Below are 51,272 nucleotides of genomic sequence, written 5' to 3' on the forward strand. Positions count from 1 at the left end.
TTCCTTGACAAAAATGTAAGCGATGATACTGTTGATTTCACTTTTCAAAGAAATAAATAGCAGGCTTAATGTTTGTAACTCCTAACAAGGCTTCTCCATCATAAAAATATACCACGCCATATGAGCTTTAAAGTGCTGAGATGCATCATGGCACGTTTGTATGCCGGATTATTAAAAGCTTTAACTTAATAAAGAGAAACATACACTTGTTTCCCAAAGCTGTGAGCCTGAAGCCTTTCCTAATTGAAAAGGCTGTAAATGTATCTGCTGCCATCTTGTGGACAAATCCTGATAGCAAGCATCCATTTAACATTTCTCTGGACTGCCGCCACTCTGATTATTAAAATTCTAAATTATATATAATTCATTCATCTTAGAAGACGAGGCCTTTGCCTTATTTTACGTGGAGTCTGGTTGAAATGCCAGGTTGGAGAAGGTCATGCTGCTGCAACAAAGCCTGCATACACTTAAAGGGGGAAATCTGTGTCATCTTCATCCATCATTTTAATAAATTAAATTCACATCAGAGCCAATCCATAGAAACAAATTTGACCAAATTACTTTAAAAGGTTTCTGATTACTCAAATACAAATTAAATTCAACATTTTATATGATCTAACTTGTGTGACATGGCTGTAAAAAAAAACTTGACATCTTAAAAAAACCCTGCTACTTGAATTAAAAAGCTGTAGCTACAGTATGCCAATATGTCGACAGTCAGTCATCAGCGTTCCTTTTAGTGTGACTTCAGCATGATCAGAACTTTGGTTTGATAAACTTTATGACAGAAAGTCAAATTTTTCTTTCCTATAGTACAGAGTAAAACCAAAGTAATCCAACACCACTTTCATTACATTTTGGGGCCAATAGCATCAATTTAGGATAAACAACATTTGGAAACAAAAGACACCAGAGCTTGAGGGGGTCGGCAGGCTCTTCTCGCCCCTCAGAGGGCCTCTCATTAGTCGGCATATTTTGTTCTAACACGCTGATCAACAGCTGTGCAAAGTTTTAGGCCACTTGGGAATACAATGATTAAAGCTATTCGAGAAGTCTGGTGTTGTTTTTCAGCATTTGTTCTCAGATGTGTGGAAAAATGTTCTTTCACTCTGGAGTTTTCTGGAGAAATACCAACTGGAAAACCTTCAAGACAAATGCAGTCTCCTTCCATGTTTTTTCAGTCACTTTCTTTGCAACAAGGTTTGAAACACAGTTTGTTTCGAGGTTTATGGTACAGAAACAGAGAGGGGGCATACATTTTGAAGTCTTGGGATGGTAGGTGAATTGTTTTGTTATCTGAAGAACATTAACTTTATATCGATACTAAGAATACCCAGCTGTTATCGACAAGTTATTCACTCTTATTAATTAATTTGTTCCCATATCAGCATCTGTAGAAGAAGTCTAGATAACTGTAAACTGTGTTTGCATCTGTATTTGTCTAATTTCTGGACAAAATCTCTAATTATACTTAATTTAAGAAAAATCTTGTAAAAATATAGATACACATTAAATTTCAAGTTATAAAAACCAGAAGTGAAATCTTTAGAAAATGGGACAGCGAATAATTCCTTTTGAGTGTCTTTGATTTGTTTGTTCAATTTGACTTTAAAGAAGGGAACCTTTTTTTTCACTGGATATGCAACAAATTGCTTAGAATTTACTTTCTGCTGTGTGATAATTAAACTGTCATTTTAAGTAAAACACATTACTGATAACTAAAACAGGCAGAAACTGCACTATTATCTTTTTAATAAAAAAAAGAACCATGTGTGTCAATTAGAGAAACCTTTGGTTACCATTTTGCAATACTAAAAACAAGCTCTTTTTTACTGGAGATTACAAAATCTTATGATCTAAGGTTAATTGGATCTTAATCTTAGGTTGTTGGGCTTTTGGTTTATTTTGCAGCTAAAAACAGAGAGGAACTATGAGGAGAGAAAGAGGAGGAAGACATGCAGCAAGCAGTGCTGAGCTCAAGATCAAATCCTGTGAGCAGTGTGTAGTGGACTCTAGCGTCTGTATATGGACCCCTGCTTTGCCAACTAAGCCAGACCTTTGCCCAGGTTAATGGACACAGCTGTCCCTTCTTTTTCCTTAAAATCTTAAAATCAGCATTTTTTATTAAACATTTACTTTGTACTGTAAAAAGAAGCAGCTTCTTTCAGGTTGTCACACTTTAGAAATTTATTTATTAACTTAATTTAAATTCAACTTTGAACGCAAAGTAGTGACCATTTTATCTCCCATTTCTTGTGTCACAGCCAAGCCCCCCCATAAGAGAGGGTAAAGGAAAGAGCTTTCTGGGGCCCAGACAAATTGTTGGCCCTTGCTGGTCAGCAAAATCATGGTCCATTAGGGTTAAGCTGTTATGATTGTAATTTTTATTATTATTTTTACCTGAACAGTAACCACTCTTCTCAAAGCAAGAAATAGATTTTTTAAATTTAATTATACTGTTATATAAAGCCTTCTTAAAAATGTAAATCCCTTCTCTTAAAACAGATATAAAATGGGTTAAAGTTGGCAAAAATTGATTAACAGAGAAAAAAATAGTTGGAAATTGGAAACAGCAGAAAAATGTTGTGTAAAGGGGTTTCAAGAGGCAAAAATGGGTTCAAAGCAGCAAAAATAAGAGTATCATGTAGGGAAATGTGGTTAAAATTTGAAAAAGTGGGCATGAAAGTGGGGAAAAACATTTAACAGTGGCAAACATGGGTAAACAGAGGCAGCAATTGATGGAAGTTGGCAAATATGTGTTTTAAGTGGCAAAAATTGGCAGAAAAGGTGTTTAAAAAAGGGGTTAAAAGAGAAAAAAATGGGTTCAAAGTAGCAGAAACAGGAGTAACGTGCAGTGAAATGTCATTTAAATTGTCAAAAATGGGCAAAAAAGTGGCGAAAAGGGGTTAACAGACACATCAATTAGATGTGCTTAAAGTTGCAAAAAGGCAAAAAAAAGGTGGTGGAAAAGAGTGGCAAAAATGGGCAGAAAGGTGGTTAAATAGGATTGAGAGGTGGAAAACTTGAGTTTAAAGTGGCAAAAATAGGCAGAAATTGTGCAAAATGAATGAAAAGCAGCAAATAATAGTGGCAAAAATGGGCGGGAAAAACAGTTAAAAGGGGTTAAATAGTTACACAAATAAAAAGTTTCACTTCAGAACCTAATAATAGTTTGACACACGTTTCAATTTCAAAATAAAGTTACCATTAGCCAGTATGTGCACCAATGCTACTGATCCAACACACACTGATATTATCAATAATTAACATCCAGGTAGGGCCCATTCTCTGGCGTTGTCAGGGGCCCAGCCAAATCTGCGGGCAGGCCTGGTCACGTTTTAATTCAAGGTGCCTGTCAACAGCAACAACGAAAAGACTTACAATTCTTAAAGCTCAAGCTTACTTTTTTGTCAAGTGTAACACATTGGGAATCTTTGCTATGCAAATGTAAACAAAAATGTGTTTCTTCAGAATTCAGTAACTTTTTTGACACCCACCAACCACCATCACCACCAACAGCTTCAGGAATAGTATAGACAATGTCAATGTTTCTGCTGATGGTCAGTTTTATTCTCTTCCAGTCTCATAAGCAGCTAAAACTCACAGGAGCTTTAAAATGGGATCAAGAAAGTGACTGTTTTTGTGTGTACAGTCTTCTTTCTCTTGTCTTTAAAAACTGGCTTGGCCTTAGTAAACAAAGCTAACATAAATAACAGATGTCTCTGGTAGTTTTGGCAGGTAGAGGTCTGGGAATGGCAGCAGGCCATCATTGTTGATATGAGTCTGGACTGTGTAGGCTTTGATGGCTGCTCCCCACTCCAGCACGGAGCTGTGAATGACTCCCAGTCTGGCCTGTTCATGATATGCTGCTCCCAGCTCCCTGCCCAGGAAGAGGTCCTGAATCAGTGGTGAGTAGTTTCCCTTCAGATCCACAAGATCCATGTTTGTGTCTATGTCCTTGTTGTATCTGTTAGAGTCCAGATGAGCGCCGTTATCTCTCTCCGGGTCACTGTTTGAGTCTGTGCTTTTGGCATTGTTTTCATCTGGACTGTTCTGTACAGGCCTCTGCAGCATGTTCACCACTGTTAGCCTCTCCAGGTGCTGCACAGCAAAATGCCCCTCCAGGGAAGAAGAATGAGCCCCTTTGATTCCCCCAACCCCACAGTGGATCAGAGTAAGGTGCCTCACCTCTGAGTTGTTAAGCAGAAGTGCCGTATTCAAAGGTGACGTGAACCAAACTGTTAATCGTCTCATCCTGAAAACAGGGGGCGAGTGGGAGTGCGATCGGTGCTGGATGTCTTTACATCTGCAGTCTGCGAGGGATGGCTCGCTGCAGGGCTGGGGGTCTTGGCTGCATGCGTAGAAGAAGCTGTTGTGGGTCACATAGGCCACGCGCAGGTCAGAGCGCTGCAGAGCTACAGACAAACACAGAAGCACACAGAGGAGGGGAGCAGGAGAGCTGAAGGCAGGCATCACTGTTGGAGGAGAGGCTCAGGGAGCATAGTGAGGGTGTTCATGTGTGGATGTTGTTGAAGTACGCAGCTGAGCCTGCAGGGGTGACAAAGCAAAATAAATATCAGAAAAAAAGCATAAAAGGAACCTGAGGGTTGATGGATTAAAAGCCACTTAAATCAGATTTCTTGCATGTCCAAAGGTTAAAATGAAATGGCTTTAAGGATATATTGTATCCTGTTTAAAATGTCAGTTGCATAATAAGAAAACTCCTAGTGTATGCCTGACTTGAGGAACATTTAACAGGAAATAAAGCCAAATGAGAAAACAAGAGGTTGCTTCATGCAGGAGCCACACCCAAGCTGACTGTCCTAAAATGTTGTTCTCTGCGTCTGTCACATTGCTTTCTTTTAACTCTTCTGCCTCTTTTAATCTTTGCTTTCTGTGTGAGATAAAAAGGGAGTAAGGGCAAAATAAGTACACGGTAAATAGTAGAGAAGGATGTAATGAGAGAGCAAAAGAAGAAAAAGCTAGTTAAAAAAATCTTTTGTAAATCTTTATTTAGAAAGTACATTTTTTACATCTTGTAAAACAGTTTAAGTCTGATGTGAAAGATCCTGCTTACACCCCTTAAATATCAATATTGGTGGTTGAAGTGATAATATCCGGATCACAATTTGAATTGTCTAGCTCAGGCTTTTGGTTTGTTACAGGCCAACAGTAATGTTTTTCATAACCTCCAGCCTATTAAAAAGCATGGATCTTCCTGTGATTTATTTTCTGATAATAAGAAGAATTAAGTTTTCCCTCATAGATTTAGAAACCTCTGCTGCCTAAGTTTAATAAACATTTTGGCCCCTCTTCTTAAGATTGGCTGAGAAAGCAAAGTCACAAATCTGAAAGCAGATGTTTTTTACATACCTCATACTAAGATAATACTCTTTAGAAATATGTGAATGATAGGAGTGCTAGAAAAATAGGATAATATATATAGTATACAATGCAGTTCTGTAGAGAACTATACCATAAACAGCATAAAGAGTCTAATAAAGTAAATCTGTACCCTAGGATATGTCAGCTAATACAGCAGGATATCCATCCCTCCATCATCACAGGGCTTATTTACCCCCTTGGATGTTTTACCTTTTAATTGACATTTTAAATCAATCAATGGTCAATATAATTACTTTTTTTTTTTTTTTTTTTTTTTTTTTTACAAAAAATACCCCCAAAATCCTCTTTAATGTCAAAGTGAAAGATATTTCTACAAAGTAATGCCATGAAATAAAAAAAAGTCCACAGAGTTCCAGCCACATGGTTCAAGCAGTCTCACAAATAGTGAAATGGGGATCAGCTGAGTACAGTCTATGTGTCTCAAGTGATTGTAGTATAAAGACACCTGTGTCTGGAAGGTCCAGTCACTGGATAATCAGTTCCTGGCTACCATTACACAATGAAGACAAAAGAACACTCCAAGCAATTCTGAGAAAATGTTGATTAAAAAACTTAGGCTTAGGAGTGCTGCTTCACATGTTTGTAAGTATTTCACACAGGGGCTTTTAGGCCTCAAGGAGAAGTTCATGATATGAAACAAAGGAGTTCACAGATTTTCAAGGTTGTGGCAGCTGCTTTGCAATCAGGGCAATTACCCTCTAATCTGCAGTGACGAAAGAGTGTGTGTACTCCAAACTGGTGCACTCCAACAAAACAAGCACAGAGCAAAATACAACAATCAGCAATAACAAAGAAACTAAAACCATTATTATAAAGAAAAGGAAAAAAAAATACATACAAACAAAATTATTTTTCAGACAGTTCATACTGTTTCACTAAACTTCATCACCTCTAATGAGAACAAAGGTGACTTACAGATATGGGGTGCAGTCCAGCTCCTCATTTAGTCCTGGACTTGTTGTAGCCTTTAGCTTGAAGAGCCAAAAAGTCTCTATTTGTACTATGAACAGTCACTTGTTTTTAGATGCCCTGATGAAGACTATGTAAGTTAAAACATGTAGGTGCTTTATAGAAAAGCTTTTTAATGTTTGCAAAGCAATGTGCCTTCGTTTTTTCTGGTTATGACTTTTTTACCCTTGACAAAATACAAGCCTGACCTCTCCTTGTTTGATATGAGAGAAAAGGTTATTGAAAAGTGTAAGTCAGGGGATGGACACAAAACATTTTCCACTGAACAACCCCCAAAGTTCAGTTAAATCCATCATCATCATAGAAGGAATATGGCACATGTGAATATTTGCCCAGATCAGGCTGTCCTTCCTCACACACTGTGTGACTGTGCAAGAAAGAGACTAGTGAGAGAGGCTACAAAGACACCTATGACCTAGCAATTTTAATAGTAAAACACAAACCTAGACGTATAGAGGTAAATTACATTTTGCTTTTGGTTCTTCTTTAACCTATCCAAGCCACTAACTGTGTAGTTTTCAACACAGTCAAACATTTCTGCAGATCGGTACTGCTATTTCTGTCATGATTCAGGTTTTGATTTATTATGTTCCTAAGTTTTTCTAGTGTTTTCCTTTGTTGATTCTGGGATTTCAATGTTTCTAGTTTGACTTTGTATTAAGGTTTTCAGTTTATTAGGAGTTTTTCTGTAGCCCTTGTGTTTCTGTGTATTTTGTGCTTTAAGTTGTATGATGCTCTAATGTTTAGTTGACTACCTTTTGTGATTCTTCATTTTTTTTTGGTATGGTTCTAGTGTCTATATATCTTTGGGCTCCCCTGTATTTGAGTTTACTGTCATGATCTGGATTTTTGTTTAGTTATTAGGTGTTTTATGTGGCCTTTGTGTTTCTGTATAGTTCTAGTGGTTTTGTAATCCTTTTCCCTCCATGTCTGAGTTCCCTCCTTGTTTTGTGTTCTTTGAATTCCCTTTGGGTGTTAGTTAGCTGTCTTTGTATCCTCCTGTGTTTTCAGTGTTTCCTTATTTAAGCTTCTAGTGTACTGTTTAGTTGTCTTTGAGTCTGCTTCTTGTGTAGTGTTCCATGTTTCCTGTTTTATTTTGTAGTTGCTTTCCCTTATGTGTTATTCCAGTTTACCTCCTGCCTGAGTTTCCCTCTGCCTTGATTACACTCACCAGATTCACCTGTGTCTCATTGTCCTCACCTGTTTCCCTTTGTCTAATCACTCCTTGTGTATTTAGTTTCTCTCTCTGTGTCTGGGTCAGTTCATTGTTTGATGTTTTGCTGCATGTGAAGTCTCCCTCGTGTCTAGATTTTGTAAACTAGTTTGTTATTTTTGTAAAGTAAGTTTAGTTGGAGGTTTTCCCTTAGGATTTTTGTTTATTAAAAGTATTTTGTTTTATCTGCATTTTGGGTCCACCATTTTGAGTTTTTTAAACACAGCTATGACAATTTCTACTTAAAAAATAATCCAACACTTTGTCTACATAAAAAAAGATACACAGGTCATCTGTCATTCAGGACATTCTTGTTCATATGCCTTTTCTTATGAGAAGCAGAGAGGGGAGATGTGGATGTAATGACAGCTGGTTCAGATAACTATTATGTCACACATGTTAGCACACACTCATACCATCACACACAGCCTCTAAGCCTGTTATGGGTGGGTCCATCTTTTCTACATTTGGGGATAAAATGTTTGGCTTTGGGAGCCCACATTGAATTACACATACATCATCTCACACACAAGCAGACACATGCACATTTAGGAAATTATAACTATGGAGTGTGCTTTAAGATTCCAGGGAAAACATTGTTTTCAAGTGCTGACTTAAACAAATGTTGGGGTGAAAGTTCTGGTTTGGCATTGAAATAAGACAAGTAACACAACTTTGTGCTGTCTTCTGCAGCCAGGACTGAGCTGACCACTGCATTCTTTCTCTGGGCTGACATTAAACTGGAGAGGGCTACCATTTAAAATATATTTAACATCTTATTTTTTCCCCTTTTATTCTGCATGAAAGCTGAAAAACACAGTCTGATTCACATCTCTTTCAATTCTGCTGCTGCAGCAGTTTTGTTTCAGCTCCTACCGTATTGATGTTTCAGATGAGTTTATGATAGACACAGTGCTTCTAAAATTGGAATTTCCACATCAATCTAAAGACTGTATTTGGTCAAATGCAAAAGCATGCATACTGATAGACTGCTGGGATCTTAAATGTGTGTAATTAGCTTGTTGATAAAAACACTGTATGGTTTCTAAAGCATGTGCTGTGCACACACTCAAAGAAAACCGCACTCTAAGGCTGAACCGTTGAAGGTTGTTAAAATAATGTATTAACTTAAAAAAACAAAAAAAGCTTTTTAGGCTCTATTTTTTAAAGGTTGAAAGAACACATTTTTAGTTTCAAGTAAACAGTAGTCAGTCATTCAAAGTATTTTTTGGCATTGTACTCAAACTATTTGACAATTATCTTTTAATCTGCAGGGTTTTCCCAGAATGCCTTTGGGTATCAGACGCTTTTGCACTTGCGCAGTGAAGTTACTGACCCAGTTAGAGAAGTCCAACCTGTGAGGACTATCCTCAACATGACAAGGATAATGTACTGTACCCTGAGGAAGAGCACTTTCTGCATCAAAGAACACCTTTCAGTCAACGCCGCCATCTTGAATTTTTGCATTTTGCATGTTTCTATGGTGCCACAAAAGGGACCAGTGTGTCACATTCTAGAATTGACTGTTAGATGTTGAAATTCCCAATTTTACACACTGCATCTTTAACTTAAAAATCCAAATAGCTATTTCAGCTCCATCAAATGCATTTGTTAGTTTTAAGTGGGCAATACTCAATCATTTTGACATTCTCAATCTTTGCTGTCAATTTTGACAATACTCACATTAGTGATAATCATCCCTTAATCTGCAGAGTTTTCCCAGAATGCCCTTTGGCGTTCAGACACATTTGCACTTCACCATGAGTGAAGTTACTAACTCAGTTAGAGAAGTCCCATCTGTGGGGAGCAATCACAATTCATGATGTATGATATACTGAACATGATGGAACAGAACTTCTTGGTTCAGTGTGCACCTTTCAGTTATTGTCACTTAAATTGGCCTACCTGAGAAGCATAAATATTCAAGATTAAAGTATGTGAAAGAAAGAAACACTGGGAATAAACAAATGTTGTTTTTATCAGTGAGTCTTACTTAAATTGTTTAGGTAATCATTTGCGTCTGTTCATTTTAGTTATGTTTACTCATTGGAGATGGCGGTGTAAATTATATGTTTTGACTTAAGTCTACTAAGAAAAATGTAGTTTCACTAGTTGAAAACTTTTACATAATTAGTTTCAACAAATATTTGGAGTATTTTTAACTTGTTGTTTCACAGTGCAAGCTATCCTGGGGTAAAGCATATTGTATATCCAGGACTCAAACTAGCACACATTTTAAATTCATTTATACCTGTTGAGACTTTAAAGGCAAGTGTAGCATCTCTTAGATGAAACTAACTACTGTTCATCTCCAGTGAAAGCAGCAGTATAAATGATGATGTGTTGTTATGCAGACCGATAAAGCTGGTGATGAAGAGGATGTTGAGTGAAAGGTAAAATACAGTGCTCTTTGACTGATTGGCCTGTATGACCACCTGAAATAAAACACACTAACAAAGATGATGATGAGGGGGTAATTTAAGGATTCAGAGTACCGCTGTAGCTATTGCTTAAAGTATGGCAGTGGCATGAGACAGGGAAATTGTATCTATAGTCCTTTTTTGGGTCCGTGCTGAATACTTTTCTAATCACTGTGGTTCTGAGCTTAGACTTGGCCAAGCTATGAATCACCAACTTGGACCTAAGGTGACTCAAATCATAGATATTTGGCCATCAAATTCTATTATGTGTCAGAAGTGTTCTAAGTTCAAACTTAACGCATTCAACCTAAGTGCATTAAGTCTCATTATACATTTGAAGAAGGATAAAAGTGGCATTTTACAGTGAAATAAATAATTATTTAGTTATTAATGCAGCATCATAAACTGTTTGTTTGTCTGTGACCCATGTGATGGGTTTAATCAGAACAGTTTTGCAAGAAAGTTTCCATTACATAACAGACACAGGAATGCACAAGCGATGTAATGTAATATGAGAATATCCAACAGGCTTTGACTTTAACAAAAGTGGACTCACAAAGACATATAACAAGTACTGTTAAAGTTTATCAAATAGACAGTAATGCCAGAAAAATGTTCAAGTTTTCTTGTGTTGAACTCACCCAGTACTGCTGCTGAAGAGTCCATATGTGAATGCGTCAGTTTGGGGCTGGGATGGGGAGGAAAAGTCACACATCCAGCTGACGTCAGGATGGGGGAAGTATCCTAGAGAGGAAACTGTAACTTATATTAAAGGCAGAGCTCAGCTTTACGTTTTCAATAAAAACATACTGTTGCACACTTTGTCCTAATCTGAAGAGACCTGAACTGAAGGAGCATATTTGCTAACAGCATGTCAGACAGTAGCTTCAAACTAAATGTCTCTCCCAAAGCTTTTGTTTATATTTTGATGACTAATATTCCAATACACACGAATCCACCAAACTAGCTTGTGAGCTGTTTTAAATCACATTAGACCTTTGTTTTATATTGCGTTAGTCATGTTGACCATAATAACTGAAAAAAAATATTTTTTGTATTTATTTGTCTCAAATATCTGGTTTGTTAACTGAATAATTTATAGGCGTATTTACAACAGTTTTTGAAGAAAAAAGTGCTGGGAATTGCTGGTGATTTCCCGGTGTTGTTGGCCAAGTTATGCTGCATTTATGTACCGTCAGAGATTTGAACGCTTAGACTTGTACGACATAAAAAAATACCTTTAAAATAACTGGAAAAAGACCAACCTAGTAACTTTGAGTTTTTTAATGTCCTAGTGCTGACGGAAAATATCAAATTTAAGTTTGAGGGGATTTTTTAAAGGCGTTTGTGTGCAAAACTATTTAAGATCGTGTTTCAAGCAGTTTATTTCCTCTGTTCTCTAACATTTATTGTTTGAGTTATTTTATTTGCTGTAATATAAACAGAATTTAACGCTACTTAATGGTTTAAACATCAGAAAAAACCCATAAAATGTTCAGAAGGCATATTAACGATTATAAAATTTGCACCAGGAAGGAAAGCTCACATCCGTTTTTGTTGTCCAACGGCTCATTAGAGGAGACTTACCAGGCAGAGGGAGAGGCGGGGTTGTTGCTCGCCTGCTCCTGCGTGATGAAACGCTAGATTCGTTCGCGTAGGCTATATCTGACTATTAAAGTATACCGTATCGAGATAGTATATTGTTTTTGTCACCGAATAAGTATGGGTCGGAGTGTTCGGTTGTTTTATCCCTTTCTCGTCTCTTTCGTCTGCTTTCAGGCTCTCGCAGGCCCGGGTAAGAAGCTAACGTTTACTTCCAACAGGGACTAGCTAACTTCAATCTATGATAGAAGTGGTACTATTAGCATTGCTGTGCACTCCTGTGTAACACTTAAATATGTAGGATTTTTCACGTTACGCAAGTAAAATCAGGGTGAATGATAGCTTGTATGCGGCAGTTCTTAACTGGTTCTTTTGTTGGGGTAGGATGAGGTCGGGCTGGAAAACACGGTGAATCCCTGCTAACTTCACCTACGCGTGTTGCTGACAGGAAATGGGAGATTTTATCCTGAAACTTAGGAGCACAAATACCAATCTTCCATTTGATGATTGTGTTTTAATACCTGCTTTGGTTGGAAAGCAACTCTATCATTTTTTAGTTGAGCCATAATTTAACATGGTAACATTTACGCACTTCGGATGTGTCACATATTCATATTTTAACCGCCATCCACAAAACCATAAACAACACAGACTAATATAGTCTGACATCGTTTGCCTAGCTGTTGTCTTCTGCTTCAGGGTTGTTTCACAAGGCTGTTCTTTATTTCCTCTTTGTGCATTTCAGTATTACTCAATACACCCAGTTTGTGTGATGTATTTCTGCAATGTTATCGTGTTGTTATTGCAAGTAAGAGATTTAGGCTAATTCGTTATGTCGTGCTGCATTATTAAACCTGATAGAAGCCTTGAAAGATGCAATCAGATGTGGTGTACTATGGTAAACGTCATTTCGCAAAATGGACGTAACCTGTATCCAGACAGGGGATGTCATGACATCTTAATTTTTAGCTTCAAAACAATCAAAATCAAACAATACTGTCGCCTGTGTCAATACTGTGACAACAAAAGTAAACGTCCTAGGCACCCAATATTGGGTCATTTCTTGAACTATTTATCAAAAATACCAGGGAAGCTCTTCTTGCTTGTATTATACATATTTGTTGCCAGTGCTTCAGCTGAGATGGTACAGTAGAAATGCAATAATAAACAGATGATCAAATGTATCAGGGTCATGAGGGTTGGGGACAAGATTTACAACACAGCGATAAAGCCATTAAGATTTTGCAGCACCCAGAAGGATACACACTCAATACATTTTAATGCTCTGATCAAATTAGTGTTTAATACTAAAATCGGCTCCATCATGTCTGAGCATTCGCCTAGACCTCTGTAGTGATGCTCTTTATAGAGGGAAAATTTGATGACCATTTTGGAACATAAAAATGTACAGTTAAAGAGACATCAACTGAATAATCAATATTAGTCTGTGAGAATAGCTACTGCTATCTGAATACTTCAAGGCATCTTTACGTGATCAGAAGAGCTCAGCTCTAAATGCACAGGCTACTGCATTCCAGTCTTTGAATACATTAACATGCACAGAGTCACATCAGCATGTACACTAATCAGGCACAACATTATGACCACCTGCCTGATATTGTGGTGGTACCCCTTTTGCTGCCAGAACCGCCCTGACCTGTTGAGCCATGGACTCCACCAGACCCCTGAAGGTGGACTGTGGAATATGGCACCAAGATGTAAGCAACAGCTCCTTCAAGTCCTGTAAGATGCAAGGTAGGGCCTCGGTGGATCAGATTTATTTGTCAAGCACATTAATTTTAAGATCTGGGGAATCTGGAGGTTTTGTCAACACCTCAAACTCTTTATGCTCCTCAAGTGAATCCTGAACCATTTTGGCTTCACGGTAGGGCGCATTATCCCACTGAAACAGGCCACAGCCATCAGGGAATACCATTTCCATAAAAGGGGTGTACATGGTCTACCTAAGCAACAATGCTTAGGTAGGTGGTACATGTCAAAGTAACATCCACATGGACAGCAGGATTCAAGGTTTCCCAGCAGAACATTGCCCAAAGCATCACACTGCCTCTGCCGGCTTGCCTTCTTCCCATAGTGTACACTGGTGCCTTGTGTTCCCCCAGGTAAGCGGTGCACACCCATCCCGCCATCCATGTGATGTAAAAGAAATTTATCAGACCAGGCCACCTTCTTCCATTGCTCCGATCTTCAATTTGTTCTGATGCTCACATGCCCATTGTTGGCACTTTCAGCTGTGGACAGGTCAGCATGGGCACTCTGACTGCTCTGCAGCTATGCAGCTTTATATGCAACAAACTGCAATTCACTGTGTATCCTGACACCTTTGTATTAGAACCAGGATTAACTCCTTCAGCAGTTTGAGCTATAGTAGCTCGTCTGTTGGATCAGACCAAACAGGCCAGCCTCTGCTTCCCACATGCATCTATGAGCCTTGGCCGCCCATGACCATGTCGCTGGTTCACCACTGTTCCTTCCTTTGACCACTTTTGATACATACTGACTAGGGATGCACGTGGTTGTTAAATTCATTTATCAAATTAGCTGGCACAGGATTTACAAGCCATGATTTTAATAAATACAGGCTTGAAACCCCAGTCTATAATGCTCTTTTAAACTGTAATGAACCTCCTGCCACTAGAGGCCGCTGTAGCTTCAGTTAATGGCCGCTGCCTTCCTGTCTGGCGCTTCATGAATGTAAATATCAGAAGCTTAGAGGTGGCTTAGCAGTTAGGTTGTAGTAGGAACAGCATGGTATGACAGTTTTTTTTAAAGTAATGAATGAAAAGTAAAGTGGTATGTTGGCTGTCAAGGGTTGAACTCAGGTACAACTTCCACCCAAAGTGAAAAGAGGCCACATATCAAAGCTAGGCTTGTCCTGATCAGCACTTTTGGCCTCTGATCTGGATTCAGTTTTTTAATATTGAATATCTGCCAATACCAAGTCCCGATCTGATATTCATAATTACTTAGAGTAGAGTTTCAATTGTTTTTGTTTACAAAAGTAACTGAAGTAAACAGAATAACTACTAGATGTCTCAAACTTATTCCATTTAACTCAGCCAACATTTTTGTTAAAAACAAAATCACATTTCTACTCAAAATGGTGTATTAGCTCTGTGCCACTTTAATAATCTGTCAGTAAATAAAGTTGCATATTAACTTGACTGTATTAGTCACAACAAAAACTGAAGTCAAAACAGTTTAACTTGAATAGAATCAAAAACATATGAATCATACAGATTTAAAACAACAATCCCTATCAAAATGTAGCAGCTTTATCTGAGACATAAACAAAAATACTAGCATTTCAATAAAACCCAAGTATCAAATACAAGGCACTCTTGTTATTACAGTTAACCACTATTACTTTAAAATGAAGTGTAGCCTCTTGTTTGGGAACATTCTCGATGGCCTGCTTTACATGCTCTGCTGTGTGAGACCCGCTAGACTGGTGTGCATGTAATACTGCACGCTTTAATTCAAAGGTGGAGGACTGTGTAGTGAGACTCAGCAGTGACATGGGGTAAATCAGAGCACTACACGTCTGTAGTGAAGCTAACGGTGGCGTAGTTGCTTTTTAAATTCTCTAGTATGCTGTCAGGTACTTTGTTGTACAGCTCCAGTAAGGCAGTGTCAGTAATGTAATGTCTAGACGACAGGGCACAGTGTGGGTCTAAAAGCTCAAGAAGAAAAAACCCAAATTCTCCACCACAGAGATGGGATGGTTGTCCAAAGCAAAGAATTCAACCACTTTTTTTGTTACCTTTTTTTCCCATATCGCTCTCTTGAGGGTACTTGTCTGTTCTCTTAAAGTCCAGAAGTTGTTGCTTCGGTGAAGCTGCCTGTTGCTATAGTGACGTCAACATATTGTGCTGTATGTTTAGTTCGGAGATGACGGATCAAATTTGTAGTGTTAACTGCTGCTACCACCTCTTGAAACGGTCATATTACAGACGCTGCAAGTGGCCACTGGACTGTTTTCACTCTCATGTTTGAAGTTTTTCCACACAGCTGACATTTTAAACACAGGAATGCTAATGTTGCTACTGCTGCTTTGTTGTGTTACTGATGCGTTTATGGCCTGTCGTAAATTGTGCTCCGTACAACAGCTGACGTAAATGATTGGCTGGGTTGATCGGATCAAATTGCCAATCTCCGAACAATTAAAATCGGCTCTTATCTGATACATACGATTTGGATCGGGACATCCCTGATCAAAGCACGATATTAATCTGCAAAGAGGAACAAAGGATGGCAGCACTAGTTTGTAATGTTAGTCTTGCTGTAGAGGGTGTATCAGGCTATCGTCACACCCGCCGACACTGAGACCCTGTGAGGAATTTGTCTGTTTTTTAAAGAATTTGCTCCTCTTTAAACTAGTCAGTTAAACGAAATTTAAATGAGCATTTAGCAGAATACAGAAAAAGACACTTAGGAACATCCTGAATACTGACCACTGCAGACCGGGATCCCCCCACAAGAGCTGCAGTTTCGGAGATGCTTTGACCCAGTAATCTACCCATCACAATTTGGCCCTTGTCAGACTCAGTTAAATCCTTATGCTTGACCATTTTTCTTGCTTTCAACACATCAACTTTAAAAATGCCTAATATACCCCTAGCTTGACTTTTAGTGAGAGAGAAAGCACCGCATGGCATACTGGTCAGCTTGGCCCAACAAACAAGATGATTTAGAAAGGATCAGACCCTAGATTCAGGGTGGGGCAGGGGTGTGTCTTGGCCCTTAGGTTTTTTAGTACCTGTATGCACTGGATAATGGGGTCGGTAGTGAACCCTGGCGAGTTCCATTTGGCCATGTCCATGTCACTGATCTGGACGTTGCTGATGATGCTGTGATCCTTGCAGAGACTGTAGATGTCGTTGCTGAGGCTCTTGATCTGCCAAGTGAGGAGGCTAAAGTATTGGGAATGGACGTCCTTGTGCCAAAAGAAAATCCAGATGGGCGATGAGTTGGCTCAGCAAGACAGTGAGGCGTTCCTGGTTCTTGATCATGCAGACAAAAGTCAGAGTCTTTTGGTCCTTGGTCCTCCTGGTCTAACCATACTCTAGCAAAAAATTCCATTAAAACTGTTTCCACCAAAGGGTCAGTTATTTGTGTTTTCACTTCCAAAAGTTGGGAGAGGTACCAATCCATACTGTCCCACATTTTTTTTTAACCCTGTACTTTTGGGAAACTAATAGTTTTTTACTTAGAAGAGGAAGACACTTTCTACAGTTTTCATTTGAGAAAACCTGTTTTGTGTTAAGACCTCCTCATTGGTGCCTAAAATGCTCGATATTCCTGCATTGATGAGTTGACCCTCCAACACAGTTTGCAGGGTTGAGAACTGATCGGCATTCTACATTCACAGAAACCTTATTGTGTGTACTGTGGCATAGGTGCGAAAACTGTTTCCTGTGTTTGTGTATCTGCGGTCAGACAGGGGCCTTGTGGGCACAACTGCGGGCCTCAAGTGTTTTTGTTTTTTAACTGTATGGATGTGATCATGCAACTGTGGTTTTCACTTGTGTTTTCTGCGTGTTTGGTCTAAGATATAACTGGCATGGCCTGTGCTGAGATTTGAGTCATAAAGCCTATTGTGAGCTTGAAACCAGTATGGTGGTTTGAACTGTTAATGACAGTGAGCAGCCATTTACAATAGCAAAACTTGTTTATGATTTACTGGGGCTGAAGTGTCTCCATCAAGTCAAAACTGAAACTTTGAGGTAGAGCTTTAAATGAAACTGTCAGATGACTAATGATTAACGTCAGTAAGTGTATTTGACTACTTCTTCATCTGCAGCTACAGATATTACACCAGAGTTCACTAAATGTCTGTAGACACTCAAGAGACTGGCAGTCACCCATAACTACCAGCAGACCAATCAGAAGGCTTGTGTTCATCATTTCAGCACATACTGACTTTTTTGAGAAGGTGCAAGTCAGCTTATGTAAACTGGTTTCTGCATATATTTAGGGTTACCTACAGCTCATGTTTTAGTGTAGATTTGGGGCTTAACACAGATGTTGAATTAGGGGTTTAAAATCGAGATAGAATGATATGTATGCTCACATGTATGTAATCAAAGTAATAATTGTGAACAGATGAGGTATATAATGCTAACTTATTATACTCGAGTGCTAAATGTGGGGTATGTCCACAAACATTTGATAGAGCAAAAGTTTTACACTGCAGTGTTTTACTGTGCAATGTAAACCTTTGGTTGTGCAGCTCGATAGACTTGTTGATAAAGCTTTTTTGAACTGTTTTGAAGCAGCACACACAGGAAAGATTTCAGACATAATGTGAGAAATAATCCGCACCTCACCAGTGACCTCCTTTTCCACTGATAGCATCTGTTTTCTCTTCCTGCTTTTGAAAGAGTTTCTTGCTTTGTTTGCACAAATTCAGTCAGCCTTGTCTGTTACTGTTTCTGTTTTCTGCATCAAAGATGATACCGTAATCTGCTTTTTTTCAAAGTTGCAAAAATGCTGAGGGTTCAGAATGATTTTTTTCCAGTGATGGGGTCGACAGTTTGACCTTTATAAATCTATTTCAGGTAATGTTAAATTAAAACTTGAGTGGAGCTTAGGGAAATCTTAGCTGTATGTTTTTAACTGCAATGTACATAAAGTTGTTTATTACATCAACAAGTTTATTGCAACTTTTTTTAAAGATGAGATTTAAATAAGTGAATTTTCTTGCATAGTTTTTCTGGTATAGTTCAGAGTTATAGATGTTGTTGTCACTGTTGATAAGAGCTTTGATGCTGTATTAAATGTCAGTTAAACCACTAGAGGATAAAACAGAACTTTAATATGTAAATAACTGTGTGTTATTTACTCAGTACACATTTAAAACAACAGAATTGCTTTACATTAAAAATAGAAACCATGAAACACAATGATATGTAAGGCTCGTGTGAAAACATAAAATATTGTGTAAAGTTAAAATTTTAAGACCAATGGTGAAAGAAAGGAACAAAGCCGTCCCTCATGCCAAGCCAAAAGCCTGGGGATGAAAATAGGTGTTTTAAAGTTTGATTTAAAAACTGGCAGTGCAGCCACACAGAGGGTTTTAGGAATATGTTTTCTTAAGCTACTCTGAGGTGAAAGCTTACAGCAATCAGACTTAACTCTTGTGGTTATCACCTCTTCATATGGTTCCTTCTCTGATTTCTGTTTCACACTTCTCACGCCCTTGTTAGTTTTTTAACCTCCTTGGTTTTTTTTATGTGGGTGTGTGATATCACGTGAATGAATGTAAACGTGATTTCCCAGTTGAAATGAAACTAAAATGTTTTTTCTCCTGAGCTGTTTGATAAGAGACTCATAGATGAACTGAAGGGTTTTAAGTAGCCTTATCTGTATTCTTACCTTTTCTAGAGTTAAATACATTTGCTGGCCAAAGGCAACCTAAGCTTATTAAAATTCATATTTTTAAATTTCCATTTTTGTTCATGTTTTCCTTGTCTGTCTTTAGAATGTGCTGTCGGTGTGATGCTTTAAGCATGTGAGGTCATGAAACCCTGCTCTCTGCTGACACTGACAGTCACAAAGTGCTGACCTGCACTATGAGGGCATATGGTTATCTAAATCAATATATTTCTTTTACTGTTGCAACAGTTTTAAAACAAAGGGTTTTAGAAAGAGGAAACTTAATGTTGTTTCTGAATTGCAAACAAGTTGAACAATCACCAGTGTGTGTCATTCTGTGTCTGAGGTTTGTGGACTGTACATTTCAGTGCTCTAAAGCTAGTCCTTTTCGTAACGGGTTATTTGTTATATCTGTGTAAACATAACTGAATAAAGGCAGTGCTGATGAGCCATGCTGATGAATTCCCCCAGTCCTTTTATAGCACAAGCAGAAAGTCAGCACTGGAGGGAAGAGTTTCAAAGTAATAAAGCGTCAGTGATGAAGTGGTGCTTTGAGAAGTTTTTAAGTCAATTTCAGTGAATATTTCACATAAAATTGAGTTAGATTCCATTAGAAATATTTGTGTACCCAAGTAAGGCTGCATCTTTCCCTTTAGCTCCAGATAATCCAGTTTAAATGGAAAACTTAGGCATTTTCTCTATATGGAAATACAAAATGTTTGCATTTCAGTTTCACATTGACTTCTTTGTCTGATTAGACCTGTTGAAAAATGTTCAACCAAAGTGTCTATCTTTAACAAATTGTCATATAGTGCCCCCTTTTGTTTAGATAATGGTAATGCAAGCTCTTAGCCTTCCCAACTTGAGCTCATACTCATCACAAAACAAGCAGTGCAACAGCTGAGCTGAGATTATGTGAATGAACTTAATCATGATGGAAAGTATTTCTTTACAGATCAGGTATTTTTACCTCTAAAAAACCTCATCATTTTCATGCTTTTCTTTTGAAATCATTTTACAGCTAAAACAATTTAAAGGAAATTTCTCTGTAATTTGTATTTGGTTGTTTATTTTTGGCTGTTCAGAGTCATACTTCTGTGTAAGAGATTTTCTTCAGTCTCATCTGTGTTTCTCTTTCGACAGTGAATCCGCCAACAAACGTGACCCTGCAGTGTAGAAATCTGCAAAATGTTCTGAAGTGGAGTTTTGATCAACCACTGGCCCCAGGACTGAAATTCAACATATCAATAGGCTGTATCCAAAAATGGTTAGTTACCATTTTTTTATTTTCCAAAAACACAATCACATATTTATCTCTGAGTTTATCTTTCCAAAATTACTTTGGAGATTTTTTTGCATAGCTTAGTACATCTGTAAGGTCTTAAAAACTACTGCAAGTTGATAATCAATTTAGCCAAAATAAAGTCTTTTAAAGAATATGAAAGTCTTAAATGTGAGAAAATTAGGTCTTAATTTTGTGGTTTTTAATTTTCATGTTAAAGAGGTTACAGCCTGGCTATACTTATGAAAATAAAATGTTAAAATTAGTACAGCTCAATTAAACTGAGCTGGGGCTGATCAGCTGCAACAAAATGAGATCATTGACACATTATGGTTTTGAAAAAGAGTTTTGTAAGTATCCTAAAGGGAGCATTTATAGCTACTGTAATAGTTTTCTTTTCCTAAATTTTCTTTAGCTTTAACTGCTGTGCAAAACTTGTTATTAAGTACTTCTAGATTGCAGTATGACTATCTTAGACCAATTGAGTTAAAAAGTAGGACCTTACATTCAGATTCCTCATGTTATTAGTTTTTTTTTTTCAGAGACTAATATCAAACTGCTCCAAGAAAGGCAGATTAACAAACTACAGTAAGAGATACTTTATCACAGTTGTCTTACACAAGTAACAGTTACTCATTTGTAACTATATGTAACAAGTTAATGTTAACAAATGAAGATACAAGAAGCTTAAAATGTATGGATGTCGAACGAACCATATTAAGACACATTTTGTGATTATGACAATATTCAAAATACTGTTTAGGTTCAAAATTAAACTTGGCTCCTGACGATTCACAGTGTCTTGTTATTTATTGACCGCATACATGACAAGAGGCTTTTATTCTGTGCTTTCCATCAAATAAGTTGTTCTGAGACAGGATCACTTGCAACTTCATCAGAGGTATTAGCTTGTTTTTTCCTTTGACAAAACCTGATGAAGTTTATCCTTCCTTTCATTTCTTTAGTCCAACAAACCTTTTGGTGGACCCACCTGCTCTACAGGCTGACCTTTCATTTCTCTCTCACCCAAATGATGACTACTTAGTCAGCGTTTCTGCTCTGATTGGAGAAGATGAGTCTGAAAAAGCTCCTCCTGAAGGAATCGAGTTCAGCTATTTCATGGACTCTCCAGTCCCCCAGAAGTGTAAGTAGTTTTATCCATATTAGATGAGCTAACAAAAGTCCACATTATAGAACATTTAAACCTAAATAAATATCAAAACATCAAAGGTTAAAAGCATTTATTATTAAAGTTAAATGAACATTTGAATTGTAATAAAATATATGAGTATGGCATGTTATGGCAGCCTTGCAGTATGAGTTGTGTGGAGTCAGACTTATTTTGTAACTTGTCTTATAGTGCAGTATGTTTTATTAAAGCTGTGAATGAAATGCAACTTGTAAATATTAAAGGTTATAACCCCCAATCTTATTTTATACTCTGAAACTGCTGGTGGGCTACTGAGCAATACAAAAAAATCTGCACTGACCAATCTAAAAGAGAGACCAGCTTTTATCATAGAGAGATTAAAATATCCCTACTACTCTTAAAAAAAAAAAGAAAAAAAAAAACTATACATCTGGTTGTTGTTCATCATCTCCTCTGTCTTTTCATACAGTGCCTATGAAGAGTGCCTAGCCCCTAAAATGTTTGAACCTTTTATTTATTTAATAAATCACTCATGGTCAATATAATTTGGCTTTTTTTTGTCATTTTGTACAATGGCCAAAAGCATTTTGGTCTCATTAGACCAAAGAACTTTCTTCTTCTAATATTTTGTTCAAAAAAGCCCAATTATATTGGCCGTGAGTGATTTATAAACTCAATTAAAGGGCAGAACATCCAAGGAGGTGAATACTTCTTATAGGCACTGTGTTTCTCTTTACAACGTGCTGCCAAATAGGGCAGAAGGTCCAAAGCATTCCTAAAGCTGTGTCACTGGTTTAGTAATAAAAATGTTTTCTGAAGTTGCATTTTTTAAAATGTGTGTTGCACTTTTAATGGCAGGGTTTGTTCAGGATTATTTTGTATTCATTAGTCTTCAATGAACAGAGCAGTGAGTCAGTCACACACATGAACTACATGTTATAAAAAAAGAGAAGTGACCATTTTGGTAAGATGATATACATCCCTTCAGACAGTTAAAAAAAATTTGACTGATCAGCAGTGCTGGAAGCACAAAAAGACCGCTAGAAAAGCAGGTTACAAAACATTTAACAAGACTAGGTAAAAACCTAGTATGTGGCTGACCGCAACTATCTGGGATGCCTGTTGAAATGCCTGACTGGCAGAGTGATTTTGTCATTGTTGTTATTTTATGTGAGCCAGATTTATTGTGGCAACTTAAATGTATAGCTACAGAGCTGTTTTTTTAGTTTGTTTGTTTGTTTGTTTTTTTTTCAGATATAAATCTTTAATGGTATTAATGCTATACTAACAATAAAACACTGTTAATGAGGTGATTATTCTGAGATAAAATAAAAACTACAGCAGGTTTCATGAACATTTCTTATTCTCCTCAGACAGGTGTGTAAGGGTCTTTATATGTGTAAAATTAAGCTGAATTTCTACTTTAGTGTTCCTATTGTTTTTTTATATTTGTTAATTATCTATTAACAGCACATTTATCATGTTCCCTACAAACAAAGTCGCGCGAAACGTTTGAGTAGTGTTCTCTTAACAACACAAATGCAGAGATTTTGACATTTATTTGTTCGCCATAAACATATAGTATTAAGGGAATATTTATCAAATATTTTTTAACATAGCGCACACCCCTCGCTCACGCGGGTGACAAGACACACACAGCTGGAGCGCACACACACACAGCGCTGACGCGCTGGTCCTCCGTGGTCAGAGAGGAGCTTTAAGAGGAGAAAGTTCAGGTGTTTATCCTCCAGTATTCTGAAACTTTTGCCCTCAACAGATAGAAGCCTAAAGTTTACACTACCGACATCTTAGCATGCTTTTTAGTGTAGGTGAGTGCATGAGCGTTGCGTTTGTGTGTGTCAATGTTATGCAGCATGAAAGCAGACGAGGATGAGAGGAGAGCAGTCGGCACTGCTGCATAAAAGACGCACGAATGATCAAAGAGAAAGGGATGATAGGAGAAAGAATGACAGGGGGACAGGAGATCATGATGGAAAAATTAAAAACCGAAACTTGTGCAGGATACTGAAATCATGAGTCCGAATCAAGTACAAGAACAGTTGTCCACTTCGGAGTGAACAGCAGCCGTCCTACAGCGACATCCAAGCTAATGACAGCTAATGACAGGCCAGCTAATGGAATCATTTGCTGGGACACAACAACTTATTAGCTGTTTACAACAACTAACCCTTTCCCCATAACTATCACATAATCATGCCAAAGCCGGGCGACATCATTTTCTGTTGCAGAAAGCTTTCTGTGTTGCTCTCAGCGCTAACTGTAATGAAGAAATGTGTTGGTCTGGATAAGGCTGAACTAACTTTCGGCTAGCAGCCGTAAATACAAGCACAACGAGTAACCCTTTCCCCCTTTAACTATCACACACTCATGCTGAAGCCTGTTTGGCAGAAGAGCAAAAACACCCTTTCTGTTACAGAAAGTTTTTAGTGTTGCTGTCTTTGCTTGTTTTATTCACGAAATGTCCAGTTTTGGCTAAGTGCTGCTGTGGTTAATTCAGAGCTAATCGCTACAAGAGCAGCCAGCATACACAATAAATTGACACAGGAAGTTACCCTTTGCCCCTCAACTATCACATAGTCCTGCCAAAGCAGGTCAGCAGAGGAGTAAAAACAACTTTCCCAACATGAAATACCTATAGGGTTGTTTTTATTCTTTGTCATACAGAAATGTGGCCCAGTTCTGGTTAAACAGAGGCCATGCTAAAGCTATAGCTGAGTATTTAGAGCAGTGGAGGCAGCCATTAGAGGGCTTTCAGCACAAGTAAACCCCGCCCATAGCGCAACTTTGTATGTATGGCTTTAGTTAACACAGTGGAGGCAGCCATCACTGCCAGCATTCAGTACAAGCAAACGCAACTCTGTATTGTAAGGCTTATAAAGAAGCGTCACTCAATAAGTTACTTACTTACTCAGACTACAGACATTGTCATGTGTAGGGCTGACCTCAGCGGTCAGCCAAAAATCAGCTTTGTAAAAGCATTTGGAGGAAAAGGGTTGGCTGTGTAAGTAGCTCAAGCAATTTATTGCATTAACATATCAATTCTGCTTCATTACATTTGTTTGTGGTCTCTTTGTAGGTTACTTAGACTATCAGATGTCAGACTGCTTATGAGAAAAAATGAGGGGTCGGCTAACTGTGAAGACATATTCATGTTGGTTTCTAGGTGTTGTGGATCTTCCATCAGTGGACGTCACTGCCCAAAAGAATGACGTTGTCCTGCTTCGCTTCGTGCATCCCTGGGTGTTTCACAAACAAAACCACAAGACAGGAATCAGGAAGAAAAGAAGTCATGAAATTGAAGAGGACCTGCCTGAATTCAATTACGATGTTGTGATTGTGGACCAGGTCAGAATGCACTAGGTTACACAACTGTTTCCAAAGTTTTTAAAGCTTGTATAACCATGTAAACTTAGAAAAATAGCCAGTTTAAGTTTCCATATGTATTATTATTGTGTGAATTAATTCCCTTAAAGGCCATTGTTTGTATAAAGCATAGATGACCTTTCTAACTCTCTAGACTTCTGGAAGCAAACTCTTTCCATCTGTTTGTGTACAGAAAGAACAACCCCATGGTTTCAGCTGTGTGGACAGTGTCTGTGAGGAGACACTTCCAGTGGATGCTGCTCAGGAAAAACATTGTCTGAAGATTACAGGAGAGATGAAAGGAATGACTGTCAAATCCACAAAGGACTACTGCACCCTGCCGATACCAGCTGACAATACCTGTTGAGTGAAACATTTTTTATCAGATGTTTTTTAAATAATAAACTCTGGATAAACAAACTTTATAGAGAGGCAAGAAAATGTTTTATTTAACAGCTGATTTTGCGCATGTGCTGCACTCCAGTGTGCTGCACAACAGTGTTCAAGGAGGTAGTGAAAATAGAGAAGTTGAAAGTTAAAGTTAGAAGTTAAAAATTCTTGTGTTGGTACCTCTGGTTACCAAGGTTGAACTGTTTGTGTTTGTCTTTGTTGTTTTTATTCTGTTTTTAATTGTCTCTCTTTACTTCTGTTGTGTAGATTTGATCTACGTCTTTGTGGTTGGTGCGGTACTGCTGATGTCATTGATTCTTATCCTCATCATGGTTTTCATAAGAAAAACTAAACCCACATCTTTCTTTCCAGGCTCTATGGTATGTTTACCTAGTCTGCTCTGATGTTCTTAAACCATTTTTATTAAATGATAATTACCAACTTCAGATATGCTTAATATGTTCATCGATCCAGTCTCATTATTTGTGTCTTTACAGAACATCACAAATCGACCGAGGAATGTGACCATGGGTGTTGTTCAAGAGCAGTTCTCAGAAGTGGAGCCTTCTTCACCAACACCTCTGCTCCCAACTCCAGACATGACAGAGGTGACACCCATGGTAGTCTCTGAACCTGAATTCCGCCTACCCATCGGTGTGCTGAGTAAGGATAAAGTTGTGTGTAAAGATGCAGAGGTACCCAATGAGGAAGGATCTGAATACGCACAGGGCAGAAACTTGGAAGACGACGTGTTGGAGGACAACATGTTAGATTCCGAGGAGATCCACTCTGCTTACGAGAGACGTCCAGTTGTGGTTGATATAGCTCCAGGTGAACAGGCTGAGGGCTACCGAGCGTGAAGGTGGACCTGGTATCCTGTAGGGAATTGTTGACTGTAAGGTCAGCCAGGAATCCTCTTTTCAGTGTGTCTGACATAAGTTACCGTTTTCAAATATGTCAAAGCAGCAGGAAAAGCAGCCTTTGTACAATGAATCCCTGAAAAATGATTAATTACAGACTTTAATGGCCTGATAGTTTTAGATTAAGGGGATTAAGGTTATTGCCAAATCATAACACTTAAATACTGGCTTGTCCATAATTATCCCAGTGAAATTGCTTAGCTATAAACTATTTCTTTTACACGTGTGTCAAACCTTGCACCCGTGAGTTAATTCGCTGTGTATCTAAACAGTGCAGTGCCTGAAAGTGAGAAACTGCTTTGTCCAAAATAGGTTTAATTATGTATTAGTGACATTACAGTGGGAGTTCATGATTCATCCTTGTTTATTTGAATCTTCCTTACCTTGATCCTAATCTGAAGCTGTTCTTCCTCAGATGTGGGATTAAATTGTGACAGATACTATTTGCAGATAGACATTAATGCAAAGTCGCTGTACACAAACATAATAGAAACATCTACATTTATTCCAAACATAACATCAGACTCAAACTTAAAGAAAACAGACAAAATGGCTCTGAATTAATTTGATATATAAAGGATAAATAGCAGCACAGAAGTCCATGGAACCACAGCACCACCAAGAATAAGTATTAAAAACTTCAGTTTCTTTGTAGATAATACTCCTCAGGTGAGGAGACTGTTAGCATTAAATCCATTACCTCAGTCTTCTCTGGCATTGATTCAAACATATAATCAGCTTTTGCAGTATGTAATGTCTAGATTGTCACAGGTTCTTAGCATATCTTTACCTTCACCATGTACAGACTCACCTATTCAGTGTTCTTAGAGAAATACTTAACAGTCACATAATAAAGCTGCTTTGGTGCCTGTCATTTCTATAGCGAGATACAAAAATATGAATGATTACTACAGTAACATACTAGTTCTGCTTGTTTTGAAGGTCAAAATACTGTATACTGTATGGAATTAATGTCTTCTTGCTGATGTTCAGTCATTCAAATGCTTTAGTCTCAGAAGTCTTAGCTTCTTTAAATGTGATGTGACATTGTTCTGAGTTAATCTGTTAATTTGCGATGGTGGAATGACAGATGCAGAACTCTAGAGGACTTTAAGTACTTGTTAAAGGAGAACAAGGGACAAATGAAAAATATGTTTATTTATATTAAAGTAAACAAAAAATTTATGCAAAATAGTATTGATACCTTCTTAATAACAAGTATTCATTATTATTTTCAACAATTTGGCAAACGAATAAGATAAAGCAATTACCAGGGATGCTTGCTGGAAAATGTCTGTATCAGCCTTTAGTGCAGTTTAAACTGCTATTTTTATTTTCTCATGAAATGAGAATGCACTTAACATGACATGACCGATTGACTGTTTCAAATATCCATTGCATGGATAACGCTGATGACAAAGACGGAGTCTTGAAAATCCATCTGCTTTTTAAGGTTTTAATGCACTAGAAGATAAAGTGAAATAATGTTACATCTTTTAAAGACTTTGTAACGAGCTTATCTCTGCACTTTAAACCCATTTTTGTTGTTATTACAGAACATATATTGTTTTGTAATGAACATGTTTCTTGTTTTGAAATAGAATATAGACCTTGTTTATGTTCCCTATCCGGCTGATATGAGCTGGCAGCTTGTGTTATTACACTGACTGAAAAGGTGATCTGTTTCTGATTGTGCCACATTCTCATTTCACCAGTTATTAACGTGATGATCGTTGGTTGGAGTGAATGTTTGGGTTTGAACACAGACAGGCCTGTTGAACTAAAGCACCTAATTCTTTAACATGCTACCAAGCTATGCACCTTTCCCTATCTGTCTGTTTTTAGGATGCTTTCAACCACATGATGTATCCTACCTTTTCTGGTGCCATTCTTGTGTTGTCATGCTTTTACCACAACATCTTTCCAAATCTGTGTATTTCTCCTTTTTTGTGTCTGGTTATAATAAAATATTTGTTTTAAATGAAATGGGATGTCATTTGACCCAAATCTGTGACCCATATCTAATGCTCATCAAATTACTGTATGTGAACATAACCCATTAGAAGAAGGAAGCTGATACTAAGATGTAGTGAAGCAGTCAAATTACAGCTCAGTTTTTGTTGTGGAAATGGCCTACTATAAAGTGGCTCTGTTGGTAATATGGTATTACAATGTAAGAGAAGAACCATCATCTCATCTGAGCTATCCATGTTCCTTCCTCTGAAATCAGTCATCTGAGCGACAAGGGAAACCTCTTCTGTGTTTGTGTGCTTCCTTCCTCTTTGCCTTGTGTGGGGGAGTACAAAGCAACTTATTTCCAGTAAGAGTCAGTTACAAACTTTAGTTTTACTTCCTCTTGGGTTAGCTGAGGTATGAGGCGCAATTAAATGACCCAGGGTATCCTGGTTGCAGGTGGAAGAGGTGAGGGTTTCTGGTAATCTGCAGCTCTGCCAATAACACCACAGCCCAGTCTGATGAATTACATCTCATAAAAAAGTTTGACATGCTTACCACGTGAGCATCTCAAATCAATTATGTATTTTATCTCTTCATTGCATTAATCTTAATATTAATGTTTAATACAATAAAAGCCACTTTTGGGGTCTGTTAGGAAACATTTATGCTAGCCAAGCCTAGCTTACCACAAAATAGAAGAAACTGAACTCTGACCCCTTAAGTTTTCCTCTTTAATAAATTAAATTCACTTAAGCAGCTTATTAAGGTAACTTTAAATATGTTACCCTCAGTTTTTTCTGTTCTTATTCAGTCTGGAAGGTCCAGTCACTAGTTAATAAGTATTCCTGGCTACCATTGTGCCATGAAAACAAAAGAACACGCCAAGCAACTCAGAGAAAAGGTTATTGAAAAATATAAGTTGGGATGGATAAAAAAAATCCAAGGCACTGAACATCCCCAGGAGTTCAGTCAAACAACCATCAAGACATGGAGGGAATATGGCACAGGTGTAAATCTGTGTAGATCAGGCCGTCGTCACACTGTGTGACTGCAAGAAGGAGACTAGTGAGAGACCATAAAGAAACCTCTGACTACTCTGAAGGAGTTACAAACTTCAGCAGCTGAGATGGGAGAGACTCTGCATGCAACAGCGGTTGCCTGTGTTCTTCCCCGGTCAAAGCTTTATGAGAGAGTGGCAAAGAGGAAGCCACTGCTGAGGAAAACTCAAATCTGGACTAGAGTTCACCACAGGCATGTGGGAGACTTCATGGTCAAGTGGGAGAAAGTTTTTTGTTCTGATGAGACCAATATGGTGCTTTTTGGCCATCAGACAAGATGCTATGTTTGGCAGACACCAAACACTACATATCACCACAAACACACCATCCCCACTGTGAAGCATGATGGTGGCAGCATCATGCTGTGGGGATGCTTATTGGCAGCTGGCCCTAGAGAGCTTGTAGAGGGTAAAATGAATGTAGCAAATGATAGGAAAATCCTGTAGGATGATCTTATTCAGTCTGCAAGAGAACTACGGCTTGGAAGAAGATTTATTTGCTGGACAATGACCTGAAGCATACAGCAGAGGCTACACAACAAAAGTTTAAAGGCAACAAGGTCAATGTTCCGGAGTGGCCGAGTCAAAGCCCAGACCTTAATCCAACAGAGAATCTGTGGCTGGAGTAAAAAAGTGTTGTTCACACTTGATCCCTGTGCAACCTGTTAGATTTTTTTTCTTTATATAATTATTTGGCTTTTTTTTTAATTTTTAACTTTCATGATTTCATTTCCCCTTCTATCCATCACTTTTACTTTTACTTGACAATCTAAATTGCCACAAATTTAAGTTGCCTAAATCGTATTTCACCTTTTTCTTTACTTTGGTGACTGTTTCATCAGCTAAGGAAAGCACATTAAAAAAACAAATGCAGATTCACATTGCAGTTAATCACTGATGATATAAAGTGTAAATTATGCATGTTCAGGAACAATTTCTTGCAGCTAAGAATTTATAGAGCAGATAAGATTTTAAGGTATAAAAAAATATGAAGGGCCAGAAAAGCAGTAGCCAATATGTCACCAGTCTCCACTCCCTCTCAGCTGATTTTTTGCACTGTCAGTCTTACTCAGGGACACCTTCCCAGTACACCGCCAGTGTTTCTTCTAAAATGCTTTTTTTTTTTTTTTTTTTTTTGGCAGCAGGTTGTTATCAGCCGTTCCTGTAACTAGATAATTTCTCTGACCTTCAGAGAACAAAGGGCAGTTAAATTAAATACATCCTAGCAGAACTCACAGAGCTTTGTTTGGAGAAGGATTGTTCTGAAAAACGAGTTACTAATGGTTGAATTCAATTTAGCTGCTTCTCTGTAAGGATACCAGTACTGAAATGACTCAGCAGAGCTTCTGGCTTGCATCTGCTTTTTTCTACTGTGTCAAAGCCAAAACCTTTTTTTCTTTCTTGTACAATCTTTCATATAGAACCACAAAAAGTCTGCTGTGTTTTTCATGTGAACAAAATCGAGCTCCTAAAGCAAAAGTACAATCACGTTCTTAGTCTCAAGAAACTCAACTAAACTAAAATAATTTTGATGCATTTTTAAGCTTCTTCACTGGTGATTCCCGAGGCTGGAGCACTATGCTTTTTTGCATGTCTGTCCATCCGTCTCTGTGTCTGTCCAGGCCATTTATATTAACGCGATATTCCAAGAGTATATATATATATATATATTTATATATTTAGTATATTTGAAGGTGGGTTGTACAATCATGGACGAAAGCATTGGCACCACTGGAATTTTTCCAGAAAATACATCATTTCACCCAGAAATTGTTGCAATTACAAATGTTTTTGGTATACGTGTGTATTTCATTTATGTGCATTGGAACAACACAAAAAATCTGAAGAAAAAAGACAAAATTGACATAATTTTACACAAAACTCAAAAATGGGCCGGGCAAAATTATTGGCACCCTTTTAAGACTTTGGGTAAATCATTTTATTTCCAGCATGTGATGCTCATTTAAACTCACCTGTGGCAGTAACAGGTGCTGGCAATATAAAAATCACACCTGAAGTCAGTTAGAATGTCTTAAAGTTGACTCAACCTTTGTGTTGTGTGCCTGTGTGTGTCACACCAAGCATGGAGAAGAGAAAGAAGAGCCCAGAATTGTCTGAGGACTTAAGAAGCAAAATTGTGGAAAAATATGAACAATCTCAAAGTTACAAGACCATCTCCAGAGATCTTGAAAGTCCTTTGTCCACTGTGTGAATATAATCAAGAAGTTTATAACCCATGGAACTGTGGCTGATCTCCCTGGACGTGGATGGAAGAGAAAAATTGACAAAAGAATGCAATGCAGGATAGTTGGAATGGTGGATAATCATCCTCAGTCAACTTCCACACAAATTCAGGCTGTCCTGCAGACTCAGGGTGCAAAAGTGTCAGCTCGAACCATACATCGTCATCTGAATGAGATGAAGTGCTATGGCAGGAGACCGAGGAGAACCCCACTGCTGACAAAGAGACATAAAAAAAAGCCAGACTGGAGTTTGCAAAAATGTAGCTGAGTAAGCCTCAATCCTTCTGGGAGAACATTTTGTGGACAGATCAGACTAAGGTAGAGCTTTTTGGAAAAGCCCGTCATTCTACTGTTTATAGAAAACAGAATGATGTTGACAAAGAAAAGAACACAGTACCTACAGTCAAACATGGTGGAGGTTCAAGGATGTTTTGGGGTTGTTTTGCTGCCTCTGGCACTGGGTGCCTTGACTGTGTGCAAGGAATCATGAAATCTGTAGACTATCAAAAGACTTTGGGCCGCAATGTAGGGCCTAGTGTCAGAAAGCTGGGTCTGTGTCGGAGGTCATGGGTGTTCCAGCAGGACAGTAACCCAAAACATACCTCAAAAAGCAACAAGAAATGGTTGGAGACAAAGCACTGGAGAGTTCTGAAGTGGCCAGCAATAAATAAGTCCAGATCTAAATCCCATTGAACACCTATGAAAACTAGTGTTGCAAGAAGCGCCCTTCATATCTGAGAGACCTGGAGCAGTTTGCAAAAAGAAGAGTGGTCCATAATTCCAGTTGAGAGGTGTAAGAAGCTTGTTGATGGTTATAGGAAGCGATTGGTTTCAGTTATTTTTTTCCAAGGGTGTGCAACCAAATATCAAGTTGAGGGTGCCAACAATTTTGTCTGGCCCATTTTTTTAGTTTTGTGTAAAAATGATGTCAATTTTGTCTTTTTTCTTCAGATTTTTTGTGTTGTCCCAATGAACATAAAGGCAATAAATGTGTATACCAAAAACATTTGTAATTGCAACAATTTCTGGGAGAAATGGTGTATTTTCTGGAAAAAATCCAGGGGTGCCAAAACTTTTGTCCATGACAATATGTGGTACTTGGCAAAAATAGTGGCATTATCCTCAAGGGATATGGGGGGTTGTTGCCCCTTTAAGAAGATAGTGCTGGGAGGAACTGGCAAGGCAGCTAGGCTCTACAGCACTGTAGACAGGTACAGTTGCTCTGTAATTTAATCAGTTTAGGTAAAAACGAGCAACCGAGGCAACCTTGGGCTACATGCTCTTCCGCCACAGCTTATCGTCATCTCTTGATCAGCTGTTTGGGCATGCAGACTTTAGCAGAGACAACAACAGCCAACTAAACTAAACCAAAGTAAAAATGAGTGATGAGGGGATACCTTTATGATCCAACCTCTGCATCTATCCCTGCTGTGGTCATTCATGCGCAGCACAGAAGTAAAGCCCAGAATTACATAGGTGCCTGAACTTCTCAGTGAGTTGGCGTTTTTTTCTCAAGGATTTTGTGGGTATAACAACATACTTCATGTGATTGCTTTTTTGGTGTATTCTTTACTCCGATTTTCTCTGATTAAACTTGTTTCGTGTAACATAAATTTTTATTTTGCCTAAATGGCAGGTTACTGACGGCATTATCTCCCTGCTGCAGAGCTGGCAGAATGACTGACAACTTTGATGTTGACTGCGCTGCACTTATATAAACGTGGTACATGTGACTTGGAACACTGTGGTGCACATCGGAAAATGGGGTTCTCCTGTTAATTCAAACACTGCCTGTAGACTGCATCACTCCTCATCCAGAGTTCCCTGCCTAACTGAATGCTGGTGTTTTATGGACATTTTTCAACTTTGTAGAGATACACTGGAAAAATCAACCTCAATCTGAAGAGCTGAAAAATAATGTGCAATCCAAGTAAGTTTATGGCTTTCGCTTTATTCTTCTGATGGCTGAATATTAGACAAACTCCAGTCAGTAGATATGTTTACCTTTATAAACAAAGTGGCAGCTGTTAAAATGGAAAACTGAGCTGAAATATCCCTTTAAGGGGTTTTCCTTAATTTCAGCACAAATGTCCACTCTGACTCAAGAATAAACTTATCATTGATTATTATTAGGGACAAGGTTATTGCGCCTTATGTTTATTCCTTTCCGATAAGGTTTAGTAAATGAATCATACTCTCACAAAAACCACCCTAGCCCCTCTTCTTAAATCATATCTCTTCTTTTGCTCTCTGGCAATTGGAGACATCACAGAGGCATATAACTACCAGGTGGTAGGTCCTGGTTTGTATAATATTGAGGAATCGCATGCAGATGAAACATTAAGGCCTTATGTTTGTAAATGACAAAAAAAAAAAAAAAGGAAAGTATGACTCTTCAACTGGAGGGATTGGCGAGAAGCATTGGTTGACCATGCTGATATATGTTTGAGTAAGGATAAGGCCTACCTCCAAAAGATGCTGCTGTCATCAGGCAAAAGGTCAATATAAAATCTAAGTTTCAGCTAAACTGCCCTACTACACAAGCCGCTTTACCATTATTGTCAAACAACTGGAAACTGAAGACCCACGTCACATTCTTCAAATTGAACCACAGGAAATTTGATGTATTTATCTAGTAGACTAGTAAAACATATCTATCATGGGCAATAATACAGTTAAATACTGCCTTTATGTAATTACTCTATGACCTTTACTTATCCTTCTTCTGCATTTTTAATCTCAGTTCACTGCTCTTTATTGCACTTTGAAGCTAATAAAAAAGTTGCTAAATATGGGGTAATAAAGATATTTGTTGATTTTGTGAAGGAGGGGTGCGTGTGTATTTTTAGCTGCTATGAGGAAAGTTGAGGAACTGCATTGTTAAGGAATGACTTGTCACTTTTTGTATAGTTGAAGTTATGCAGCATGCTAACGAAGTAAATCAGTACAAGTTTGTCTTCACCATCTCCTCTTCATCTCTTTTCCTTGCCCATCCAGTCAAAGCAGGTGGCTCCACCAATGAGTCCAGTTCTGCATGAGTGGTGGTGGATTCATGTTCCAATGAAAGATAACATCTATGGTAAAGAGTATGTTTTAAACTTATTAATTCATGTTTTTCAAATTGGAGATTTCCACATAAGACTAGGGAGGTCCCAGGATAGGAGAGTTGAAACAAAATCATTAAAAAAAATGTATAAGTGACAGTAATATTTTTATATTATGCCTCTTCTCTATTTTTATATTGAACTGTAAAATGCAAATACAAAGTATTTTCAGCTTCACTGCCGTACTACGCAAGGCAAGAAACTCTAAACTGTCAAAGTGAAAAGAGATTTCTACAATGTGATGTCAATGGAAAAAAAAATATGTAATGTAAACTAAATTAATGCTGTTCCCTCTGCACTCTGACAGAGTTTTAGCAGTTGTGCAAAGAAGAATGGAGTAAAACTGCAGTGTCCAGATGTGCAAATCTGAATGAGGCCTATTCACACAGACTCAGTGATTGCAGCCAAAGGTGCATCTACTAAATGTAGTTTTATAAACTTAGTTCAGGAACTAAAACCATGCCTTTCAATTCAGTTTCAGCACCACCAGTGTTTAACTGTCTCCTGTTCCCTTCCTTCTGTTTCCACATCCCTCCCTCCCAATTCCTCCTTTCAACTCCTACTTCTTCCATTAATCTTAAATATTCGCCCCTTTAAGTCAGTATTTCATGGGCACGCATATGGCCCAGCGGCCTAAGCCACGATCTGTGTACGTGGGTGGCCTGGGGTCAAATCCAGCCTGTGGCCCTTTGCCGTATTTCTCTCCCCACTCTCGTCCCATTTCCAACTTTATCCACTGTTGTCTTCTGTCAAATAAAGGCACTAAAAAGCCCCAAAACAAATCTTGAAAAAAAGGTAAGTATTTCACAAAGACCACTTAGGCAGTATTCGATTTTAAATATTTATTAAAGTGATAATTATGAAAATATAATAATAAATTCAGATAAGGGGCTGAAGGTTGGGTTAAGGGATGAGAGAGTGAGGGAAAGGCGGGAGGGATGAAGGGGTGAGGGATGGGGTGCAACAGTTGATAGAGGGACGTATTCATATCCATGGCAATCCATAATGCTTGAAGAGTCCCAGGAACCAGTAGTCCAGAGAGTCTGGGTGGGGTGCCATCTCTTCAAGCTCTATAGAAAAGAGCCCCTAGTGATTTCTGTATGAGCGTAAACAGCCCTTTTAGGTCCAGCCCCAAATGCTCTTTTGGATTGAGCTCTGGGCTTTGACTTGGCCACTCCAGAACATTCACCTGGTTGTCTTTAAACCATTTCTGTGCAGTTTTGACTGTGTGCTTCGGGTCTGGAAAATAAATCTTCTCCCAAGCCGCAGTTCTCTTGCAGACTGAATAAGATTGTCCGCAAGGATTTTCCTGTACTTTGCTGCATTCATTTCCCCCTCTACCTTTACAAGCCTCCCAGGGCTGGCAGTTGAGAAGGACTCCCACTACATGATGCTGCCACCACTGTGCTTCACTGTGGAAATGGTGTGTCTGTGATTATGTGCAGTGTCTGCCAAACATAGTGTCTTGTATGATTGCCAAAAAGCCCCATTTTGGTCTCATCAGACCAAAGAACTTTCTTCCACTTGACCATGGAGTCTCCCACATGCCTTTTTGTGAACTCTAGTGGAGTTTTCTTGCTGTAAAGTAAAAGGTTTTAACTGAATTACTTGCCTGAGTATCTACTTATCCTGTTTAATACTGTTAAAAAACTTAAAGGCTGTTTTAACAGCAGAAAGAAATATCAAATGTTACAAATGCATATTAGAAGAGAAATTTATCACACATAATCTCTAAGATATGTTTCAATACTTGATGGTTTCAGCAGAAAGATACTCACTCAGCCTCTCCATTTTCTAAATAACTGTCATCAGATAAAAACAGTAACACAAGCAAAACTAAAGCTGAATCCTTTCTTGTAACAGTGCATGCATCATGACGTGCAGAGTCTGAGGTATAGTATAGATAAGGCTGGAACATTTGTGAAGTAATACATTCACTGTGTCGTCACATGTAAATTGCACTAAAAGGTACTTCTGTGTCAGGCCATGCAACATTGCCAGTGTCCTTGTCATGTCCTAGATACCATAAAAGGTTTTTGCATCATGGAAGTTGACTAAGGGGGAAGTTGAAGCATGTAAAAGGTTAGGCTCACGTTGTTGGCAGCATCAGTCCAGTGTGGCTCGCTGTCTGTCGTCTACCAACAGCTTAGAAACAATGAACTGTCTACTGCTGGGAACCGTGCTGTTGGGGAGCCTGGAGGTCTGTGTCACAGCACAAGGTATGTTTTCAGACATGGATGCTACTGTTCTTATGTAAATTTGACTTTTGAATAGATTTGAACGGATACATTTCTTCCCGTTTTCACTCTGCATCTGAAAATTCTCTGCTATGATACTGATGTTGAAATGGAAAATTAAGCAACTAAAAAGGCTTTTAACTTGTATTTTTTTATGTTACTTTTTATGCATAAAATGTCATTAAATTCAACATAACATCCTTTAAACCTACAATACTGAACTTAACATTTACTCAGTCCTTAAGTGAAACAGTTTATACATAATATACATAGATGTATTAAGCTATTTTGTCCACCTATCACATTATTTATTTATTTTTGCTACTGCCTGCCTTGGCCAGGACACTGGCCAATGAGAGTCCTGTTAGGTTTCCTGGTCAAATAAATGTTAAATAATAATAAATAAAAAAACTTTTTATTTATTGTATTGCATTGCAGTTTATCCATGACTCTTGTTTTTTGATCATTTATCCATTTAGTTTTCTTCCCACATACCAATTTCTTTTGCTTTCTAAAAAAACAGTTGACTTTAATTCTTTACTTCTAATAAATTAGCTTTACTTTTCCCGTTTTTGTCAGACAATTTAAAAAATAACTTAAGCAGTATATTAAGTTAAAATGAAATTATGTTTGATTTTTTGGAGTAGTTAATTCTTTGCCTCCAAATGGAGATTTATGGCACTCATGTTTTAAAATCTTAGTATTTTACAGAGAAGTGAGTGCTTTGAGGGAAATTTTCCATATTTAAAACCTGGAATAATGAGTAATTAGGTCTGTGTTAAGGAATAAGTGAAATTATCACTGCAGAGTCTTTTTAAGCAGTAAAATAAAGTTTCTCTTTTAAACTGGTGATTGTTAAATTTTCTCTTGCGAAAAAGATAACTTTGAATCACTAGTCAATAATCAAATCAAATCCTTCCTCTACTGTAATCACATATTAGGTCCATATCAGTCTGGGTTCAGATGAAATAATTGCACTATCATGGCTGTTACATCTGTTACCAATCATATTATTTGTGCAATGGACAGAGGGAAATACTGTGCCGCATTGTTTGCTGATTTAAGTAAGGCTTTCGATACTGTTGACCACACTTTACTTATGCACAGGCTAAGCGAGGTAGGCTTTGATTCTGAATTCTGCAAATGGTTCCATGACTATCTGTCACAGCGACAACAATGTGTTGTTTTAGGACAAGAATGCTCTTTGTTTCTGCCGTTGTTAAAGGGAGTTCCACAAGGCTCAATACTAGGTCCTATTTATTTACATTATATATCAACAACATTGCATCTGCTATTATAAATTGTAACATTCTCCTTTATGCCGACAACACAGTATTGTATTGCTTTGCTAACACCACACATTCAGCCACTGAAATCCTTCAAAAAGACTTTAATCAACTACAACACGCTCTGCTTAAACTGAACTGGTCCTTAACCCTAACAAATTCAAACTCATGTTATTCTCAAAAACCAGGGACATTCTTGACAACCTGCATAACTTTCATATCACCACTTTGACTGGACACACTATTGAAAGAGTCTCTGAGTAGAAATATCTTGGTGTCTGGCTTGACCAAAAATTCACATTTAAATTCCACATTGATAAACTTGCCAACAAACTATGACAAAAAAATACAGAAACAAACCTCTCCTCCCAATGCTCAGCTGAAAATGTATAATTGAAGCTGTCCTAGACTATGGTGATGTTATTTATAGGAATGCCTCTGCCTCCACTCTGGCCCCCCTAAATTCCATTTTTCATGCAGCCCTCAGATTTATTACTGGTGACAGTTACTCTACTCATCATTGCATTTATATGAAAAAGTTGGCTGGGCACGTCTAACTGTAAGGCGTGATAGACATTGGTTTCATCTTTATCTATAAAGCCTTGATTGGCAATACGCCATCATACCTCACATCTTTGTTATATCAATCTTACAATCAATACTCAACATGATCTAGTCATTGGCTGATGATAAAAATTCCATGGACAAACACTTCATACGGAAAAAACGCTTTTAGGTTTTCTGCTACGTTCACATGAACACTTTACAATGAACATTTAAACTGCAAACATTTGTGTACATGGGTCAATTCAAAACCATGATCTTAGATTATTCTACCTTTTAGTGTGACTGTTTTTAACCATGTTGTAACTGTCTTTTACCTTGAACTTTGTACAACCCTTTTGTGTTGTTCATCTTGTTCTGTACTATCGACATCATTGAAAATGAGAGCACGCTCTCAATTATTCCTCATGATTTAAATAAAGGTTGAATGAATGAATGAACGAATGAATGAACTCCAAAAATATATTTTTTCCCAACAAACACTGAAGCTTTGTACGACTTTTTAACCCATAAAGAAATAGCTGTTATTGAATATAGTATAACATGCCTTTATGTGCAGCTGAAGTTTGTGTCTTAAGAACAAAAAATCCACAGCTCTGACTTATTATCCATACACATTTCCTCTTTTCGCATTAGTTTTGGTCCAAATGTCATCGTTAAGTCTTCTTGTACATTTAAAAGAGAACCTTTAATGCTATAAAATGGCTGTCTCTTATGTTTTATTACTTTTATTGACTGTTATGTACTCCCAAACCACTGTATAATCAAAAACTTCCTCAGTTCCAGTGATGCTGGCTCCGCCTACCCAGGTGAGGTTTGACTCTGTGGACTATAAAAACATCCTGCGCTGGACTCCACCTAATATCAGCGAGCCACTGCTGTTCAACATCCAGTGGAAAATGTGAGACATTAACACACATAACTCTGGCAAAAGTTTTCAATCGTGCATACATTTGAGCCAACATTGTTTTGTGGCCAAACTGTACCCATCTGTTACGCTGTGTAGCAGCTTCCTGGTCAGTACAACCAGTGAATCCTTCTTAAAGGAGCAATGTTTACTGACATCACAAGAGACTAATGCCACTTCTACTACTAGCTACCTCATAAGACTCAACTTCAGAAATACTGAAATATCCCTTGAAAGTTTCCTCACTGTTGTAATGTTAACTCTAGGACATGAAAACATGTCTCTAACATTATACTGTACTAAGAATCATTTAGAATGATCACAACGTTTGGGTGCTGGTTAGCACAACTGTGTTACATTTATATAGAAGATAAGGTGCTAAAGTAAATGTTCTAAGGAACAGCTGGACCCCAGTTGAATGTAACTTAATATAGTTACTCAAATGTAATGCTAAACATAACTAATTTGCAATGTTGCAATTTGTAACACAATACTACACCCAAAATAGGATTTCCTAATCATTTTTCATCGATTAATTAATTAATTTTTCACTTTTACACATCTTGTCATGTGGTCATTCCCACCTGTTCCTGCCCCCATCTGGATGGCAAAAGTGTCATTTTGCTTCCTGGATGCTAGAGCTAAAAAGAGTACTCAAATAATACACAAATTCCCCACAGTAATCTGTGTAGTGCACAATTTGTACATGGAAAGTTTACACAGCTTGAAGGTATCTTAATTCAGTAGAGCAGACACCCATGCAGAGGCTGTCTTTGTCACATTGGTTGAGGGATTGATTCCCAGTCTTAGTGCTGTTTGATGCATGGCTGTAATTTTAATGAGCCCAACCATCAGCTTCAGTATCAATGTTCAATCTAACCCTAACCCTATACTCTAAAATATACGATTGGCTGCCTATGTCTGTGTTGAACAGTCCTCACTGTGCTTCCTCTTTGTACCCTTCAGTTATGGAGAGCCTCAGTGGTTGGATGTCGAAGGCTGTCAGGGGATCCAGAAGCCCCAGTGTGACCTCAGCAGTGTGACCTCTGAACCCAGAGAGTGGTATTATGCCAGAGTGCATGCCTCCTCCCAGCCCTCCAGCAAATCAGCTTGGGCTCTCTCCCCAAGATTCAGCCCACGCTGGAACAGTGAGTATTTCCACACATCCTCCCACAACTCATTGTCTTCACTCTCTTCTCGCTGGCTTGCTTCCCTGAAGTGATGCAATAACACAGAAAGAAAACAGACATTAAAACATCAGCTCCTAACTGAGAGAGGACTGAAAATATTAACTGTCTGACCGTAGGAGACAAATACATTTTAAAGAAAATATTTTAGAAGCTACTTTAAGTCACTCACAAAATCACAGTTAAATCCATGTGTTTAAGGTAGAAAATGTGTGAATGTGAAATAATTCAAATGTAGTTATAGCATTCGTACTTTGTTAGGATATCATTGAGCCCAAGCCTCAGTTTAAATTTCAAAATTTGTAACTGCATTTTCCCCCCCAGATAAACAGTTGAATCAAGTATTTCTGCTGCTGCTTGATCAGTGTCTGCTGTTGTCTAACCACAAAGGGACTCCACAACTTAGTATCTCTTTTTCATTGTGCTATACTAATCTGTCATCTCATCTGATCCTCACCTATACAGCCAAAATCAGCCCTCCTCATCTGAAGCTGAACGTCACGGAGCAAGGGATTGTGATCCGTGTAAAGCCCCCAAAAGTTCTTGTGAAGAAGATGCACAACAGTCTGAATTTCAAGATTTACATCACTCACACAGATGGAGGAGAACAGGAGGTACAGGAGGTAATAAAAAACATCCAAACACACTAATTATGTGACTTAACTACTTGCCACTTCTTCAAAGCCATTTTATCGTCTGACTTTTCCTTTTTTACTGATTTGAGTGGTTTGGGTTCAGTTATTAACTTGCAATTACAAATTTAGCAGAAATACTTTTTGAGAGTTTTGATGTTTTTAGCCATTTTTTGACACTTTTAACCCATTTGTGCCCATTTTCACTACTTTCAACCTTTTTTTTTGGCCAATTTTGGACACTTTTGACTTACTTTGACACTTTTTTTGACACTTTTAACCCATTTGTGCCCTTTTTCACTACTTTCAACCTTTTTTTTTTTTTGGCCAATTTTGGACACTTTTGACTTACTTTGACACTTTTTTTGCCAACAATTTTTTCCCACTTGTATTCCAGTTTCAACCCATTTTGACTCTTTCAACCCATTCTTGCCATTTGTTTTTTTTTTTGCAGCTTTTAACCCTCATCACTTTCTGCCACCATTAGCCAATTTTTTCCACTTTTGAGCCTCTTTGGTCCAATTTCCTTTTAAATTTTAAACCCATTTTCACACATTTCTGTTCCTTTTTTTAAATCCTGTCTTTAAAACTTCTTGCCACTTGAAACAAAATGTTGCCACTTATTTTTTCTAACCACTTTAAACTCATTTTCACCACTTGTCTCCCATTCTTGCATCATTTTGCAACTATTCCATTCTTTTACACTAAAGTTGTCACTTTATTTTCTGGTTTCCTGATGTCTGACATTACTTTTTTCAAATGGTTTAGTTCACTTCTGTGTGCCCATCCACATTGTTACATTATCTAGAAAAAGGTCATTCTGGTTTAAAGAAAGAGGGTTACATCTTGAAAAAGGCTATACTGTGCTACAGCTTTTTTGTTGCTCTAAGAGGGTTTATTATTCAGGTTAAAAATAAAATATGGGTAACCAAGCTTAACTTTACAAAACAACATTTCTTATGAAATGCACAGCCCCCTCATTTGGCTGGCCCCGGAGAGGTCTCCCATTACCCCCCTTTATGGGTGTCCTTTGAAATGAACATGGCATATAACAAATTTATAAAATGAGCTTTTGTTTTCAGTGACACGTACATTTTTCATGGGGTAAATGCAAAATAAATTATAGATTGTGTATTACTAGTAGTACTTTTTGTTCTCTGTCATTTTATTACAGTTATAAAAAATGACAACAAACTTAAGAAAGCTTCAACTTAACATTCACAAATAATGGTAGTTTTGTGCTTTACTGATAGCTTAAACAGTCACCAGGATTGTAAGATCTGGTTTTGATGAATTTTTGATCAGTAAACAAGATTATAGGAATTCAGAGCATTAAATGCATCCCTACCAGGGTAAAGACTTTATTCAACTCAACAACTTTAAATCAGTCTACAATTTCAAACAAGGAACAAAAGAAAAGCCTTTTCTTTATGTAAATCTTTCATTTAGAAAAACAATCCTCTATATGGCCAAATTTCCTCCCACACTATAAAATACAATATCTTATGTAAAGGCTGTTTCAAGAACAATTTATGCTGTCAAAACCAATCTCTAACCCTGTGTATCTCCTGTTGTGTTTCATCTCTTTCAGGAGGTGTTTGACATGGAGTGCTGCTCTAACAAGCTGACCCTGAGCGATCTTAAACACAAAGACAGATACTGCTTCCAAGCACAAACTACCATCCCCCACCAGGCCAAGAGCAGCATTCGTAGCTCTGAGAGATGTGTCACTGTACTCTGATCACTCGGGTATGAACAGACACCTTCTCATCCTCTGGCGATAGAGCTTCACATGGAAGAAATCACTCTGCTACAACTTACAATTCTGCACATAAACCTTACTTTTTTTAATACAGAGGATTGCCATCTGAAGAATTGATTTCAAGTCAAAGTACATGTTCCATGTGTAAACATTTTACACACATTTTATAAATGAAAAGAAGTTGCTCTGCGCAAACCGGACAATTTGTGTAAAAAAGATAAAAGAATCTGAACTAAAAGAGCAGATTCATATTAATGTGTTCTGATAGTGAAATGAATATTCAAAAGACTTAGATCTCTGATGAAAAAAATGAACATTAAATCATTTAGTTTTTAAGAGCAATTCAGGTTCAAAACAACCAAACTGAGGGGTTAAAGAGTTGTTTTTATTAGTCTTAAAGTTCATCTTATAGAATAAAAGTGTCAAAACATTGTTTTTGGAAGTTTTCCACCAATTTAGAAGAACAAAACTTTATTTTGAAATGTCATGAATAATTATAAAAACTTGATTAATGCAGCACTTTTTAAAAAAAAACAAACTACATACATTGTGTCTTACGGTCAAACCAGCCAAAATGCTGAAAACAAATTCAGCAATCAACAAATACATACAGAAATAAAAGAGAAATATTTAAAAATATGTGTATTACAAACATATTGAAAATGAAAAGAGCACAACTGTGTTTAATTTATGAGAAAAGTTACTAAAGTAATTGTTCTAAGGAACAACTTGACCCCAGTTGAATGTAACCAAATATACTAACCCAGAAGTGACCCAGGATGTAATGATAAACTTAACTTATGTTGCAAATGGTAGCATGATACAAGATTCAAAGTTGGATTTTATTGTTTTTTTTTATTAACCAATTCATTCATTCATTCTTTTTTTGTACATATAGAAGTTAGAAACCTTTTTTATGTCATTGCATGTAGGTTTTCCCACCTAAAACTGCTACCACTGGATGACAAAAAGGTCTTTTTTTCCTGGTTGCTAGAGCTAAATAGAAACTCTTGTCCAAGATTTCCCTACAGTAATCCATGTAGTGCACATTTTGTAAAAGGGACATTTAGACTGCTTGATGTGTCAGTGTCAGAAGCCTAAAAAAAATTAGAAATACATAACAGGATGTTTAATAGCAAAGCAGGCATTGCATGGGTTAATGCCAGCAAAAGCTAGTTTTACCGTTTAAAACGTGACCCTATTTATTGGTGACTGTCAACCAACTGAAAGGTTAAAAAAGAATACTTAGGTCCAGCAGTGCCTCTTTGTGTAGTATGATGAGCTTATTTTGAACATAAATTCATGCCACTGACATTTATGTTAAGTAAGCTAATTTTAAAATCTTACATTCTGTTGCTTTTATGGATCCAAAATACACCAAGTATGTAATTGTCAACAGCAGTTCTTCCACCTCCTCATTGTAGTCATGTGTCTGCAAAAGGTCTTTACTTTTTCTTAATTTTGAGGTTGTATAACCACTAATAAAGCAATGCATATATCAAGTAGTTGCTTGACTCCTGAATGAATAAGAGCAGCCAAAAGCCAACTGTGCCCTCAGCTGGTTAAAAAAAAAGTATTGGAATATATGTTTTATTAATTTAGGTTGTCCATTTGCATTGATGATTGATTGTATTACAAGGTATTTTTACATCTCTGTTGATCATATATTTAGTTATTTGGGTTCAGATTCCCTGTAGCCGTGAAACCCTGGCACATAAACTGATCTTACTTTTACCATGTTTGGTCAAAAAGGTAGAACCCCATTAGAGCAGATCTGGACTGAATGCAGAATCCTGTTGTGGTAAAAAGGCTCTTGATCTGTGAGAATGTTGCAGTTTTGTGTGTCTGTGTCAGTGCTCCTCACAGACCAGCTGGACAGTATTGTTAGCCAGTGAAAGGTAACCTCTTCACTGTAACAAAAGATTACCCAATGAGAAGTCACGTATCAGCTGTCGCAGAACAATCGCCCAGGGCAGCGAGACAGAAACAGGGAGGGAAAATGAAACTCCTGGAGGAGAAATCTTAGCAGGAGATTTTCTCCACAAAGACTATAATTACCTCTGCTCACCCCACCCTTTTCACTATTTTTAGATGTGTGATGGAGTGTAAAATGCTGATAATGTAACTGTGGACAGTTATTCTTTTGTGCACTCAATTAGTCTTTTGTTAACCATCTTCTCCTTTGTCTTTTTCTTTTTCTTGTGTTTTTTTTTTTTTTTTTTTTTTTTTGCTGCAGACAAACTACAATCTGATGCACTGAAGGACCTGACTTCCATCGCTTTAGCTTTTGTTTTTACCGCTACCTCCACTGCTGCAGCCATGAAAGTCTGTTCCAAAAAATGTGATGCACTTTATCATCATTCATTAAAAGCATTAAGAATTGTTTCAGTCAAAGCATGTTGGTTTTTATCTTTTAACATTTGGCTTTGTTGTGTGTTTCTTTTTAATATACTGTCTTCAGAAAAACTACTAAAACACTGACATGGAGTCGTATCAAGTAACATAATTAGATTTAACAAAACACTAAATGCTTTTCTATTGTCCCATCAAAAGAATGTTGATGGGACAATAGGTGATTTGTGCTAAAATTACAAATTCTCTATCATCACAAATATATCTGAATAACTGAATTTAGTGAGATAAAATTTTAAACCTTTGGGTGGATATTGTTCAGATATTAAAAAGTATACAAGGATTCTCTTTTTTGTTTTTGGCTCTTCTGCTTTCTTTGTCAGAACTGAGATTTTAATTAATCTGTAATTTGATTTTATTTAGTTACTGCTCGAGATTTGCATAATTTATTTCCCAAGGCTGTCAGCTGCAGGATGAAATATCATCAAGTTATTTTCTTTTTCTATCCGATGCACAGAGTCAAATATTTTAAAAGTAAAAATACAGTTTCCTTGCCATACAGATGTGCTCAGACTGGTCTGCATCTCATAAATCTGTTATGATCCACGGGTATCAGTTTGATTTTTTTTGAGAGAGCCTCGGTATAAGACTATAAAATTCCAGTCAACCCTACTCTGGCCCGTGCATGTTCTCTCCCATATGTAGCTCCAGTATCTATAGCTAAGTTAGCTTTAGCAATATGAGCTTGAGCAACGTGAGCTTTAGCAAACGTACCTGAAGTTAACCTCACTACACAAAAAATGTAGATACTTAGCTTACAAAATTTACGTAGCTGCATTGTGAGCTATGTTATTGCCATAGCTATAGCTAATGGAGCTAACAGAGCAAGCAAGCTACGTTTGCTGCATGAGAGTGTTTTCATGCAGGACAAACTTTTTTCTTGTAAGCAGACTGTTTGCTCTGCTTTATTAAATGTTTTGTAATTGTAAACGCTTTGCAGGCCAGGCTTTTAACGTTCTATTTTTGGTATCCTAACCATTACCTTAACCCTTACCCTAACCCTAAACAGAAGTTTAATCCAATTTACTGAAAGTTTTAGCGTGTATTTCCGTTCTGATGTTTCAGATGAATGGTCTGTGAGAGTGGCCTTCAGAGATGAACAGTCTGCAGCCAGAGTGTCTTGGGGCAGGCTGGCACTCATGCCAAAAACATACTTTTAAAGACAAGATAAAGTGTTCATTAAATCTACCAGTAGTTTTCAGAATGCTCTTTTATTCAAGAAATTACCAGCAGACATGAGTAGCATGTGTCTGTATCATTAGAAAAACAGACCAAACTACTGACTGCTGCACAAATTTAATTTTAAGCAGAAAAGTGTCCTTTATGTTGGTTTTCACAACACATACCTTTTTTTTTTTTTTTAAGAATGATAACTTACCTGCTTTTTTGTAACATCCACCATAGTAATTCACTAGGGGCATTATTTAGAGATGCAGTTATCACATACTAATCTAGGGTTTATACACGTGCAAAACTTAACTGTTTATCATTGTGTGGATTTGGAAGGTCAAAATACAACCTGGTTTTTCTATCTTTGTGGGGTCCATGCACTCGTTTGGTCATAAAAATGCTGTTTTTTATATCTTTGCGGGGACACACAAATGTCTACAGTCAGAGACTCATGAACAAACTAGATTTAACATCTTAGATCAAAATTTACAGAAATGCAAATTACTTCATTGTCACTGACATGAAATATTTTCAAATATTTTTTACACTCTCAAACTTGTTTGTTTGTTATTGTGGGGTCTTAAGCAAACATGCTACTTTTCTTGGGGAATCATACACAAACATGTCTATTTTTTTGAGGCCACACAAAGCTTTAATATCTTTATAGGACCACAAGGACAGACAATTAGACTTCATTTCTTTGATCTTCTGGGGTGAAAAACATTTCATGTCTTTATTAACAGGTTCTTATATGTTTGGTCTGATTTTAAATGAAATACTCAAAACACAATTGATCTTTATGTGGGATGATCCAAACATTGACCATTTTTTTCAATATGTAATGATTTTGACTTACATGAAATTGCTTTTCTATACGACTTGCAAACTCAAAGAGTCTGTCTTTATCATAGACTGTGAAAAACATGAATTTAGTCTCAGTGACATCACCCATTAGTTTCTGAAGCAGCATTTTGAAGCCCAATGATAGGGTTATGGCTATAAGAACTGTTATCTCAAACTATCTTTTGGTCAACCATCTAACAACCAAATAAGGGGAGCTGATGTGGGCCCTTAGTCTTCTGATAAACATCTACAGTGCACTCACCTATCAGTCAGATTACGAATGCCCTAAACCAGAGGTCATCAACCATATTTTCACAGGGGCCAGCTTTTTCTTGACTGACCATGTGGGGGTTGGATATAGTAAAAAACTGAAATAAAACCAATATTTTTATGTAGTCAAATTATTCTTGTAAATATATACTTCCTTCCAAAATTTAACTTTAAGCCTTTAACAGTGAGATCAGTCCCTATCAGCTATACTGCAGCCAGCCACTAGGGGGCACTGAGATATTATAGCTACATATTTCTGGAGCCTTCTTGATTTCTATCACTGAGCTTGATGCTAATAAGCTGTGTTGTGATTGGCAAAAACAGCCAGGAAACAGCTCTTCCCTTTGAGGAGGAAAATTGCACTCTCAAAGAACCTTATGTGGAAAATTATTACGAAAATGCACAACTTTAATCAAGATAGCAATAATAAGTATGTATTTACTGTGCCAAAGTACAGAAATACTAGTGTGCTTCTAGTCTGATAAGCTGCTAGGCTGAAGATTTTCTTTTGACTTCAAGAAAAAGTCAAACAATAGTAGGGCTGAACGATTTGCTAAAACAATTGAATTGCGTTTTTTTTTTTCCCCCCAATATTGCATTTGCGATTGAATATGCGATTATTATTAGATTCCACATCTTGTGTATTTCTCAACAAATTCAAGCAATAAATCATTCTCTACTATAACCTACATTTCATCAGGAACAAACTCATCATACATTTAGCCATTTGATTGAAAGATGGATGTGCAATTTTACTTTGCACAGAAGGCTCTGCTTAAAAGAAGCTCCCTGGGTTAGTCAGCAGACTTTCCAGGGAGCATATTGCTAGAAACCCCCACTATCTAATATCAATATCTATGGATAGATACATTTATGAAAATGTGTATTGAAAACAATGAAATTATCTCAGAAGCAGTTAATCCATAGTAGAATTAATCTGAATATGAGGGTGCAACAAGCTTTAGGCTGTAAAGGAGGTGGTTGGGGTGGGGGACATGAAGCTTTGCTAGCAGCAGCTGTGCGGTGCATCAGCGTTAATGCAAGCAGGGATACGTGAGAAGTACTTCATACTTATTAGACTGCTGTCTGGACACTTGAAATCTCTGCTGCAAAAAATGAATATATCAAACTGGTATTTCAACACATTTCAAGTTGAAGAAATACTGCAACTTCTGCAATTTGTAAATTGCAGCAGGCCATATTGTAATTTAATCTAATTTGCAATTAATAGCCCAGCCCTAAACAATAGCATGCCATATTTTTGCCCTATTTTTGCCAAACTTTCTGAATTGAATACTCTGGGGGCCTGATGTTGCCTCTGGGCCTCCAGTTGATTATTACTGCCCTAAACTATGAATAACTCTTAGCCAAAATAGATGACCTATAAAAGAAATCCCCCCTCTGTATTGTGTGAACCAGTGAGGACATGATTTATTCAGAAACTTGTATGGGGCTTTAAACACGTTTATTTCTGCTGTTAAATTGACATTTAGATATGGGTGCTAATGGGACTTGAAGGACTACTACAGCCAGCCTTAAGTGGACACTCAAGGAACTGCTGTTTTTGCACTGGCTTTATTTTTGGACACTGGAGGTTGCAAGATATTTAAAAACTCGTGAGTTTGAAGACCATTTCAGCTATGACAGATCTTAGATTATATTAATTCTTATTTAAAATAATCTAAAAAAAGGATACATGAAAATGAATGCATCAGTGTTGCACAGTGATAATTCACAGGAGATGAAAATTTGCAGATAACACTTTCATCTAAGGATTTTGAAAGCAGTGGCATGACTATTGCTCTAATGCTTTTATTTGTGCAAGTAAGCAGAATACTTTTTTTATAAATTGGTTGATTCAGCTTGAAATAGAAAAACAAAAAAGGCAATATTTAGTCTCATTTTGACTTTATTCAAAATACAATAAACTTGATATTCTTGATCAATCAGGCAAGAAATAACCAATACTGTAATGATAAAAAGAAGTGTTCACTGAAACAGATGAACTCAAAGCTAAACCTGACACATTCAGTGTGACAGAGAAGTTCAGTGATTCAACAGGAAGTCTTGTTAATCGACCAATCAGAGGGTGACGGGTCTTTCAGCAGCAGCCCTGCGCTGCACCTCTGACGGTGTTTTGTGAAGTTTTACTCAGAATAATTCTCTTTGTAAAAACTTCTCACTAGCAGCTAGTTCATTTAGTGGTTTTGGTCCTGAAGAAAAATAGGCCTTAGAGCTGGTACAGTTGAATTTGGTCCCATATTTAGAAGCCTGAAGGCACCACATAGATAACTGGTATCTGAGATACTCGTGATGCTGTTTGTCTCATGTAGTGGAATGTTGGTCAGCACCATCTTAAGCTTCATACAGTGCCTTGCTTTAACATCTTGCCAACAAAGCAGATAACAAACAGCAGACTTCACTCTTTAATTAGAGCACAATAATATGAGGGGAATGTATGACACCAGATCATTATGGTATTTACACATACCCCATTAAAAAGGGTTGAATCCAGTGATATCTTGGCTTGTAAACTTTGCCTTTAACAGCTTGAAGATCAGTAAGATTGATACAGTGTCGGTCTGACAGTCAGTGGTCATAAAATACATAACATGGGATACTTCACATTCTAAATTATCATAAAGATGCCACTGTAAGACACATCTGCAATCACAAATATATCTACATTTTGGAGGCTAATTTCTTACTGTGAATGAGCCCTTGTTTCCTTGTTCAAAAGTGGTCATATTTTCCACTAAACTTTAAAAAAATTGACTTAAGTCATAATAATAAAGCTGGGAGAACAAAGTCATCAGTTGACAATTAAGAATTGATGCGAGGATAATGTGTTTGGTGTTTAGAGAAGAGGCCTGGAAGTGTCCTTTGAGACAGTATATACTCTGCACAGTCTGACCACAACTGTGTGTAAGTTTCAAGGTCTGCGCTGGGTTGCACCAACTCTGCATTAAGTTTTACTGTTGTTAGAATGTAATTCTTCTTTAAAATCAGGTTTATGCACTGCTAAAAACCTAAAATCTGAATCAAATCTTACCCCTGAACCCTACTAGGTGTAAAGTCCACTTTAAAGCAAATTTATCAGAGTTTATTATTTTGAGGGTTGGGATAACTTGGAGGATGAGGAGGAGCAGAGGGTTCTACTGGCTGTTTGGTGTTGGCAGTGCCTTCATCACAACAGAATACAACCCTAAGAGATGTTTAATAACATTGTTTTGGACTCCTGCTATCCTTTCTCACGGACAAAGATAATCCCTCCAAACAATAACACAGTATGCCTGCTGTTAAATAACTTCATAATTTAGATGAACATGCCACCACTTGGTGTCACTGTTTTTTTCCCCCTAGAGCTGTAGATTAGGGATTCAGAATTTAGTTATCACTAGTGCTGTCAGTCAAAACAGTCAAATTAATTATAGGAATTGTAAATAATTGCATTTAATCAATCTGGTCAATAGTTTGAGAAAGATTGCATTAGAGGTAGATTTAATCA

General features: G+C 37.5%; 3 protein-coding genes across 3 annotated transcripts; 2 read left to right on the plus strand and 1 right to left on the minus strand.

Annotated features, from left to right (window-relative positions):
* Positions 1-2,597: 2,597 nt before the first annotated feature.
* si:ch73-52p7.1 (uncharacterized protein LOC100321084 homolog) lies at positions 2,598-10,751 on the minus strand. Its single transcript, XM_041788764.1, has 2 exons — positions 10,650-10,751; positions 2,598-4,548 (listed from the first exon to the last, which is right to left on the minus strand). Exon 2 carries the CDS (start codon positions 4,471-4,473, stop codon positions 3,688-3,690), a length of 786 nt encoding a protein of 261 aa, XP_041644698.1. The 5' UTR covers positions 4,474-4,548; positions 10,650-10,751; the 3' UTR covers positions 2,598-3,687.
* An 845-nt stretch (positions 10,752-11,596) lies between these two features.
* Positions 11,597-28,120, plus strand: ifngr1l (interferon gamma receptor 1-like). Its single transcript, XM_041788763.1, has 7 exons — positions 11,597-11,803; positions 20,152-20,275; positions 21,256-21,434; positions 24,625-24,806; positions 25,018-25,186; positions 25,482-25,594; positions 25,712-28,120. The coding sequence occupies exons 1-7, from the start codon at positions 11,731-11,733 to the stop codon at positions 26,072-26,074; spliced, it is 1,203 nt and encodes a 400-aa protein (XP_041644697.1). The 5' UTR covers positions 11,597-11,730; the 3' UTR covers positions 26,075-28,120.
* Positions 28,121-36,628: 8,508 nt separating this feature from the next.
* il22ra2 (interleukin 22 receptor, alpha 2) lies at positions 36,629-45,391 on the plus strand. The gene is made up of 6 exons (XM_041790273.1): positions 36,629-36,713; positions 39,362-39,482; positions 40,455-40,636; positions 41,141-41,289; positions 42,902-43,056; positions 45,306-45,391. Exons 1-5 carry the CDS (start codon positions 36,650-36,652, stop codon positions 43,046-43,048), a joined length of 663 nt encoding a protein of 220 aa, XP_041646207.1. The 5' UTR covers positions 36,629-36,649; the 3' UTR covers positions 43,049-43,056; positions 45,306-45,391.
* The last annotated feature ends 5,881 nt before the right edge of the window (positions 45,392-51,272 follow it).

Source organism: Cheilinus undulatus, linkage group 6 (assembly GCF_018320785.1).
Source record: "Cheilinus undulatus linkage group 6, ASM1832078v1, whole genome shotgun sequence".
Lineage (NCBI taxonomy): Eukaryota > Metazoa > Chordata > Actinopteri > Labriformes > Labridae > Cheilinus > Cheilinus undulatus.

Coding starts and splice junctions, on each gene's coding strand:
- si:ch73-52p7.1 (XM_041788764.1), bottom strand. CDS start 4,473: ATGCCTGCCTTCAGCTCTCCTGCTCCCCTCCTCTGTGTGCTTCTGTGT.
- ifngr1l (XM_041788763.1), top strand. CDS start 11,731: ATGGGTCGGAGTGTTCGGTTGTTTTATCCCTTTCTCGTCTCTTTCGTC. Junction 24,807..25,017: donor ATGTTGTGATTGTGGACCAG/GTCAGAATGCAC, acceptor GTTTGTGTACAG/AAAGAACAACCCCATGGTTT. Junction 25,187..25,481: donor GATACCAGCTGACAATACCT/GTTGAGTGAAAC, acceptor TCTGTTGTGTAG/ATTTGATCTACGTCTTTGTG.
- il22ra2 (XM_041790273.1), top strand. CDS start 36,650: ATGAACTGTCTACTGCTGGGAACCGTGCTGTTGGGGAGCCTGGAGGTC. Junction 39,483..40,454: donor TTCAACATCCAGTGGAAAAT/GTGAGACATTAA, acceptor TGTACCCTTCAG/TTATGGAGAGCCTCAGTGGT. Junction 41,290..42,901: donor CAGATGGAGGAGAACAGGAG/GTACAGGAGGTA, acceptor CTCTTTCAGGAG/GTGTTTGACATGGAGTGCTG.